We start from the raw sequence: 72,089 nt of genomic DNA on the forward strand, positions 1-72,089 counted from the left end.
TATTAGAACAATCAACTACTTTTTCACTTACTGAAGATTGAACTTCAAAGAAAACTTGAGATCGTCGAAAAATCTTAAACATGTCATACTGTAGACATATTTAAGCTTGTTTTGTCCTGATGATGACCATAAAATAGGTCGAAAGCTTGGCATAACGAATTTGCTTTCTGCTTCATGACCATACTTCCACCCAGAATGTTCGTAAATTATGATTGCACCTACTGTCTTCAGGAAGAAAGGCTTGTGGTTGAGATTCGCCAACGAAAGGTGATGCTTAAAGTTTGGCGGAGTGCTTTTTTTTTACTTTTTAAACCGCTTTTAGCTTTGTGGTTTGGCGCTAATTGTGTCCTTCCGAACGCAGTGAAACTTTTATGGGATTTGACGTAGGAGAAAGAAAATGTTTTATAATTTACAATGAACCATTCGAGACAGTTTTTCTTTATGAACTATTGCATTATGCTCTTGGCATTGAAATAGGAAAATTCCTGAACCACCTATGGATACAAAAATGTTGATTAACAGTATTAAAACAATACCAAATGAAAAACCGTGCAATTTTTTTTTTGTTTACCTGGTAAAATTATATTATTATATCATATAGTATTCCAAGGAAACGATATTAAAATTTCTCGTTTATGTTTAAAACTCTTACCAATTATTTTATAGTTTGCAGGAGCACAGACTGTAAAACAGCATAATACACTGTCTTTATGGTATCTGGTTTTAAAATATAAATTTATAGGTTTCGAATATGCTTTATTAAATATTCAATATGCAAATTTAATCTAAGATTGCGATCAAACGAAACTCCAAGATATTCGACAGACTTTAAAACGTATAAAAAGGAGCAAGAGCATAAATTTCCGTTGACGTTATGGCAATTAGTAGTTTGATTATATTTTAAACAAGAATGAACAATAACATGAGACGTTCACTGGCACAACTTTTATTATTATTATTTGGAGATCGTGAGGTGCGGACTGGTGTGACGTAGGTTTTAGAAAAACATTTTCTTTATCATGCCAACGTTTCGATCTTTATTGAGATCATCTTCAGGGCTCAAAGGGTTTGTTTTCCGTGTAAATGTGTCATTGTTAGTAGTGTGTCATCATTCAACACGAAAGAAAAGAATAACACATCTACACGGAAAACAAACACTTTGAGCCCTGAAGATGAGCTCAATAAAGATCGAAACGTTGGCATTATAAAGAAAATGTTTTTCTAAAACCTACGTCACACCAGACGCACCTCACGATCTCAGAATAATCATTGGCTAACGGTCATTAAACACCACACATTTTATTATTATTATTTTACAGGTTTAGAGAAAATAAATCAATAAAGGAAAAGAAATTGTATTATAAATGGAAGAGTGTGAGAAGGCCCATGGACATTGCAAAAGTAATTTTATTTTAGAAGGGATTATTTTCAAATGTAGTTTAATCAGTTCTTTGTGGTTTAATTATAGGTAATTAATGCAAATAGAATATCTTATCTTGCGCATTCCTAAAGGAGGAAAAATTAGTGTGTTTTAATATGATTTTTATTGCTTCGCCTATTCACTACTATATCTTTTCTTATGTTGTTTTATGTCGCCTTCTTACTGAATGCCATTAAAAACAGTTGAAAAATGTAATCAATGTTAATTATAAAGATAAATTACCGTGCTCGAGAGGTTTATAGATGTCGGTAGGGGGGAAAAAAGGACGTTTTATTTTATGCATTTCTGATAAAGTTTCACCGGACTGTTTTACGAAGATATGCCGGAGGTCATTAAATAATTCAAACTTGCCTTCTGAAGTTCGAAACCGTAAAGGAATTTCCTGACGTCAGAAGGCCGGGATGAAGAAATTAATAAAAACCCACAGGCATAACTTAATGGAAGGTGGGGTCTTTTTGAGTTCTCGTGCAAGATCTATGCCGAACGGTGAGTAGAAGATTCGTTTTGATAAATATCCTTATCATTTCCTCGGCGAGTAAGACGAAGAAGAGAAAAAAAACAGGTAGTTAAGTAGTAGAGGATATTTTGATTTGTGTTGGGAAGATGAGTCCAGCTGTGAGCTAAGAGGCCGAGGAAGATAACATCTCCCTCCCTCTAACGGAGAGTCGGATATTTATGTAAATCCGCTGCCCAGGTGGGAGCTGGAGTTGACAAAACACCACCCACTCGACAACATTTTTACCTTTTAGAACTAATTCCAAATCTTGTGGAATTCCATTCGTCCGAGGAGAAGCCGTTCTGGAAATGATCAAGCCATCAACCTCTACGTACCAGCTCGACGATCCGTCCGGCGGCTAGACCTTAATAAACTTCTTCCATTAATTTATTCCCTCTTTTTTTTACGAGGCTTGAATTTTGAAATCACCCAACTGGTCTAGCAGGAAAGTTAAATGACACGTCCGAAATTCTTATCTGACCTTTAAATCAACTAAAAGTTTCAGGCTCAGTGATAACAGACCATTTTCAATTTTACATAAAACATAATTTACCCACCAAAAGAAAAAATCTTTATTGAAATACTAGTACAAATCTTGTGAAATAGAAGATAAATCATTAACTAGGCAATAAGAAACATATTTCCAATATTGTCATGATATACTCCCGACGCTTTCATTATATTAAAAGAAACTAAAGGCAATCTCCTTCTGGTATACTGACGGCTCAAAACCGACAAGAGTAGGGAGCTAGGGTCTTCGGAATGAACCCCAAGCCCGAACTGACGGTAAACGTAGGTAAGTATGCTAGTTTTCCAGTCTGAAATCATAGCGATTGAACAATAGCCATTTTCTCTGACATCCAGGCAGGACTCAGGGCCTGGATGTCATGTGCCTTCTTGCGAAGCAAAGAGTGTTTGGAACTGCACGCAGGACCTGACGGAAGTCAGCGACATTAACGATCTGACCTAGGCATGGGTCACTGGACATTCGGAGTAGATGCAAGGAAAAGGTTGACATGTTGGTCAAAAAGGGAGCCAACATGGACACTCTGTGCCCAGACCACTACTGCGGCCCAGCAGCCTGCGACATAAGAGGATACATCTTAAAATGGATCCTTAATGAGTCCAAAACCTGGTGGAACACAGGTATGAGGCGCACGAAGAGATTCAAAGAAGGACCTTCCGCAAAACTTACAAAGAATGGAAGGCAACCGCAACCGAACCAGGATTCTGGTTGGACTCCTGACAGGGAACTGCCACTTAAGAAAGCACCGGATAGGAGTACTGACAGAAGTGTGCAGGAAGAGGAGGAGCGCAGAACACATTCTACGTTTCTGTGAAGGTCTATGTATCTGCAGGTTCTTGCAACTAGGACAAGAAAAACCACAAGCAAGATCGTACACTAAGGAGCCGCTGGCAAAGCTGGGGAAGCTGATTAATAACCTGAAGCTGGTGAGTTATAAAAAAAACATGGGAGCACAATAGATCAATTTACGTCAAGGTGCAGTAGATCTTGGGGCCGCCTCTTTTATCCCTATTCCTATCTCTACATAGAGACAAAAATATAATATTCCCTTCCTCTTACAGTAATCGACCTAAAAACAAATAAATAAATACATATTAAAGTAAATTGCATTAATAGTCTAATACAAAATAAATAAACAAAATAAGCTCGATTACTCATAGTTTATTCTCTAGCTAAGAAGTCCCTTAATGAATTATGAATTTTATTGCTTCGCCTATTCACTACTATATCTTTTCTTGTGTTGTTGTATGCTGCCTTCTTACTGAATGTCATTAAAAACTGTTGAAAAATGTAACTAATGTGTGGTGTTTAGTGACCGTTACGTGATGATTATTTAGAGATCGTGAGGTGCGGTCTGGTGTTACGTAGGTTTTAGAAAAACATTTTCTTTATCGTGCCGACGTTTCGATTTTTATTGAGATCATCTTCAGGGCTCAAAGTGTTTGTTTTCCGTGTAGATATGTCATTCTTGTCTGTCGAATTGAATGACGACACACGACGAAGAATGGCACATCTACACGGAAAACAAACACTTTGAGCCCTGAAGATGATCCCAATAAAAATCGAAACGTTGGCAAGATAAAGAAAATGTCTCTCTAAACCCTACGTCACACCAGACCGCATGTCATGATTTCTCCAAATAATCAATGTAACTTATGTTAATTTTTCACTTTTTGAATCCACAGTTGGGGCATTAATTACCCGTCAATAATCCTGATCCGGTTAAGCATTCGGTATAAAACAACAGAACCATAAAACAGTTCAAACTGTTGAATACCGAGTTGGAACGATATTTATGTAAATACTTTTGAAAAGTCTCGAAGAAAAATAAACCGTGGGCGTTCCGACTGTCCATTGTTTACCACGAACGCTGGACATCTTGTAAATAACTTTATACGACGTCAAAACGTTTAATTGGTCATTAAATTACATAAATATCACTGTCCTGGTTGAACATGCACTACACGTCTTAAAAAGAAACGAAGGAGGAAAAGATAAACTCTAATAATACGCCAAAGACCACACGGACCTGAGAAAAACGTCAAAAGCTGAATTATTCAACTATTAGACTACTCAATTAAGCTTTTTCTTTTTTAATCTTTCAAGTAATGTTATGATTTCATATTTATGTATATACCAGGCTTTTGTGAAGTTTTGAAAATCAAGTAAAATAGAGAGTTTGCTATCTTTGGACATGGGAAGATAGGTAGTTTTACTTGACGTAAGATATGAATGCTATATCTTAGGACAAAGTACATTAAAGTTAATTTTTCCAAGTGGAAAAGTGATTTAATACGTTTATTTTGAAGTTAAAAAAGGAAAATAAGTTCTAGCATGAAACGTCTATATAGAGAAGGTTCAGTCATATGGTTCCTCTAAATAATGGAAGATTTCTAGGACTTTTTTTTCCTGTAGGAATCGTGGTGACCAAAATAAAAAGGCCCTTCCAATAAGTATCGAACCATTGAGTAGAAAACAATGGAATGATCTGGAAAACCTCTGGTTAACACTGGCCAGCTGGAAAGACAGATCGTAGCTATAGATTATTACTTCATAGTGTCTTTCTAGATGTCCATTATGAAAAAAAGATGGTCGAGAACAGCATTGACTTTACAGCAGCTCATGACATAACGCTTATTTAGGTTATGGGGCATGCTATTGCTACTACACCATTCAGATAGTGTTTAATGACGACCAAAGAGAGAGAGGCCGTTACAAAGAGACTTGAGAGATTTGAATATTTTTAGTTGATCAGCATAGAAGATTCGTAATCCTTCAGAACTAGTTCCAAGAGGATGAAAAGAAATGGACCTAACTAAGAACTCCGATGCATACTCGACGTGGACATATATTGCTTTTAGTGGATATTAATTACTAATTAATTTCAAGAAATGACCAAAACCAACTTAGCAATAATTCACTAAGGGCTTGTAATTTTGCACTACGATTTACCCTACCGAATGTGATGTCAAAGTTTCAACTGTAATTCATCTGATGACCCAAATTGAAGTTATGAAATATGAAAGACTCTACAACAAGAAAATTAGTAGTTATAGATCGGTCTTTCATAAAGCCTTCAAGGGTTTTAAAACTTAGATTGTCTTTCAATACTTAGAAAAGGATTAGACTGCCTTCTTAAATACTCGTGTAGTAGATAACATCTTTGAAGGTTTTAACCGAAAGAACCACGCAGGTCATATCTTCCCGGATATACAAATGGATTTAGATTCTATGTGGCATAATGGGATTATGTGCTATCGGATGATTGAGTACGGTTTTATGATATAAACAAAAACACACCGTAGTTCTCTCTTTGAAATAGCACCAGGAGTTTCACAAGGCTCAATACACTGCCTCACTCTGGTTTTTATTTTTCTAAACGCTTTGCCAAACCCAAGGGAACTAGCGCGATAATATTGCCCTCTACTCTTCTCGGACAGCCCAAAATCTAGCTGATTTCTCCTCACCTGAGAAAATATAGCAAAAAAAATAAACGGGATGTTAAAGCAAGTTAAGAGGCTGACTAACTCGAAACTGCCATGAAAGACAGCCAAAAAGGAAAGAACATAACAAAAGAGATGCTGACGAATCCACTGCCAATAGGGAGACAAATACCCTCACAGGAAAGGTTAAAAGATATTTCAAACTCTAAACTAATATGGCCCAACGGGGCTGGCAGTCACAATTGTTGTACTATAACTATCAAAGTATACCGGAGGAGGGACATTTTTGCGGAGAGTGAAGTTTAAGCGAATGAAAGCGTAAGAAAAACATTAAAATTGTATGATTTTTTATGGTTCATTGTGGTTTTGTGTGAGGTGAGTGGCGTAGTAAATTTTTTTTTATATTTGTTCTTTTGGTCTGCTGAATGAAGAATGTGCTAGACAAGTTGAAAACATTATTCCAAAATNATATATGGTTTTGTGGGTAATGAGTCGCGTAGTAAAAATTGTTTTTGATATTTGGTCGTTTTGGTCAGCTTAAATTCGCTGTTTTGGTCACGGAAACGACCAAAATGCAGGTTTATTAAGGAATGCTCTGCAGCTGCTAACTAGGAATTAAGACTGGCAAAGACATTAAAATGAATTATAATGAATGATTCAAACAAGTTGAAAACTTAAAAAATGGAAATTTTTTACCAGCATTCTGCATAACGTTTTTGAAAAATTGTCTGGAATATGATCTTTGTATTATTTGGAAAAACTTTAGAATTGCCTGATTTGTTTAGAGTTTTTTGTGGTTTTGTGGGTGGTGAGTGGCGTAGCAATCACTTTTTTTTTCATTTGGTCAGTTGAAAACAATATTCCAAAATGTACACAAAAGGATGGAAATCGGACAAAATTCGAGATATACTCACATCCACTCTCACAAAATAAATTTTCGGAAATTTATCTCAGCAGTATTCGTATGAAATTTTAAAAAAGTCGTCTGGAATATGATGTCAGTATTATTTGGGAAAACTTTGAATTTGTCTGATTTGTTTAGGGTTTTTGTGGTTTTGTGCGTGGTGAATCACCTAGTTATAATTTTTTTTAATATTTGGTCTTTTGATCTACTAAATGATAATGAATGATTCAGACAAATTGATAACATTATTCCAAAATGTACGAAAAAGAATGGAAAATGGACAAAATGTGTTAGCAGTATTCCGCATATTTTTTTTTTTTAATTGTCTCGAATATGATCTTTGTATTATTTGGGAAAACTCTAAAATTGTCTGATTTTTCAGGGTTCAATGTGGTTTTGTGTGTGGTTCGCGTAGTAATAATTGTTTTTATATTTGGTCGTTTTGGTCTGCTGAATGAAGAATGTTTCAGACAAGTTGATAACATTATTCCAAATTGTACGAAAAAGGATGGAAGATAGACAACATTTGAGACATACAATATCCACTCTCAGAAAATAATTTTTTTGTATGAGGTGAGTCGCGTAGTGATAATTTGTTTTTTTTTATATTTGGTCGTTTCGGTCTGCTGAATGATAATGAATGTATCCGACATGTTTATACCATTATTCCAAAATGTACGAAAGAGGATGGAAAATAGACAACATTTGAGACATACAATATCCACTCCTAGAAAATATTTTTTTTTATATGTGGTGAGTCGTGTAGTGATAATTTTTTTTTTAAATATATGCTTGGTCATCTCGGTCTGTTGAATGATGATGAATGTTTCCGGCAAGTTCATACCATTATTCCAAAATGTACGAAAAAGGATGGAAAATTGACAAAATTTGAGACTTACAATATCCACTCTCAGAAAATATTTTTTTTATATGTGGTGAGTAGCGTAGTGATAATTTTTTATATTTGGTCGTTTTGGTTTGCTGAATGAAGAATGTTTCAGACAAGTTGATAACATTATTCCAAAATTTACGAAAAAATGATGGAAAATAGGCAAAATTTGAGACATACAATATCCACTCTCAGATTTTTTTTTATTTACTTATTGAATCTGAAACAGTATTCCACAAAAAATTGTAAAAAAATTGTATCCTGTATACGTAACAGACAGATTTTACCAAAATTTGATTATTTGTCTATTGGTTAACGGTACTTTTTTAATAGAAAAAGTGAATTATGATTGGACAGGAAACATTTGAAACTGTTAAAACCATAAATCGTTAAGTTAATTATATTTCGTTTCAGGCGTTTATGCTGAAGGGGCCGCCGGGAACAGTACGGAGTCCTTAATAATAATAAGGGGCAATTTCCAAGTTATTGAATATTTCCTCCGTAGCCATATACCTACGAGGGGGATGAGCGAGTGGCTAATAGGAGGTCCAAAGCGGGAGTGAAATATATTATCCAAAGTAGAGATTACCCTAATAACAATGTTTTGAGGTGGGCGGGCTCTATCTGATCTGAAGGAGATGTATTTATTTAGTCGGGAGGCGAAGCCGTGGAGGGGACAGAGCGTGGATTGAATAATTGTAGTGAATGCGGGCCCTCGGCCCAGGTGTGCTTCCAAGGTACAGTCACCCTTGAAAGCAACAACTCTCCTTTAAAACAAATACACAAATCTCGTCTTCATCACCGGTTGCCCGCCGGCCAGGATCAAACTCCTTACGCCCAGGACCCTCCTCGGGAGAGGTTTTCATTCTGGGCATCTCTCACACCGTCTCACCTTCGACTCGTTTTTAAACTGCAAACCAGTTGCTGATGATGCTTTAACAAACCATATTTTAATTTAAAACACATCCATTACATGAATTATGGAAAAGACTATTTCAAATGCCTTAATGCACAACAAAGTTATTACAAGTTCATTTACATATTTTGTACCCTAGAACCACTAATTTACACCAATGTTACCCACCTTTCAGCTAGTACTGGAATCCAGTAGTATTCCAGGCAATCAGATCTATGGTTCAAAATGATGGAAGACGATGAAAGAACATGGATAGCATAATGTGAGGGTTGTAGGCTGGTAGAGGCAACATACTGCATTGTTGTATACCAGTTGACCCAAAGCAATAAAGCAAGTAGCTTCTAATTATATAACCCAAAGCTTATAATTTTCAAAAATCACGATTTTTTTCGTTGTAATTTATAAAAGCAAATGAAAGAATTGGTACGATATAATTTACATATTGTTTCACTCCTCCAGTCATTATTTTTCTACTATTATTATCCTAGATCATAGCTAGCTAGATAATATTGGAATTAGGACACGGTTCCTGTAGTTTTAAGCAAATCCTCTACTCAATATATATGAAATCCTCGGTTATCAAGTAGTGTAATTGATGAATTAAAGAAATAATGTGCATGACGTAGCATCAGGGTTATAAGTAGGGCGAGGCATGACACAGCTTTGCTTTATAACAGTTGATCCATAGCAATATATCAAGTAGCTCCATGTAATTACATAACCCAAAGCAAATAATTTTCCAAAGCATTCGTTGCAAATTATAAGAGCAAATAAAAGAATGAGTATAATGTAATTTACATACTTTTTCACTCCTCCAGTCATTATTTGTCACCAGTGTCCCTCATAGATAATTTAGAAATTTGGCCAAGATTCTTGATATTATCTAACAAAACTCTACTAAACATATCAAATCCTCTAAATTTAAATGCTAGCAGCCGTTCGTTAAGAAAGAACGTGATGACTTAACATCGGGTATAAGTTGGGCGAGACAAGATACAGTTACACCAGCTAGCCAAAGCCAGATACAGTACCTGTTTAAAACCAAAAGCCAATAGTGTTTCATAAATCAAGATTTTTCCGTATAAATTTATAAAAACAAATTAAAGAATAAATACGGTGTAGTTATTTTTCCACTCGACTCATCTCTCAGCTAGGTAATATTGAAATTTGGCCAAGATACCATTGGTCACAAAAAAACGTCTTCTCAATAATTGAAATCGCTTTCCATTCGATAAGAAAGATCGTCGATGAGGTAATGTCAGGGTTATAAGTAGGGCGAGGCATGACACTATTTTGCTTTATACCGGTTGGCCAAAGCCAGATATAGTGCTCTTGTTTATAAAACCCACATCCAATAGTGTTTCATAAATAACGTTTTTTTTGTAATTTATAAAACCAAAGAACGAATGGGTTTGACGTAATTTACATGTTTTTTCAAGCCTCCAGTAGTTATTTTCCCACTCGACACATCTATCAGCCAGATAATATTGGAATTTGGCCACGATGTCGATAGTTACCATGCAAGGCGATGGAATGGTGATCACGTAAAGTCAGAGTTATAAGCAGGGCGAGGCAAGATTATACTTTGTCTTAAGCTGGAGCCTGAAGGAACTCTTAAATGCAAAACTGGGCCTATAGTGTCTCAGAAGAACCACGAATATGAAGAAATTAAATTAATTACGTATTTGTTTACTCCTATAATAGTATAAAATAGACATTATTTTCCACTTTTCATTCAACCAGTCTTAGAATTAGGGCCTACTTCAGTTTCCAGGCAAAACCTATTCTCAATATGCGTTTTATAAGGGATTTAAGATTCAAGTTTTCCTAATTTTTTCTTCAAAGGTGGAAGTGTGCAACTTTGTATTATTCTAGTTGACCAAAGCCGGTTAAAAGGCTAAAGAATAGCTCAAATTCAATAATATACTAATTGAATAACGATTTTTCAAAATTCTTGTTACAATGTTTATTGGCAAATGTTAAAAAAAAGGATTTTTGAACAATCTATAATGTAATATTTTAATTTAGCTACGATCTAAACTCAATATATCACATCTTCCGCGTTTTAAAATGGGGGAAAAATAAATGGGGAAAAGCCTGAATGCTTGACTCCAGGTTATAAGCAGGGCGAAGCAAGACGATCTTTCCATTTCTGCAACTTTTCTGCCAGACGTAGATGATGTGCATTGAACTGCCCGAGCTTTGTTTTATTCCGGCTGGACTAAGCCGGATAATAGGCTTTTAAAAGGGCTTTTGGGTGTAAAGCTCAGAGTCAATAACCCTGTCATCTGGAACGAGCTCGAAGTGAATTAGTTCCACCAAACAAAACACTTTTTCAGAAGGCGATCTTGGCAAACTTCCGGTTGAGTCACTTGCTCTAGTGAATGTCATTTTCTTAGGGTGACAGATTCTATTCTAAAATTCTCATTTATATTTGTGTCTTTATCATTCTTTCTTCTTTTATATTTTGGATCTCACGTCCTATGCGCGTATGGTGGCTTTGGAAGCCTAGCGCAATCTCAATCTTGCTCTATTTGGCTTTTTTTTATCAACAATGACAGTTGGAACACTGTAAAATTTTGAATTTTTATTGTATCAATTAAAAAATAAACAATATTAACGTTAGTGGTTCTAAACACTCCAAGGCGTTATCGTTATCAGCCAAAATGTACAGCGAGATTAACAAGGAATCAATCTGCCGAGCAAAACCCTGGAAGTGGAAGAATTCCGATTTTAACATACAAAAAGCAAGTCCTCTCTCCTCGGTTTGTTGTTAATGCTCAGTACGCCTCTCTGAATACTAATCAGTCAATAATAGCGCATACGTATGCAAAAATTTAGTTCAACCAGTACTGATCAGTGGTTAGCTATGAGTACAATGACCGGCTACATAATCAGACAATTCGATTATGTGAAAGTCAAGTTTACCCTTTTTTATTTACTGTTTATAACGTAGTAAGCAAGTTGATTCATAACTGGTTGGTTTGAAGAAGTTATGCCGCACTTCATAGTTCACACAGTCATAATACATCCATTCTCTTTTATTACTATGCTTTAAGTTCCTAAAACGAAAAGTAAATATTTTCAGAAAACAGATTTTTAATAAAATAACAGCCCAAAATATTGTAAATCAATTACAATAGATAACCTAAGTAGGAGGTAAATCGCAACATGCAAGATATGCCATAGATGATTCGGGGTGTAATATACTATGCCCTTTAAGAGCTATTGTCTCCCCCGTTCTGTGCTTAAAGCACACCGTTAAGTCCTAGTTCATCTAGGAACTTGATTGGCCCGGTTTCAGTGGTTGAAGTACTGTGTTGTATGTATGAACATTGTATTGTATGTCCCAAAACATTCCTCCTGAGGGCAAGTCTAGCACCACAAGTTGTTCTTAGGTTTGTTAGTATTTCCTCTTCTTCTTTTCAGAATCAACATTTGCAATGTTATATAATGACTATCTTCTTCAGATATCCATTTAGTTTGCAGTGTCCTGTTCGCAGTTTTTCCTGCTCCCTTAATACATTCCATTTACTTATTTCGTCCGAAAGTTTTTAGGAGGTTCTTAGATTGTTTGTGTCCAATGAGTTCCAAATGTTCCCTCATTTTCTTTTTATCCTTCTGACTGAGGTGCTTATTGATAGCCGCACTATAATCCACAATTCCTATGCCACAGAAGGGTCCATATCCTATCTAACAGCCCCTTTTCTTGCAAGAGTGTACGCTTTCTCGTTTCCTTCTACTCTGACATGTCCTGGGACCCAGCAGAGGCTGATTTTGTTTTGCACACCTAGTTTGTTTAGTTTAGTTTTTCAATTCAGCACCATCAGCTAATGGTATTTGAACGCTTTGATGGCTGCTTTGGCTCTCTGACACGATAGCTATATTCTTGCTTTTGTACCCTTTCTTCAGATTGAATTGAGTACATCTTTCGATTGCATGGACTTCAGCTTGGAAGATACTAATGTATTTTCCCATGGGTTCTAAGCATTTGATTCCAGGACCTACCTACCCCTGTACCTTCTTGTGTTCTAGATCCATCCGTGTACCAAAAGATGGTGCCGTTCTTAAAGGAGGTGTTTTCCTCTCGTTTATCTTCTTTTTTGGTTCCTAGTTTTATTTGGGAGCTTTGGTTTAATTCAAACATCCTATTCATGTTGTTCATGTTCCTCCTTGGGAGCCATGAGTATCGGATGGTCGTTCATTATTTTGTTCCTATAACCTTTCACTAAATTTGCGTATAGTTCATTAAAACTAATCACTGTGAAAGGTCAGAAAAACTGTCGACAGCTTCAATAAAAATTGGAATCTCAACGGTCATACAATTTCAGCCAATTATAAGAACTAGTTGCTGAAAAGAAGTCGCGTGCGACAAACCAACAAAAATATACATACAGTTACTTTTATTTAAAAAATCCTATTACAACTAATGACAAAGATTGAAAAAAAAATTGCTAATTTAAAAAGAAATTTCATTCACACTATTTCCCGTATTGTAATTTTTTATTTTTCCAAATCGTGTAAAAGAGGAAGTGATCCTATTTTGAAATAGAAATATTTAAATAATTAATGATTATTCGGAGATCGTGAGATGCGGTCTGGTGTGACGTAGGTTTTAGAAAAACATTTTCTTTATCGTGCCAACGTTTCGATCTTTATTGAGTTCATCTTCAGGACCTGGGATTTATAAACATTGTTTAAATTTTACAAATACATGTAGGATGTGGGAAAAAATGAATTTATGCAATGCTAGAAAATTTTAGATTAAAAAAAAATTAATTTAAATAAGGCTAGAAAATTTTAGATTAAAAAAATGAATTTATGCAATGCTAGAAAATTTTACATAAAAATTTTTTCTAGCATTGTATAAATTCATTTTTCCTACATCCTACATGTATTTGTAAAATTTAAACAATGTTTATAAATCCCAGGCACTGAAGATGATCTCAATAAAGATAGAAACGTTGGCACGACAAAGAAAATGTTTTTCTAAAACCTACGTCACACCAGACCGCATCTCACGATCTCCGAATAATCATTGACTAACGGTCAATAAACACCATAAATAATTAATGTTTGTTCCAAACTTTTTTTAAGTTTTGCTGCTTCTTTTTGGATAGCGACACATATTTGGCACAATTTAGTCAGAAGTACAAGGAAATTGGACAAAATGTTTAAGTACTACAAAATTTGGAGTGTACTATTCCTTTTAAAAAAACAAAGATTTTTGATCCTCTCTTAATATTAATCGAACAAAAGTTATGAAAATTGAATTAAAAAATGTTGTTACCTTGCAAATTAATTTTTATAATTTAAAGAATTACGAGTCAATGAACCGTTAATATTTGTTTTTCTCAGGATTATTCACTATTTCAGGATTAGCGTTCATATTCTATGGTAAATCATAATAATGAACCGGAATGGCCGAAATCTTCTCAACAAATTGGATACGCCTGTTTGTTCCTAAGGTCTGATTTTTTAACAGTTTTATGTTTCCTTTTGGCTAAATTATTATTATATTATCCTGATCAGTTTACATTGTACGCTGGCCTGTTGGAAAGACAATATTATACAGGTCCTCTCGATCCTGCCTCGACACCTCACGTCTATATTTATAATTTCAAGGCCTTGCAAATTCTTGAGAGAAAATTTTAAAATGTACACAAGGTCGAAATATACCGCGACTGGTCTGAAAGCGGATTTATAGAGAATAAAATTTATACTATAAAAAAAGAGTACAAGCGAAGATTCTCAGCTTGAGAAGTGGCAGAGGAATTTGCCATGGTTTAAACAAAATGTGCCTTGTAAAACTGAGCAATAATACAATTAGTATTTTGTTGGTTAATATTAGAAAAGTTGGTTTTTTAATTAAAAAAATAAATACATACATACCTATTGATCTACATTTATTTGTATGTTTCGTGAATTTATACCCATCATCAGGTTCTTACATTGCATTATTCCTTCCACCTTGAACACACGGCCTGTCGGTGCATATGGTTATATTTTTTTAAATAGAATATGGATAAAAATAAATTATAAATTTATTTAAACCATGTTTGGGTTATAAATATTTATTTTTGTCTACATGACGTAATATAATACATACAAAATATCGTTAATAGTCTGCTGAATCCTGATGAAATAATTGTTATTTTTAAGGCAGTCTGATCTCGCCCTAATCCTAATCAATTTTTTCCTTTTCTTCAGTAGCAGTTATTTTACAAAAGAAAGAGCTCAAATCAGTATCTTTTAATGCTAGAAAACATAGCCATGTGGTTTTTTCAATAGAAAAAAATAATAATAAATACATATTTATATTTTTGGATTTTTCGTGAATTTACACCCATCATCAGAATCTTGTATTCATACCTTCCATCTCGACCACGCGCCCTGTCGGTGCTTACGGATAATGGATAAATTTTTAAAAATTCAGTATGGATATTAATAAATGTAAATTTATTAAAACCATAATATAATACATACCAAGTATCGATAATAGTCTGTTGAGTCCTCATAGTCGTTATTTTTAAGGCAGTCCGATCTCGTCCTAGTCCTAATCATAATCCTAATCAATTTTTTCTTTACTTCAGTAGCAGTCATTTTACAAAAGAAAGAGCTCAAACAGGTATCTTTTAATGTTACAAAACATTGTTTTTTTAAATAGAATAAAATTAATAAGCACCTGTTTACATTTATTTGGATGTTTCGGGAATTTACACCCATCATCAGATTCTTACATTGTATTTATTCCTTCCACCTTGACCACACGGCCTGTCAGTGCGATGCTCCGTTGAGGCGAGATGTTCTGCCTTAGTGTTAACTGCAGAAGCATATTCTCAGGTTCGTCTTCAAGTGTAACTCGGCGAGGATGTCATCCAGGGAAGTCACCTTTCCCAAAAGCAAGTTCAACGAGCAGGGCAGGTTGAGGAAGCTGGACTGACAGGCGAGATCACAGAAAACCCTTTCGAGTTTAACATTTCCAGATTCTTCATACAACCAACGACACTACGAAGCTCTGAGAGTGGTAAAGACCTTTTAATTGGATATTAATAAATTATAAATTTATTAAAACCATGTTTAAGTTATAAATATTTATTTTTTGCCTATATGGCATAATATAATATTTACAATCGTTAATAGTCTGTTCAATCCTGTTGATGTTGAAATATATCAATGAAAGCTTGGCTTAAACCAGTGTTGTTTTTTTGCTGGTGATGACCTCACAATGATCCTCATAGTCGTTATTTCTAAGGCAGTCCGATCTCGCCCTAATCCTAATCATAATCCTAGTCAACATGTTTCTTTTCTTCAGCAGCAGTCATTTTACTAAAGAAATAGCTCAAATCGGTATCTTTTATGCTCTTATTTCAGAATCATAGCTTGAAGAGGCGAACCTAATTTGTTTGTCAATTAAAATATTGCCAATATACACATTTTTTTAAAGTTTAGGGTTGGATTGGAGTGGGTTTGTTTTATTATTTAATTTACATTATGCCTTTTTTTATAGGTTTATTGACGGCGTGGCTGAGCGAGTGAGATGTGGCCCGATTATCCTTTTTTTTTTTCTTACTTTCGCCTGCACTCCTTTTCGCCAAATCGGACATAAAAGCCATGTGCGCAGTTGGACGCTTATCCTATACGGCCGTAACAAATGCAATTGCGCATTTCCAGAAAATCAAACATCAAGACGTGTTTTTTTTATCTGACTGACAATAGGCCCACATGGATTTGCCAGCCGATTCGGATAAGCCACACTTAGCAGCGATGGCCGTGAAGGGGCTTAACAGTTCCTAAACTGCTTTTCAAGTGTGCTTAACTGAGGTCGTAAAAGCCGCAACCAGTCGTAGACCTCTTTGATTTGAAAGTAAAATGATTACGGACGTAAATAATGCTAGACCAGGTGTGCACATTTGATTGAACCCTTTTATGCTTGTCTTCCTGGTAGCGCGCATTAATATTGCAGTTGAACCTTTCATTCTTAGACCGGCTTTATTAACCATGCAACGTTTGCAAACCGAGTAACGCATTTTTTTTTTTTTTTAATCAAACAGCAATCGAACAGTGGTGAATGACCGGGTTCTGGATCCGCACGTTCTCGCTGATCGTCTTCCCCTACGTCATCTAATACATTATTCTGAATTAATAAAATAAATTCGCGAATAAAAATGTTCAACCATCCAGTTGATTTTGTGAAGAATAAATTAACGAAGCATGTTAATTTTTTTTTAGCAAAAGGTTTATTTTAATAAAAACCAATAAATCTGACAAAAATTAATTAATTAAATTATAATCGACCTTAATTAAAAAATATTGTTCCATATGCGATTCCCCCCCCCCTTTGAATAACCGGTTTAACTCTTTTGCACCTATTGTGGTACAGAAATAATTTGAAATACTTTTTAAATTGAATAAATAACTTTTTCTCTCTCTCCAGATTTTAGCAGAATTCATAAACATCATATTATTTATGTAGACAACTTATATGTCAGCTTGATCAACTTTGATTACAATACTCGTGGTGCCAACAATCTTATTGTGCCGGAATGTAGATTGAAAATCTCTAGCAAATCCTATATGTATGTCCTTTCTCCACTCTGTTGAGGATGATCTTTTGTCTTTTTATTCCATTGATCAGTTCTCAAATTTTAAATTTTAGTTTTGTCATGCATTATTTATATTTTTTCTATTGTTTTTTAAACTTGCAACTAGCATTTCTGCTTACTGATGACTCATTTAAATTAAGGTTTTTATTATATATCTATATGCTTGATAGATTACTTATGTACCTTTGATAAATAAAAAATAAAAAAATAAATTTACGCTTATTAAAAAAATTGGGTGATTTTGGTCCATCTTAACCATCTGAAGACACAAACGGTCCATTCCATAAAATCAGTACACTTTTAAGAGAGTGCAGCACGTGTCAAACTACAAAAATCTTCATTTTGTGTACGACACAAGCATACGAATTGTTCACGACATACAGGGTTTTTCCAAATTTACATTTAAACTTCACAATGTTCGGTTTTATTTTTGTTCTTTTTCTGCAACAAACTTTTGTTTGTACAAGCGTTTCATTTTTATTTTTATTTTTATGGTGTGGTCTGTGAATCTTATCTTAAGTTATCTTGTACTTTGTAAATATGATAATATGAAAGTTGCAATATTTATTCAAATCAATAAAATATAACTTATTGTTGGTCCTGGTGACAATTGTAAATAAATTAGTACACAGTAGGAAGTAAAAGTGCTCCACCACTTTTTTCCCTATTTAAATCATTCTTTGCAAAATATATACTATGGTAATCCATATTTGCTTAGTGGTCATAATTGGCCATGTTAATTATTCCAATAAATTATTATTTTAATCTAAGGTTTTTGATTGAGATTGGTGTCATGAATGAGATTCGAGTGATCATGACTCAAGTGGTTAGAGCAACAGCATATTGAGCCGAATGTTGAGTGTTCGGATCCCACTCGTGACACGAATTTTTCATCTCAGTCAAAAACCTTAGATATACACTAAGGTAAATGTTAGAATGAATTGGCCTCTATGTGACCTTTGCACAGTAACCAAATTTGGTTTATCTCTATCTTGCAATCTACATTATTACTTACAGCTTATTTAAGTTTAAGTCTTTTTTGGATCTTAACACGCTTGTTTTTGCTGGTCTGAGTCTACTCTTTACCTCCAGCATCTGCAAAGTCATCAGGACAGTCAATCAATCCTACTAGCATTCTAGTCCAATATGCCTGATAGTACTTTAATGAACATTTTTACAAATCACTCTCCTGGAATACATTCTCATTGAACCGAGGACATATTTTTAACCCATTGCCTGATAATTTTTGGTAATTTGGTATGCCACAAAAGTATTCATAGCCGATAAATGTAATGATTGAACTTTCTTTAGTCAATTTATCGGCCTCCATGTTGCTCTGTGTCTGTATCCTAAAATTTGACTAAATAAATTCTAAATCTTCCTATACTGAAAAATAAATATGTAGAACAAATTACTTTCAATCAGCCATTATTGAATAGAACAAATTTATAAATAACAAATATTTACACAAAATGTTAATAATAAATACATTGTATATAAAAGTTTTTTGTTGTTTTTTCACTGAGATTTGTGGAATGTCACAGTTCCTCTTAAAGCAAAGTTATCACAATTTATCATATATTTGTCACATGTGACTTTTCCGCCTGATCCAAGAGAGCTTTAAGGTTGGAATCGAAAAGCTCGCACCTGATCGGCATGTCGAGTGAGTAGAAAGGGTTCTTCAGTGCGTAGTCGGCATACAGCTCGTAAATCTTTCTCAAAATCGTGTCAAGCCCTGTCTGCCCAGGTTCAGATATTATCATGAACTTCACACCTAATAATAAAATATAAAAAAATACATAAATAATTTTTGTTTTAGAAAAGTGATATTTTATATAAATACCAGTCAGTGTTTGGAAGCACTCCAACTTGAAAGTGTCGGCTTCGAGGACTTCAATGCCGGAACTTTTTGGCTCCGGGCTCAGCTGGCTGGCGAGTGCAAACAAAGGATAAAACATACTGGCAAGAAAGATCTTTTCATTCGTGGTCACTTTGGGCTTGGTGAACTTTAAAGTCAATGGGTAATTTGAGGCATCCTCGATTACTTCAAAGGCATCCCTACCATCATCTAGTTGAGTACCGGTCACAACAATGCCGTTTATTTCTATGAGGACATGTCCAACTGAAATGGAAATACTCCGAATTAATGTAAAATAGTTACAAGGTAACAGATTTATAGAAGGGCCATCCGCAAGACTGACAAAGGAATTACTGAAACGTAACTGCAACAGAACCAGGATTTGGGTTGGACTCTTGACAAGGCACAGCTGGATAGGAGTACAAACAGAAGAAACACTATGCAGAAACTCCAGGAAGAAGTGAAAACCGCGGAACATGGGGATTTTGTACGTTTAGATTCTTGCAACTAGGAGAGGAAAAGCCACAAGGCAGGTCCTACACTAAGAAGCTACTGGCTAGGCTATGGAGGTTGATTAAGAACCTGATGCGATAGCCAATTATTTATAAAATTTGAGGAGCATGATAGGGATGTCAGGATGTAGAATAAGGATGTGCAGAATCCGTACGTCTCCAAACTCACTGAAGAGGGCAAAATGATGAAACACACCTCTCAGACCAACCCGGCGAGAATAGGTAAACCAGTGTAATTGGTAAGGATCAAATTAGGTTCAACACTTTGCAGACCATAGGAGGAAAATTCACAGTTTAATATTAATTTATTTTAAATAATTTCATGTTTTTTTATATCAGATCCTACAAACATGGGCTTGTAAGTTTAAATATAGTGTTGGTTTGAATTTGACTAGGTAAACAAGCAAAAGTAGGCGGACCCAAAATGATAAGATAAGACTGTCGGGAACAGTTTATCAACTATAAACCGGCATACCCTTCTTAAATAGTTTCTTCAACAATTTCTCTGCATTTTTAAGTTTTTGATTTTTATTTTGACTAAAATCTAGTACAAAAAAATATAAAAACGTACCCATGACACCGTCGTGCTGGCCGAAGGAAACGACAACGCGTTTGTTCTCGTTGACCAATTTGAAATCAACTTCTTCCGGGCTTTTGAATGTGCACTCGTTGACGACGTTGGGCACGTTGTGGTCTAAGTCCAGGTTGAAAATCAAGCCCCCGGACTTAGAAACGATGTAAACACCGTATATGACCATACCTGAACATCAATTTATCAAAACGGAGATTTCAATCCAAAGTTGTAACAGCAAAAAGAACCTTCTAGAAAAGGTTGCACAGAAGCAGGTTAGGATGACGGAAAATGTTTATTTTTAGTAATTGCTGAAAATTTTTAAGATTTGGTAAGGAGAAATGTGAAGTTTGCATAGTTTTATTTATATCGACCTGCACTTCCTATAAATAGGCCAAATTCGTTTGGGAAAGAGTACCCCAAGAAATGACACTTGAGAATTATCAAGACAGTTAAAAATTAAAGATTTTTCCCAACTTATGTCAATTCATTTCAACCTAAATGGAAAACATCTCAGTGAGTAAGTCCAAAGATCATTCAATAATAAAAATAAAACAATGGATTTTTTAGGGTATATTAAGAGCTTTAGTCAGAGGACTTTATGACAGCCTGAAAGGCACAATAGTCATATTTTATTTGGATAAGCATATAAATGAAAAAGCCGAAAGAAGCTCTCCATTGAGGCATGACCTATCAAAGCGAGTAAGCGAAAGCCCTTTTGTTAAAAAGGAGAAAAAACCACAACCTCAGTAAGTTACAAATATAATAATAAGCTTTATTTCAAATTTTAAAAAAAATCTACAAGAATGTGTGGAATGGACGATATCCATCTGCCAGAGATCATTGAAAAGAAAAATTAGACATAAATAAACAAATTAAAAAATACATAATTTAAAACAAACACTTGAAACTAAATTTAACCAAAGATAAACTTAAATTCAAACCAATTAATTATTCTTGTATCTAAGGGTTTAGGTTGAGATAAAAAAATAGTGTCATAAGCGAGATTTGAACCCATTACCTTTGGCTCAATTTACCGCTGTTCTAACCACTTGATCATGACTTCGATCCCCTTGGACACCAACTCTTCATCTCAACCTACAATCGTTCAAATTTTTCCCTCTTTACATATTTTCATATATATATATATATATATTTTCAAATGTCATGTAATCAGGATTCGATTCTCTTCAGTTGGTTAATTGATTTCTAAATCTTTTTTGTTACACCAAAGAAGATTCCGCATGATCAGTATACATAACAGTTTAATACAAAAAGGTACTATGGTATGTATCGTATCACTTTGCCCCAATGGGCACAAGAGTGTTGTGCCGATAAAAGTCGTATCGGGCGATTAAAGATCGCTTCATGTTGCATCACTATTGATCGCCCAAGTGGGCACTGCGTAAGATAAAGGTCCTTAGAAATATTTTCCCCCTGTATCTTTCCAAAATTCAGGGATATGACCTCTGTTGTTGGGAACTCCGTTTTTAAAATTAATAAATGAAAAAGTATACACTTCGGAGAGAAGTAATTACTGTAATTATTTAATGTTCATTTTTTTAGCGACTTGTTCAATAATTTGTTGATGTGGTGAAGAGCCATCAGGAACGAAGTATTATAGAAAGAACACTTTTTTTTTTTTTTTTTTTTTGGCTGACGTTTCGATTTTTATTCAGGTCATCTTCAGGGCCTGGGTGAATTAGAAATCATATGTTGATTGTAGAAAAATACAATACAGATGTAAATAGTTCAGAATTTATACTATTTACATCTGTATGGTATTTTTTTCCAATCAACATTTGTAATTCACCCAGGCCTTGAAGATGATATGAATAAAAATAAATTATTTATCTCCATATTGATGTTTTTTAGACTTAGGGAAATAATGCATGGGAAAAAGAAAAACTTTTGAAATATGGTAAAGTAAGATAATCACAAATATATATATATATATATTTTTTAAAGTTGTTGATTTTACTTACTTAAATTACTTTATTATAAAAATAATTGAATAATTATTGTAGCTATTCTCTAGTATTTTTTTTAATTTAATTTTTCTTCAAATATTAACAAAAGTATGTTTTTCTATTATTGTTTACAGAGAGAAAAAGGTTCTGAAAAGGACATTGCAGTGTTGTGGCCTAAATGGAGGTGTGTTTTGGTTCAGCATATTGCTTTTTGAGTGCGGCTTGTTGCCTTTGGTCAAATATATTTTGTTCGTTGCGTTTGGCGAGACTTCCACAGTAGGCAGTACAGTGTGGTCGTTAATCCAGTCATTCCTTTCGCTCATATTCAGTACGGTTTGGGTCTTGCCGTTACTCCTGCTGAGCAAAGTCGTGAACAGTTTGTGGTTTCAAGTAAATGACTAGACTATATTTAATCCTTTTTTAAATAAGACTATACTTAAGTAGGATCCGTGTATTTATGTTTATTCTTTTATTTTGTACTTAGGATATAGCAGACTCTGCTTATAGACATAGTAGAGGGAGACCTCAGCTTCTTTCTAGCTTTGGTAAACTGATAGCTGACGCCTTGTTTAGTGTTCTCATACAATTTTTGTTTTTAATTCAGGTAATTAAATAGATAAAATTATTTTAATTACTTCATCACATGTAGAATTTTTTTGTTTTCAGACGCTTTTAGTAAGCTATTTTCCTGTTAGCCCATTTGGCTATTTATTTTCTCTAGTCCATACTTGTATGTTGTACTCGTTGTATTCCTTTGAGTACAAAATGTACAACATGGGTTGGGAATTGCATAAAAGACTCAATTTTATAGAAGCTAATTGGCCTTATTTTATTGGTTTTGGATTACCATTAGCTTTACTTACTAGCCTAACAAATTCTTACATTGTCAGGTAAAACAACATCATTATTGTTATGCAATTGTTTTTACTAAAAATATTTTTTGTTTCCAGTGGATGTATATTTTCAATTTTGTTTCCTCTATTCATCATAAGCGCCAACGAGGCAGATCCAGTCCGCAATTCTACGTGCGTAATTAATTAATTCAAATCGTTCGATTGTTATGAATTTAATGCAATTTTTTAGGACATCACAGCTCCAACTATTCTCACCAGTTATCGCTATTTCAAATGCCCTCTTTCATCGAACCATGACTCCATACATTTCTGATAATCGCCCAAAGCTAGTTCATCGCAGCTGATTTGATTTAGGGTAATGTTTGACCAATTTTTTAAAATTTAATTAATAAATGGCTGTGCTGTTTTTAACAGTGATTTTTTTTAATATCAAAGTGATTTTTTTTTTTTTTTTTTTTTTTTGGGAGGAGGGTTGCGGAGTGTTTAATAATAAAATTTAGGCAAGTGTAAGGTAGACGGTAGATGGTTGTTTTTTTTTTTTTGCCATATGGGTAAAAACACCCATTCTCTATGTGCTTAAGCTTGTTTTGTACGTTGAACAATGATTTGTACATGTAAAAAAATATATATATATATTTTTAGGGTTCCAATGTAATTTATTGTAATGTTCAAATTTATTCCTAGAACACGGGTTTCTATTAGGAAAAAAGGGGGAAATAATTGTAAATAAATACTAGAATTTACTGAGTCTATTTATTTCACCTTCATTTCATACAACGTTTACATTAACAGATAAATTTTCAAAACATAAAACTTTCTTTTCTAAGGATATTTTAACAACTATGAGGTTATATGAATCCTGTGTGCTGGTTCTTTAAAAGAAAAAAAAAAACAACAACATAAAAAACACTTGTAAGTTGAGTTCAACCAGCAACCCATATCAACACTAACTATTGCGGCCAGCAATGCCCCAAGGGAATCTAGCATTAAGCCATTGAACTTGACGTACAAGAAGATAAAATTGTAAAGTACTTGGCGGTTTTATTTTTTTTATTTTTTTTTATTATTATTATTTTTTAATTAGAAATTTAGAATTAGATAATAAAAATAAAATAAATAAATAATAAATTTAGAATTAGATAATAAACATATTCTTTTTAAATGTCTTACTATTACAACCAAACCAATTTTTGGTATGCAAAATATGAAATACATTAAAATTTAAGGATGGTAAATTTATTTTGAACATTAGTATATACTGTCAACACTACTCTTTATTTTTCCTTTCGTCTATAATTTGTAATCATCTCAATTTATTCCATTGATTTATTTATTTTCACATGTTGCTGTAAATGATCGATCAATGTAAATGAGAATCCATTTATGTTTAGTGGTCATAATTGACTATTTAATTATTTCAATTAATTATACTTTTTATACAGTCTAGGTTGAGTTGAAAAAATAGAGCAGCAGCGTATTGAGCTGAAAGTTGTGGGTTCGAATCCCGCTTGTGACACTAACTTTTCATCTCAACCAAGACTTTGGATAAAAAGTATAATTAATTGAGAATTCCCTCAGATGATCTATTGACTATGAATAAGTTTTACTATTTGCGTTATTGATTTGTTTTATTGAAAGAATCAATTATTATTAGTGTTATACAATATGCAAGAACTGCATTGACGGTTTGCATAAAATAGAACAATTCTGACTTTTTTTTTTCTAAAAAAAAGCATAAATTATCACTGTTAAATTAAGTTGATAGATTTTATCTTATTATTATTAGCTTTTTAGGGCGTTTTAATGGCTGAGGACATTTCAAGCCCTAACTGATATAAACTGCACAAAAATGAATAGAGAAGTTTGTAATTTATTCTTATTCTATTGATTTTATTTAAATTAATCGATATATTCTTGTTAGTTGGATAAAAGAAAATAGAAAATACAAACCAAAAACAAACAACTGTTAATCCTCATTTTTAATTATGGATTTACTTAAGAATGGTAAACGTGAAGATTACTCATTTTAAACAAACACCTTTTCTCGTCTTTTCAACATTTTAATCCAGTTGTATTCTCATTAACCAACCAAACATCAATGCCTCAGGGCGAAGCAATTAAAATAGTAATAAAAAAAGAAATTTGAAAATCTCATTTTGGATTAATATGATGATTATTTTGTTATTTGTTCTTTTATTAATATTAAGTTTTTTTAATGGTCAATATTATTTATTAGGATAGTGATAAGCTACTAGAGCTGATCTGTTAAAAAAAAATTATTATTCTTGATAGTTGTCCCTTTTATTTGTTGGTTTATTAGGGTTGTTAAGTTTATTTTTGTTTTTTTAATAGTCAACACTATTCAATGCCACATTTGTTTAATGCCTTAAGGCAGAGCAATTAAAATAATCAAAAATATTTTTAGGCCAAAGCCCGCACAGGTGCCCCTTATGCAGAGAAAGGTTGCTCAATGTGTCCCATATAATAGAAGTGTCATGCCCTGGCTCCATACAGAGAGCGTGTAGGCATACCGCCGGATTTAAGAATGGTTCTTGGACACGGTAGGGAGTTTCATGGTCCCCTGTTCTGCTTTTTAGGGGAATTATGCATTTTTTAAAAATTGTATATAGCAAAATATGTGCTCCGTGTTTCTGTGTCTTGTAAGAGTGTATTTATTAGAGTGAATGGGGAGGGGCTAATGGTGGAATAGCATCCACATCGCCCCCAATTAGATTAGTTTGTTATTGTGTGCCAGTTGACTGAAAAATATTGAGTTGATTAGTTCGTTATTGTATGCAGGACGATTGAGGAATATTGAGTACTCCCTCTATCCAATAGAATGAATGCAATGTATACAGGTGTGAATGTATTTATTTGTGTGAATGCGTACTGAATGTGTGTTGTATTTCGCATGCGCTCGGGGCTGAAATGACCAAGCTGTCGGATGCCCCTTAAAAAAAGAAGAAAAAAAGTCAAGTTGAAATGTTAAAAGCTCGTTATGGATTAATCTGATGATTATTTTGTTATTTGTTCTTTTATTAGGATTATTGTTTTTTAATGGTCGGTATTATTCATTATTATTATTTATTATTGTTATTGTTTATTTATTATATTACCAAGGCGAAGCAATTAAAATAATAATAAAAAATCACCAAAAGAAAGAATTTTGGGTGACCACGTGCAAACAGCAAACAAATAGTTCACTGGTTTTCTTGTCAGCAATGTCCAAAGACGGACATCCCACGCCTTTTATGAAATTATTTGATCCTAATCTCATACACCAGTTGGATTAAATAACGAACCGGGTGTAAATCGTTAATAGTTTATTTTTAGGATAATTTCACTGGAATTGGAAATGACGTAGAGTCAGTTATGAGTAACATACCGACAAGTCATGTCATGTACCAATGGACCCCTCGGTTTAATGATCAATTCACCAAAGAATTGAACCTTAAAGGTTCCTCGTTATAAGGTTAATGTCCATATTTTTTCATTGTTTTGATTATTTTTGTACAATCATTTCCTTTTATATAAAAAGTCCGATAATAGTCGTTGATTGTGATTGTTAGACAATGTTTTTCTAGGCGTAAATGATAAGAGTTGAATTATTGATTGTTAATCTTATTTCATTATAAATATTTATTTTACCTTCTTTGATATTATGGAAGTACAAAATAAATTCAAGTCCTTGACCTGTGGTTGATTCACCATATTCATCCTTGGAAGCTGGATTTCGGTGAGTGGTTCCTAGTTGGATTTTTTTTTCCATTTTAGTTTGCAATCACGAGTGAAAGCCTCGATGAACCTTGACTATGCTTCCAGGAGATGGAAAACTCGCAAGAAGAGGTATTTTCCGGGAGCTCTGATGGAGAGAACATCCGTCTTTCCAAGTTCTCCATATACCACAGCGCGCAGGATCTTCAGGATGCTGTGATGGAGGACGTCGTGCTGGTGCCATCCGAAGACTCTACCCCGAAGGTGATTCGACATTTTGAGTTTTGGATTTAATTGAGCCTGTGCCAAAAAAGCCACCCCACCTCTTTTGGTGTCCGGCTATTATTATTTAGATAACTGGGACCTCTTAAACAGATCGTGTTGTCATTTGTTGTTTCTGTACGATGCTACTTTCACGCGATGCGAGAATGTGAACGTTCAAATCATTGAAAAAAGTAGGTATTTTTAGACAGTAAAAACTTGTACCAAATGCTGAAGATTTACTCGATTAGCTCAGTAAAACCAGTACTTAAATTAACCTTTTATATTAAAAAAGGATAGGCTAAATTGATTAATAAACAATGTGGATATAGTCTTTGAAAACATTATTTTTCATTTGATTATTTACTGACATCTACATTTTATCTCAGTAATCGGTCCGCCCCCCTTTTTATTACTGCTAAAAAGCAATTTTTTCATTGATAGAGCTAGTTTTTTGTCATGTTGGAGATGTACACTCCTGTAAAATCTCTTCTTTTAGACGTTTTTTTTTTCTTCTATTATGCTGCCTTCCAGTATGATCGCAAATGACAAGTGCTGGTTAGAGTTTAATCAGAGTAGCCTCTATACAGGGTGATTCATTACTCGTATGACAAAGTTCTTCAGGTGCTTGTACACCTCGTATAAAAACAAAAACGTTTGTGGTCTGATTCTCAACCCTTTCACAAATATTAAATTTTTTATTTATTTTTCCAACAATTTATTAACTAGTCATAAATCTACTCATAGCTCTCGAATTTTTGGGAAAATTAAAAAAAGCATTGAAAAGTATGTTAAAAAGAAAAATTCAAGTAACACCAAATGCAAAAAAATTACACTGAATTTTTTATGTGCTTTTATTCTTTGGTTAAAGTTGCGTTTTACAACTTTTTTTTTGTCTGTGTTTGGTGTTAAAGTTAAAAAATAAATTTTGCCCAGAACAATTTTTTTTTTCTTTATACAAGTGTATTTTAACTACAAGTTATATTAAACCTCGGGGTGCCAAAGTTTTTGAGAAAAGTCCATTTGTATGTCAGGTTTGAAAGCAGCTTTACCTTACAGACATGCGCGCCTGTCAACGCCTAAACCATCGCAGTCACAGACTCCCCTGAACAAAAGTTAAATTACTAGATTAATCCCACTTCCGCTTTTTCACACCGTCACCACTTTTTTTCCCATTTAGCGTAAAATTTTTGCATTTTGGTTCGATATTATTAAAGAAAAGGGTATGTCACTGGAAAACCTATGGAACGAAGAAGTTGTTAAGAAAATTTCCAAGCTCTATCGTGAATTTTACCAATGAGGTCGCAAATTTAGTTTATTTTACAAATTTTAAATTTAACAAGTTTTGAAAGATGTAGTTTTTTTTTTAAATAAAAAAATAAATCAAAAGTTAAAGTCAATAAAGGTACCTTCTTAATGGAAATTTAATGCTCTTTTCAATGCTTTTTATGATAAAAACCATAGGTACAGTCAACTCTTGATAATTCAAGGGTCCACAAAAATAACTAGAATTATCAAGAGGAAAGAAAAAAACGTTGATATGCATTTTTCCAAGTTTTTAATTAAATTGTTCATATATAAAACATGTAAAAAAATTAAAAAGCAGTAATAGATCAACTATAAAAGTGAACATTGTTATGCTTTATTAAAAAAAAAATTGTGAAGTGGTTTCTGTTTCAATTTTGTCTGGCGTCCTTTGTTTAAATGGTTTTCCAGAGTGACCAATGCTGATAACAATTGTCAAAACACTAACCGCCAAACATAATAAACTAGAGAAAATTGAAAGAAATTTTAGACTAGAAGGAAGTAAACAAAATATGAAAATTTGGAGGAATATTACATAGAATAAGTTCGAATTATAAAGAGAGGATGTGGCTCCATTTCGAGTGGTAGCATGAACTTTCTCCCCCTGTTACGAAAAATACTTCATATTACCGAGTGTATCAAAATACACAAAAAAATTTTCAATTTATCAAATTGACCTGCTGAGGAGTTCGTATTATCGTGAAATTCAAATTATCCAATTTTGAATTAACATGAGTTGACTGTAAAAACATAAAAATGTAGAATATGTGTGAAAGGGTTGAGAATCAGACCATGGTTCAAACTTTGTAATACGGGTAGTGAATCACTCTGTACAGTTCATAATTTATGTAGTAGTCATAAGTGACTAATTAATTATTATAATTAATCCATATATGTTTAGTGGTATTAATTGACCATTTTAATTATTTCAATTAAATAATATTTTTATCTAAGGTTTTGATCTCAAGGATCTCATCATTTATGTCTAAATTGTCAACTCCTCTATAGCCCATGCAGTCCCAAACACCCCACCCTCCTTCCCAATCTCATGTTTAACTGATGGTAGTTTTTTAATTTCATGTGATTCCCTAGCTTATGCTACAATTTTTTTTCTTCTTTTGGCCTCTGAGACATAAATTACCTCACATCTGTAAAAATAACATTCTCCCATCAGGCTTTCTTAAATAATCTTTAGCAAACTGGAGATGCTTTTTTCTGTTCTGATGCCCTGGATATCAGATGGCTTGGCAGAACCCCACAGATCCATTCCGTTTGTCCAACGTGGCTACAGAAAAATCTTGTCAAGACGGATTTTGGTCCTAGAAGTCTTTGTAATTGTCCAAGTGGTTGAGTTGTTGTCTTTTCAGTCAGATGCATTTTGGCATTTTGCCACCTTCAGTGGTGTGTTTGTGTTATTTTGATATAAAGATGAATATAGATTTATTAACCACACTCGCCAGCAATACAATTACTAGGGTTTTTTTTTTTTTTTAAATAGATGATAATGGGAACTTGCAGTGGTTTCAATTCTCGTCTGGGGTTTTAATGCCAAAGAGAGAAATTTTTGAACTCTTTGAAAAGATCTGTGAAAAAGGCTTGCTTCCTTTTGTTCTACTTATGTATGTAAGGGCTTGTATTGTGAAAGGAAGACCCTCTGAGCGCCATGAGAACGTTTTAAGAACAGTATTTACTTTAAGTCCAGGAAATATGAGAAGAATTGGCCATAAAGTGTCATTCACAGTCCTTTATAGGTCCATAATGGAGTTAATTAAATTTGGATTTCAAACTTTTGACTGTACCATTGTCAATATTCTCAGCATTGAAAAAATTGTTTCTAGAGCATTGTCCATTGTTTTCTCATTTTTAAACAATGGATACCAGGAACTGGAGGAGGTCTCCTCCCTGTTTTTACTTTTGTTGGTGGTTAGATGTAGCTATTGAATATTCCAAGAATAATTTAAGAAATTTAAACATTTTTTGAATGTCTAAATCATTTAATTTTGTTTATAGTTAACCAATTATTGGAATATAAGGGTAAAATAATTGATGTCTGTAAACCATCTTTATCACAAAATACATTATTATTATTATTGCAGGCAAAATCGATAATGTTCTCAGATGGCAAAAGATCGGTTGATTTTGTTCTTGGCTGGCTGGAGGACTACAAAAATGAAAATGCGACTAAGGACGCGAAAAGGGAGGCGTTCGAGAACCACTTGCAGGAGGAAGGGCTCGAAGTGGAGAAAGAAATCACCGACAGGCTCCACATAGTGAAATTGCACGCTCCGATCGAAGTTCTCAAGAGATATTGCGAGATATTAAAAGTCAGGATGCCTATGAGAGAGGTATGCAAACTGTATTTTTTACAAACTGCTGACGACGAGCGAGTGTGATTAATAAAAAAACACCGCAGCCTTTGACACTTTTTAAAAATAACACAATTGCTAATAACCTGTTTTTTATTTTCTTTCCTTTTTTTAATATATTTAATACTTTTTTTTTATTAACGCAGAAAAATTGGTGTTAATTTTTTTTTTCAGTGTACACTACTTTCTTTCACTACTGCCCACTACTAATCATATGATATATTTTTTTTTTACATAACAGGATTGTGAAAAAAAGGAAAGCCCACAAAACTGTCAGGCGGTAGGCATTAATTTAACAATACCTCGCATGCCATATTTAACGTTGCAACCTAGAGTGCATGCTACGTAAATGTATAATTAATAAACACCATTGTAAATAAACGAATACGAGCTTTCTTCAAACGATATATAAAGAAAATGACAAAAATGACAATTTAAACGTCGCTTTTACAATTTATACATACACAGTAATTAAAAATGTTGTAAATATTACAAATGACTTCGATTCATATTGATGAACAGGTAAGAAAAATAGCTTTAAATAGTAAATGGGCTGTTGCATAATTTTTAGCACTTTTATGTCATAAAATTGTATCATTGTCTAAAATTTTATATTATCATTATATTTTATTAATCATTTTTAATATATTATTTTCAAACTTTTCTAAAATAGTAAATAAAAAAAAATCTACTTAGTGGCCCATTTGGCAGAAGCAACCAGTAAGACAGATGAACATTGAACAATAGGCTGAAAATTGTGAAAAATACAGGAGAAAGGTGATAGTGTATTAGTCGTTTTGCTTCTCACCATCTTCATTTTTTAATTTTGGTTAAAACCCACCACTGAAGGTCAAGTCGAAACGCATTGATAGACCAAAATGTGACCGTCATGGGCAAAACATTCAGAAAGGACCAAACTACAGGTTCGTCACCATGCAGAATATCACATGGTTTGGATGAAAGTGTAACGAAAAATCGGCAGTAGTTTTTAGTGGGAAAGCTAAAATAACCGATCATTAATAATAACACAAAAAACTATATTTCCCAAAATAAAAATAAAAAAAATTCCTCACAACTGAAATATGTTGAGATTTGCAAGATTCTACTGTAAAATGTAAGATGCAATGTTGAAGTTAAGGAACAACAGCCTTCTGGTTTATTGTACCATCTTAGTTCCCTACTTCATGGCAGTCGACTCGATCCTTCTTCTAAGAAGTATTAGGTCATTGACTACCAATGCAATTCCTTTCCCTGGGCTTTTATCCCAGGTTGACACCATTGAGCACTGGGATTTGTAATATACTGTACATTTTAAAAGCCATCGTATTCCCCGTTCTGTACCTATAGCACACCGGTGAGTCTTAGTTCATCAAAAACTTGATTAGTAGCCTAGTTTCACTGGTTAAATTTCTTCTAAGGTTACATTGCACTTCCAAAAATAGTTCCTCCTTGGGGGAGGAAATCATTTTGAAAACACACCCCCAATTTTACTTTCTTAAAATGACAGTAAATTATGAAATTTGTGTAATTTTTTGACATTACTGTCTTATAAACATTTCCTGATATCCTCTACTGCACCCACCATGAAAAAACTAAAACCCAAGAGAAGATGCAATCTTTTTTTTTAATGTGTCTACTTTTTTGGGATTGAACTCATCAGATTGTTTTAATTTTGATTTAAAGTTCAAAATCTACTGGAACTAAAAGTGTTTGAATTTACATAAACAATCCAAGAGAAGACTCATAAAAAAAATTATCGAGCCCTCTTGTTCACATCAGAATTTTGTGTGGCATGAGAAGTGAGCCTGGCTGTTCAGTTTGGCCCATCTTCATTTTCAAATGTTTTTTAAATGAAAATTAAACTTATTAAAACTAGTATAAAAAAAAATTACCATGGCTAAAAAGATTTAAAACAATATCAACTAAAATTCGTAGATTCTACAGGGTTTGTGGTTTCTTAAGCACAAATTTTCCGCACAACTGTCGTTCGAACAGCTACGACTGAAGAACTTGTCACACAGTTGCCAGATAAGAGGCCAGCTTTGGTACGGAAAGGGTTAAGAGAAAATAATGGATAAAAAAAGAGATAAGAGGATTTTCGAGATAAAAGAAAGTAAACTACATCAATCTAACATGTCTAAAAATTTGATAGATATCACAAAAAATTCCTGCTAAACATTGAAACTTTCTGTAATAATATAATTTGCACTGTCCTGATGTCAGCACAGAAACTGAATGTATGATGACTTTTTTATTCTAGATTCTCTGGTTATTTGTTAAAAATCCGTTGAAAGACTGGTCGGTCATTTTCAGTCATGAATATCATTTAAATATTATTGTAGAAATTTGAACATCCATGACCTGGCATTTGAAAGTGGCGTACTTAAATATGAAACTTTTCAACTGAATCATGTTTGCAATTTATTCATTGAAACCATTGAAAATGTCACGGATGTGGGATTACCGTTTTTAATGAAAACAATTTTTGGCATTACCAAGTCTAGAAATATTTGGGAAATGTCTTAGCATTCTTGCCAATGACCCCCATCTATGACCCAAGAAATTTTGTAGAGTAACTTTTTAAAATATTAATTATACTTTTTATGTAAAAAAATCATATCAAATTATAAAATTTGAACGCTTCTGAGATGAGGAATTGGTGTCTGAGGGGATCAAAGTTACGATAGCTCAAGTAGTTAGAGCTGCTGGTGTATTGAACTGAAGGTCGTAGGTTCGAATCCTCTCGTGACACTAATTTTTCATCTCAACCAAAAACTTCAGATAAAAAGAATAATTAAATGAAATAATTAATATGGTCAATTATGACCACTAAACAAATATTAATCAATTTTTTAAAATACGTTTTTCTGTTTTTTGTGCATTTAATTCAAGGTTATTATGTACCATTAAATTTGATTTTTGACCTAAGCTAGGAAAATAACAAATAGAACCATATGAAATGAAATTAACTGTACAAAAAGTTACAAAAACTGAAAGACGTTATCAGTAAAGTAGGGCAAAACGTTTACTTTTTCAAGAAAAAAAATTGTTAACAATAAATTATTTGCTAGTCTGCATTTTATTCAAATTTAACTTTTATACAACCATTAATGTGAATGGAAACAGAATATTATAAGCCGAGACAGATTTTTATGCAGTAAAAATTGCCAGTGCCATAAAATAAGCAGTTGGAAGCCCTGAAATATGCAATAATACGCTGTATTAATACGTTAAAATATGCAATGGTATGCAGTAAACCAGTTTATTTCCTAAAATAGTTTAAGAAGGCAACATTTATGCCATTATGTATAGTTTATAAGGTTGTAAACCCTGGTAAATTTGCCCGTTGATCAATGGAGTTGTTTCAAAGTTATCAAATTTTTTGTAATATATAAAAAAAATCTGGAGCATTTGATGGCAAAAATTTCGAGGAAAAAATACTTTTTTTTCCCCAAACAATTGTACTCAAGGGTGTTTAGGTGAAAAAACAAAAACAAATATCAACTTTGTTTTTTGCTAAAAATAATTTTTTTAAACTTACTTTGCTTCATCACTCGGTCACAAACTATATATTTCAATATCTACGATAAGCTGTAAAGATGTCAAATAATTTTTTTGTATCTCCAGTTCTGATTTATTCAAGGAGGTGACATTTGTGGTTAGGGATGGTATTGTAATTTATATTACGTATTTTATTGTATTTTACATTATTTTATTACATGTATTTTATTGTAATTTATAAGGTTCTAAACCCCGATAAATTTGTCCGACGATCAATGGAGTTGTTTCAAAGTTATCAGATTCTTTGTAATTTAAAAAAAAAATTTTTTTTGATTTTCCCAAATAATTGTATTCAAGGTTTTTTAGATGGAAGAAAAGCATATTAACCTTGTTTCTTGCTAAAAAATATCCTGCTTTACTTCGTCACTCGGTCACAGACTGCCAAATAAAATTTTGATATAGAGACCAAGCGACTTATCTAAGCTGGGTTAATTCATCCCAAAAATATATAATTTTTGTCATAAAAATCAATCAGTCACTGAAACCAGATCCCAAACACATTAATCGTCATGGTCAATTTCTTCTTCATCAACATAAAAAGTAATATTTTTGTGCTTAAATGGTGCTTAAAAGAATCCATACTTTTTTCAAATATTTTTTTACTGGAAGTAACATTTTGTTTTTGTAACTTATCATATATCTAATTTTATTTAATACAATCTTCCATATTATTTTCTTATCCAGATTAAAACGGTAAATAGAATGAGATTATGTACCTTGAAGTACTTACAGAACAGATGTAGAAAACATTTTAAAAATTGTAAATTACTTTTTAAAAAATTTCTTAGATTCTAGGCCAACTGGCAAGAATGCCTTGGACACATCTCATATTTTTCAACCTAGTATCACAAAAAAAAGTTTTAAAAATCGGTGATCCCACGTTTGTGCTCTCTCCTTGTTAGTTTTATTATTATTGTTTTTAATAATCACAGTTTATTTGGATTTTATTTTTTATTATTTGATACTTAAAGATAAAAATATTTAAGAAATGTATGCTTTTGAACGTATTATTATTATTAATTAGTTTGCTTGCTGGAACATTCTATGTAAAATTTAATATAAAAGATAGTATTCACATTTTGCATTTCACCTCATTTGCATGAGAAATAATAAAATGAAACAATCTCATCTCATGTATAGACGACGCAACGACACATTTTTTTGTCTAATTTAACTACATTTTGTTTGAAGATCCCTGGTCAAGAAGAGCTTTTCAGGACGCAGTATGACACAATCATGACCGAAGTGAAGTCTTTTCTCGCCCGGCTGCTGTCTTGTGTCCGACTAGATGCTTCCGTATTTCCGTCGCAAAAGTTCCAACTCACAGCCGAGTACAGCCGTCATAAAAGTTATCTGTAAGCCATTTTCATGACTAACAGACCAAAAATGTTTTCTAAGGGTGTATTTTATTTTACAGCACTTGATTTATTGAAGATATTGTTTTTAAAGTAATGATTTAAGTAAGTTAACTTTATTTGTAGACCTTCCTCAAACTCCCTTGATGTAGAAATGAACACTTTTGTTGCTCTGATTTGTGATTTATCTCATGTTTCTTTTGTCTTCATCTGTAGTCTAGTTTTCTTTTTATTTTTTCCAGTAGATAATACTTTAAAAGCCATTGAATTTATTGAATTTATGTATATGTAATTATTAAAAAATACTGGGTTACGTAAATGTAATTTAATGGCTTGTTTTTCAGATTTGATGAGAAGCACCCAAACTTCTTCTCTTCCCAAATTAGAACAATTGTAGTAGATTTTATTTTAGAAAGGACGAGTTTTAGTCTTCAGACTGGATCAGTTTCAGAAGTCGGTATTCAAAAGTTAATAAATGATGGCGTTTATGATGCTGCTTATCCTCTTCATGATGTAAGTTTAATTTTTTTTTTACTCTGAATTTTTTCCAAATCTTGTTCTTTAAAGGGTAAATATGATGATCCGACTTGCCTAAGGGGCCTACTACTTAAAGAATGGGCCGCGTTGAAAAACTGGGCCATGTATCAGCCGATCGATCAAGTCAGGGACTATTTCGGCGTCAAATTTGCCTTGTATTTCGCCTGGCTCGGATTTTACACGCACATGCTGATCCCAGCAGCATTATTCGGCGTTCTGACATTTTTTTATGGCATTTTCACCGTTCATAACGATACTTACAGGTTGGTCGTATTTTTTACCTCACATTATAATCTTTAATTTATTAATCTTGATTGTTTAAACAGTAACGATATATGTGATGAGAGCTTAAACATTACAATGTGTCCACGTTGTGACGAACACTGTGATTATTGGAAATTATCAGACACATGCACCTACGCAAAATTTGTATATTTGTTTGATAATCCCGCTACAATTATATTTGCAATATTTATGTCGTTTTGGGGTATGTATATTATAATTAAAATAATATAATGGACTTTTTAATTTTTTTAAATTATTAATTTAAAGCTACATTGTTCCTGGAGCTTTGGAAAAGGTATTCAGCTTCAATAGCTCATAGGTGGGGGCTGACTGACTTCAGCCTTCAAGGGGAGCCACCGAGACCACAATATTTAGCTAAATTAAAATCTAATAAAAAAACTAAAATGAAAAAGAATTTAATAACAGGAGTCCAAGAACCATATGTACCTTTTTGGACTGTAAGGTTACCAGCAATGTGCCTAAGTTTTTCAGTAGCATTCTTACTAGTAAGTTTTCATAATTTTCAGTATAAAATAATACTAAACGCTTGCACTGCCATCGTGTGTTTTTTTTAAATTTATTTTTTAAAGCGAATTTTTTTGCTTTTATTGTCTATTTTTTATCTACTTTCAAACAAACTCAAGTGTAACTTTCTTTGAAAATTTTGAGGTAAAAAACATTTTGTTTTGTACAAAAGAATAATCCATCTACGTTTGATACAATTTATTATGTACAGAAAACATTGGAAAAAAATATAAAGAAAACAAAAGCCTGTATTATTTTCCAGACAATCCAATATAAGCATGTAAGATTTTAGCATACACGTGGAAATTTTTATTATAAGCCACTTAGGTTCATACTAAATAAATAAAAATTGTACAAAAAAAACAAACATATTATTAGCTTTTCAGTTTAAAAAAGTATTGGGTCTAATAAGACGATGGTGTCCACATTATTTTTTTTCCGACGGTGGTGCGAATGTTAATAATTATACATTTTACAAACATAGAATTAATTCTATCAAGATTGATTTATAACAATAAGCCCTTTTATTTACAGGTGATGGTTGCAATAGCAGCAGTTTTTGGTGTAGTTTTTTATAGAATGTCTGTTCTCGCTTCAATCAGTTTGATAGCACCTAGTCAATCTGCGACGCATTACGCCATTGTCATTATTCCCTCAACTGCTGCAGTAATCAATTTAGTATTTATTTTTGCTCTCAACTACGTAAGTTTTTCTATAATTTCACTTTCGGATTGCTGTTGACTTATAAAATCATCTTTCAGATATACAACAAAATAGCGGTTTATATGACGGAATTTGAAATGCTCAGGACGCAGACTGAATTCGACGAGTCTTTGACTATAAAAATATATTTATTTCAGTTTGTGAATTATTATACCTCCATAATGTATATCGCTTTTCTCAAAGGGAAATTTGTCGGGTATCCAGCTAAATATAACCGAATTTTCGGATTCCGTCAAGAAGAGGTATTTTTAAATTATTCTCATTTTGTAAAAAAAAAGAAAAAACAATGATAATAATTTAATTTTTCAAAACAGTGTAATCCCGGTGGTTGTTTGATGGAGTTAAGCATACAGCTAGCTATTATTATGGTCGGCCAGCAAGCTATGAACAGCGTCATTGAAATGGTCTTACCGTAAGTTGTTCATATATTTTTTATTAAGTCCAATTAAGCTCGATTTTTCACCCTTCATGCCAATCAAAGCTTGTGTCTCAAAAGGAAATATCCTAGGTTCGATCCTCTACACTACTACTGATATACCATCCAAACATACAAATACACCTAATCACACACACCATTCCTATCGTAGCCACAGAAGCTTGGTGCACTTGGTGACAGATAAAGTTGAACAAAAAAAGCAAAAATTACTTTTATGCTCAGACGTCAGGCCTGATCACCAATGCACATAAACAACAACTTCCAGCCGACCAAGTCTCTTATCTTGGACTTTACTTACTTTAGGCTTACAGGCTCTAAGACTTTATTCTAGGCTTACATAAAACCAATGTGCAATATTAAAAAAGAAAAAATTAAAATATATTATTCTTGTTAGCTGTTTAATAACCTTTTCTAACTGTGTAAAAACCTTGCTGTGATTTTTAATACCAGATTATCATGGGATGTTTTTTAGTCTTTGTTACTAGAAGAGTGAATGGGACTTTAAATTCGCTTTGGAAGTATCGTAAATTTATCTGCCTGACACTAAAACTTAGATTAGTTAAAATTCGTTTTTTACTTTTTTTTTAAATTTTCTATTTATTTTTAAAGGGCATCTGACATCTTGGTCATTTCAGCCTGAGCACATGCGAAATATTGCAACACACATTCAATACGCATTCACACAAATAAATACATTCACACCTGTATACATTGCATTCTATTTGGTAGATGGAGTACTCAATATTTCACAATCGTCCTGCATACAATAACAAACTAATCTAATTGGGGGCGGTGGGGATGCTATTCCACCATCCCATTCACTCTAATAAATACACTTACTCATACAAAACACAGAAACACAAAACACATATTTTGACGGCTATATATAGGGTGTCCCAAAATTAATGCAAGATTTGAATTTGCCTCCATTTTCGAAACCAGTCCGGAACAAAATTTCAAAAATAATGAAAGTGGCGGCCGCAGCTCGAAAATTTTATACAAAATATGGTAAAAAAAAGTGTTTTAACCGAAAAGATTAATTGAAAAATTCAGGGAGACTGGATCAGTTGGAGACGCTAAACACACTGGTCATCCAAAAACAAGCCGTTCAAATATCAATATTGATGAAGCAGTGTGAGGAGAGTGTTGGTGAAAACCCAGTAACATCAATTTGGTGTCGTGGACAAGGATCGATTGAAAAACTTACTTAGTTGAAATATTGTTCAATAATGAAAACACGTATTGTATAAAATATAATAATTTTTTTTTTTAAATATTTTTTTTACGAGGGTTCGCAACAGCAGAGGTCATATCAACCCTCGGTGTGCCGGTGTTTTTGAAAAAAAGCCCATTTGCAAGTATGTCGGGTTTGAATCTAGCAGGACCTTATAGTGATGACAGTCAACGCCTAAACCGTTGCAGCCACTGATGCCCAATGCTCCATTTTTACTAACCCTAAACTCTCAGCTGTCAAATTGTTCTTTTTTTCAGGGTTGCCAACAATTTACTGCAAAAATGGCTGCACATTGAAATCTTGCGTTAATTTTGGGACACCCTTTACAATAAAAAATTACAAATTAAATAAAAAATACTCAATATTCATCCATTAACCTGCATACAATTACAAACTCTAATTGGGGGCGATGGGGTACTCTTAAAAACATTCCACCATCGACCCAAGTCATGTACACAGCTCAAGGGGCGATTGGGATGCTATTTCACCATCAACCCGTCTCCATTNAACCCCTCGGGTCCTGGTCGCCCGCCCTGTGTAAAATATATATAACAGGGGACCCTGAATCTCGTTACCATGTCCGAGAACCATTCTTAAATCCGTCTGTTTGAGGCCAGGGCATGGTACGCCTCTATTATGTAGGACACAAAAGCAAATGCCAGTGTGTCAACCGTGTATGGCCAAGTTTTTTACTTATTGCAGTACTATCTTCTCTTTTTCACTTAATCACACTTCTGCTTTAAAAAAATTAGAATATATTTTAATAATTTCACAAGATTTGTATTAAGTTTACGAAGAAGAGAGCACATAACACATAACAGTTCATTCTGAGTATTTGATTACTTTAAACTCCAATCTTCTATTTACTTATTTAAAATCAAAAATAAGCTCTACCCATCATGTTTATTCATTATATTCGATTTTAATTCTCCCCGTTTTTTAAATATTGTAAAAAGCTTGCATCATAGATCCAAATGTGCGCCTGGAATTCCCTTCAATGGCATATTGGTCAGCTCATCCCCTTCGGGCTTTCAAGCATCAATCTTTCAACTCTTTAGCAAACAATCCATGATTTGATCAAACTAACAATCGATATGATCTTGTTTTTACTTTCTTTTATATATTTTTTTTACCTACTTCTCTCCTTCATATTCAACTATGTTAATATCATACAAATTTTGTTTAATTATTCCTTGCATTATATTTTGTAACCTTTTTGTTATTTAATTTTATATTTTTCTACTCGCTGTAAAGGGGCCAAATCCTATTGCGATATTTTTATAAATATATTTCTATTTCTGTATAAATGCTGAAATCAACATTAAACTTACATAACCGCTTAAACTCTCATCAGACCAATTTGGACTTACAGAGGGCTCGGCCAGATCCTTGAACATCCAATGAATCCACTTTCAATCCAAAGATCCAAAAATTCCATTTGTGAAGGTTCTGATTTGAACACGCTGCCTTAATTTCCACTCTAAATAACCCTACCCCACTAGTATAAATTTTTTCTCATTGTCCCACCCTATTATAATCAACCATGCTGTCTAAAACAATGATGGCCTCGAGACCTTAATTTTCCTTAATTTTAATCCCACTTTTCCCACTAAATTCAGTTCAGCATCTCTCCTACATTTCTGTCAGATTTGTTGTTGATAATTAGCTGCATGTTTGTTCAATGCATTTTTTTTAAGATAGCAATAAAATATATATAAGTCCAATTAACTTGTGGTTTTTTAAGATATTTCTACCAATGGCTAAATGTATCAAAAATCAAAGCTGGCCAAGATAAAAAATTGAACGATCAGATTGTCGACCCGACTCATAAACAATGGAACGAAGACTTCAAACTTGTAGATTTTGGTACAGAAGGACTCTTCAACGAATATCTCGAAATGGGTAAAGTTTTAATTAAATGCTTATTGAAATCGATAACGGACGTTATCCATGCTATTTCAGTTGTTCAATATGGATTTGTTACGATATTCGTTTCTGCATTCCCTCTGGCGCCGTTTTTCGCCTTGATTAACAACGTTTTTGAAATGAGGTTGGATGCAAAAAAATTCCTTTTCTACTACAGGAGGCCGGTACCAAGAAGAGTACCGAACATTGGAGTCTGGTACAGGATTTTAAATGTACTTGGAAGGCTTGCCGTCATCTCAAACGTGAGTTGTTAATACTAAATCATCACTTTCACCTAACAATTTCATTACGAGCATCACTGAATGTCAATGTAAAGCCCGCTTTACACCTAACAAGTACTCGGGTAAGTAATTTTTCTGAAAGCTGGTATAACTGAGTAATCACACCTGTTCATGACTTGACATTTGAATTGAATTTGTTTTCTTGAGTGGTGTCTTTCGGAAGAAGAAATCCTTCAAACAATTAATCTTAAGTGGTGAGAAATATGTTTAGTAATTTACCCAGGCCCTGAAGATGATCCGAATAAAGGTTGAAACGTTGGAAAGTAAAAAGGTTTTTTTATAAAATACAGTCGATTCTTGTTAATTGGAAACTTGATGATAATTCGAATTTCTTGATAATACGAACTCCTCAGCAGGTCACTTTGGTAAATGGAAAAAATTCTGTACATTACACTCGGTAATACGAACTATTTCTTATCAAAGGGCACTTTTTCTTTGTTATATTTTTTTTCTGTTCCCTGGTCTCTGTTTTGTCAATGTGTTCTCAGCACTGGTCACTTGGGAAAATCATTGAAACAAAGGATACCAGGGCAGGCCACATTGAAGCAAGAACCACTTCACGATTTTTTTTTTAAATATTGAGTAACATTGTTCAGTTTTGCAGTTGATCTGTTTCCGCTTTTTCATTATTTTCACTGTGTTTTATATATGTACAATTTAAGTAATAATTTGGAAAAATGCGTATCAACTCTTAACAGTTTTTTTCCTCTTGATAATTCAAATTATTTTTGTAGTCCCTTGGGTTTCGAATTATCAAGAGTCGACTATACTTCATTCCTGACCTCTCCTCACGACTTCAACAAATTATTGAACAACTAGTCACTAAAAACACATTTTAAAAGAATATTGCAATGTTAGAAGAATGTAAAAAAATCCTGTAATATCCAATGTAAATTTCTTCAAAATATCACCCAGAAGCTAAGAACGTATTTCCCCTTTTTTAAACAGTAAAAAACCCACATATTTAAATAATTAAAGTGCAATGATAAATAGATGTTTGACTGGAATTCTATTCCTTCTTGGCTAAATATGTATAAACTTTTCAAACAAACTTTATTTATTTATTTTTTTTTTTTTAATGATAGATTTGGGAAAGTAACTAGTGACTTTTTCAGCTGATTTTTTTTATTGATGCTGATGCGTTTTGTGGTCAATCTACCTCTCCTCTTCAGGGCTCGTTGGAGTAATAACGCAAAAACACAGACGTTTGTTATTACTCTTACAAATCCTGAAGAGGGGAGCCAGGTTGGCCTGAAATGCATCATCATCAATAAAAAAAAAAATCAATTGAAAAAGTTCACTAGTTACCCGAATCTATCATCGGTAAAAAAGTTTTAAAAATATTGGATAAACATTTATAGAGATATTGATTGTTTGAAATTAGTAGGGACCAATAAATATTTCAAAACTGTCTTTTCGTCTAAATTACTCGACTTTTCCCCAGTTGGAAGTGAACTTTTTTTTGCTAAGAAAGAGAAAAAGTAGTTGTATATATTAACCTTTTTATGATTTATTTTAAAGTTTGATTTATACAATAATTGTTTTATTGCGCTTTAAAAATTAAACCTTAATTATTATAATTCAGACGTCAGAAGAAAGTCAGATAGTTTTTGATCATGTCTCATACAAATGAGGCCCCACTATCAGACTTTGCAATGTAATAATTAACTTGATTTGAAAGTACGTCTGTAAGTTCGATCATTTTTCAATTAATCTATGAATAAATAGGTGCTATTTTGGTTTTTGGTGATGGGTAGTTTGGCAAGTTTACAGATTACACAGGTTTACATGATTTTCTGTGACTAGGAAGAGGGGTGTTTTTTCCCATCAATTTTACATGCTGGTTTCAGAAATGAACTCAGTGTTTTGATAGGATGTACAGTTTTCTCACAAATCACGCAGAGTTCTCCCCCAGTGATAGTTTACAGGTTGTGTCTTTTACAGATAGATCGTGTTCTAGGGTCGAGACTCAAAAATAAAAGTCTGTTGGAAACTGGTATTAGCTTTGCATGGTACAGGGCTAGAGAAAAAGAACTGAAGCCCCTATTTTCACAGGAGAAAAATTTCGTGTTTTGTAATAATGGCAATGATTTACTGTGGTTTTTTGAAGCCGAACATGATCCTGACTGGTGGCTTTTCATTTTCGTCTCAAAGCAGCGTTACTCCACAATGGAAATAAATATGCATCCATACCTGTGGCCAACTAGGTGCATCACAAAGAGACGAAAATATGAAGACTGCTGACCCTGATAAAATATGAGGAGCATAAGTGGAGGATTTCAAAGTAATTGGCTTGTTGCTTGGGCAGCAAGCAGGTTACACAAAACTACCTCGTTTTTTGTGTGAATGGGACAGTCAAGCCAGAGAGAAACATAGGAAAGCAAAAGACTGGCCTCGAAGAACAAAATTTGTTCCAGGCACGAAAAACATCAAACATAACCCTCTTGTAGACCCTCAAAAAATACTCCTACCTCCATTACACATAAAACTGGCACTCATGAACCAGTTTGTAACAGCCTTATCTCAAGAGAGTGAGTGCTTTAAAAACCTGACTACGAAATTTCCTGCGATCACTACCGAAAAAATAAAAGCAGGCATTTTCATTGGCCCTCAAATTAATCAGCTCTACCAAGATGAAGGGTTTATAAAAACTATGTCAATGAAAGAAAAACTCGCATGGAATGGATTTAAAACAGTCATTGAAAACTTTTTGGGCAATTTTAAACATCCAGATTTCAAAAATTTTGTGAGCAATATGCTGAAGAGCTTTCAAGAACTAGGATGCAATATGAGCGTGAAAGTGCATTTTAAACACTCACACATAGACTATTTCCTCAAGAATCTTGGTGACTTCAGCGAGGAGAATGGTGAAAGGTTCCACCAGGATATAAGAGAAATGGAAAGGAGATACCAGGTATCCTGTTGGATGCTGAAGCGAAGGATGATGGGTCTACACGGAAAACCAAGAAAAGAAAATTCAAAAACTAACCTAGAAATGAACTTGCTTACTTTATACATGACTGTAAAAATGTAATTAGTTTACTTACATAGTAATATAAAGTTTATAAAGTGTTTCATCTCTCAATAAATTAATATAAATTATGGGTTCTCGTTGATTCCGGTAATAAAATTTGCTATTGTACTGAATTTGATTTGTGAAAATTCCTGACATGGTAGAAAAAACTGAAGTCATATTCAGAACCAGCACTGAAAAACCATTCAGAAACACCTGATATGATGAAATCATTGCTCAAAAAAGTTTCATTTGCATACTGGTGCTATTTTTCTCCTGAAGGGTAAAAAAAAGCTAACGAAGTCCATCAAGCCTTTAATTTAAAATTAATCATATAAAGATCACTACAGCGATTGTATACTTTGGTTTGTGAATTTCTTTTTATTTATTTTTTTTAAACGTCTTGGCAAAACATGTATTTTATTGTAACTAGAGTTTGTATTACTTTTGCATTCAAAAATCCAGAAATGCTCGTTTTTTCTACACAAGACCATTCACCTTGTTTACACTGATCAAGTTCTCAACTAAGTTAAAAAATGTGAAGGCTGAAAAAATATAAACCCACTCGAATCGAGTTATTTGTTCATTGACTCAGCCTTGGCCGTGTCTTTTCTGTTCGCCGTACTTGTACTCAATAGGTGTAAACTGAGCTTAAGCTTAGCTCATGTCCTGGAGTCGTTTTGGAACAATTCAAATCTTCTTGTAATGCACTGCCTTCATAAATATCATATTTTTGGTGTGGTACAAATCATTACCATAACAACTGTTAAATTATTAGAAAAAAAATTCTGCAGAGGTAAACACATTAAAAAAATATTTATTTACTATTGTATCATTGTTTGTGTAAATTACATTTAATTATTTTGTTTGGAATTGTGTCTTTTAAGTTTGTGTCCCTACAAAATTTTCTTAATATTCATATCAAAACTGACTTTTTTGTTTTTGTTTATCGGACTTGCCGGGTTGGATTTTAAAATAGACTGGTATTTAGCACGTTTCCCTGGTTGAAAGTTTGTGAGAATGGCTTTCCTCTTGGGACCTACCATTTGAAAATGAGCGTCTGGCACTTTTTTCATTTTAGCTCGAATAATTTCCAAACTGTCCGTTACCATGAGTAGTTGCCTCTCTTTTTCGCCGTATTTGTCTGTTTCATCGAATAAACTTTGCTTTAAGCTCGATTGAGTATGATAGTCGGATTCTTTATACTGCATAGAACCGTCGTATTTTGTCTCAACTTCGAAATTGTCTTCGGATTCTTTTTCCTTGTTAACATTTTCATCATTTTCTTTGTTACCTTCTTTGCTTTCAATAATAAAAGAATTTAAAATATCTTCTTTTAAGATTGAAAAACTTGATTTCTTGCTGCCTTCTTTTAACGATAATTTTTTTGATGAATCAGTATCTGTAGGAAATATATTTTGTTTCAATTGAATTTGTTTCCTATTCTTCCAATTATACCCTTCGGATTTTTGAAGGATATTTTTAACCATTTTAGTTTTTCTTGGTGATCTCGTGTTTTTTCTAACAGGCTTAACCCGTTTGATCTTTCCAAATTTGCCTTCTCTCGATGATACGTTACCTACAGATTTCAAAGTGGAGTCCTGAACAGAAGTCGGTTCTTCTGATAACGGTTGTTCATTTGTTGTTATTCTGTTTTCTATCAAATTTACAATAATATTGTCGATGGAAGCAAGTTCTGTTTGGATAAAAGTTCTCGCAGCAAGTTTAGATTGTGTCTCTTCAGTATTTAAATCATTTGTTTGGTAATCGGTTGTAAGTTTAACTTTAGACTTTGGAGTTGTTCCATCTGGACATAAAGCATGTTTGTTTTTATAATTTTCAATTTTTTCATTAAAAACCGCATCTAATTCTTCTTTTATAAGTTCTTTTAATTTTACATCGTCAATGTGATTGCCGAAACTTTTATTGGCACTTTTTTGCATGACGTTAACGACAACCTTTCTTATCGAGCTCATCGCTGGCTGCATCAATTTTTCCCTTCCGTTCAAGCCTACTTTTTTTACACCTTTTCCCATCGATTTAACTCTGTTGCTAAATTTCAAAATCGGTTTGATCTCAAATCCTCTCTTTTTGTAACACAAATTTTGAATATTTTTGAGCTGAAGTCGTAAATTTTGCAAATCGTTTCTCTTTTTCATGTTGCCAAGGTACATGTCGTCTTCACATTTTTCAATGGGCTTTTCATCGATAAATGACACGACTTTCTTTCCACTCTTGTTTTTGTTCAATACATGCATCAGCCTCTGTTTTAACGGCCTGTATTTCATAAAATTGAGCGACAGAGATTTCTCTTGGTTTTTTAGAAACAATTGTTTATTCACTTTGTCACTGTACTTATCTTCAAAGTAGTGTTTAAACAATAAAGAGGTGTTGCTACTAGGGTTTACATGCTGGTCCTCAAGCGGAAAGCATGATTCAGGTGGTTTGTCCTGTTGAACACGCCTTGAAATATTATACAAGGGTTTGAACGTTATATTTTCATTCGTGCCCATATCTAATTTGTTGAATACAGCGTTTTGTATTTTAGGGAAAAGGTTTTTGTAACTTGACAGATTATCGCCCCTTTTGCTAACCCTTTTATCTTCATAGTCAGCTCCCTTATAGAGATGCATTATTTTTTTATGAATTGAAATGCTAATATTCACCTAAAATTTTTCCCCCTACAGAAAAGAAAGAAGTACAAATTTTGCATGTTTTTATTATCAACATATGTGCAATTTTGTTATAATTTAAAAAAAAGTTTTGTCATTGGTTTTAGGCTTTTATTATAGCGTTTTCGTCAAACTTTATACCAAAAATGGTGTATAAGTACTACGTCTCTCCGGATCACTCCGACACTGGTTTTCTCAACCATTCACTCGCTGTTTTTAACGTATCCGACTTTGAGTTCAATAGCAGTCCACTTCACCCAACAATAAATGCAACCATGTGCAGGTAAAAATTGTAACACTACTTTTAAAATCTATTTTTCTACTACTGTTTTTTTATTTTTTTGCCAGGTATTCGGCTTACAGGCATTCACCTGACCATTATAAGCCTTATAAGAGAAGTTCACTCTATTGGCACATTCTTTCTGCCAGGCTACTGTTTGTAGTAGTTTTCCAGGTATTACTAAGATATTTTGTACCTTTAAAATTAATGTTTTATGTTGTTAGGCATTGGGCATTGATATATGTAATGGCTTGTGAAATAACTGAAGCATTTTTTTTCTTCTATAATTAAATTTTATCGCTCTTGTGTTTTGAAGAAATTTTTAGTTAGGCATTACTGTTTGCATACTCCGAAAAAAGATTAGTTTTTAGTTGATTTAAAATAGAAGAAAACAGTGTATTTTTTTCATTTAATTGTTGTTGGTTTTTTATTACAACAAAAAGAAAATATTAGCTCAGACTTCTGCAAAAGAAAGCATAATTATACAAATTATATTTTTATCCCTACAAATTCGATTGCAGCATATATGCAGTACATTTGACGACTTTGGAAACTCTCAGCAACCATGGTGGCTGAATGTTTAGGGCATCCGACTCGTATTTGCCACGCTAGAGGTTCAAATTCCAGCCCAGTCCATGGATTTTTAATTGAAAATAGAAAGAACTAGTGTGGCTTTATTTGATCCCTTGTTCATGATACTCAACGGTTAGCTGGGTGTTAACCCTTCCTGTACGACAGGAATTACTTCACTCTTGATATAGCGATAAACTGATAAAATTTTTAGATTGGTGGTCTGCTCAGTTCAAAAATAGATTTTTTTTTTTTTTTAAATGAGGGAACAAGGGTATTTCAACTATGAGGTTATATGAACCCCCGAGATGCAGGGGTTTTTGAAAATTTGGATTTGAAAGGCACAAAGCTCTCTGGTCGTCTTTCAATTGTGAAGATGACGAAATTTAAGTTTTTTCTCAAATAACCCTCAATCAATAATACAAGACAACGCAGAGACGATTACAATATCTCATACAAGTGTTTTAATTCATCTGGGTATGATGTCCTCCATGTTGACTGAGAACAGCATTTCCATCTGCGATTCCCTCCAAAATCGCAATTTAACCTATTAATTTATTAAAATATTGATATTTTGGTTTGGGGTTGAAAACTGGGTCCCTTAGAACAACGTTCAAAGAGGAAAATGCCAAGGAAAACACCACGACCTACCTTGAGAACTTCTAAAGGCGGATTACACCCTAAGAAATGTGCATTTGGGGGTGCTTTATTATTTTTCACCTAGCTGAACCTTTTTTCTTTCTTTTTTTCCTCCACTTCCAATTCTTTCATCTACTACGACCTAAACAGTAAAGTGACTGTACCGTAAACGGGCTTTCACTTTACATTCACAAAGGATATGTGCCGATCAGGTTCCTCCTTACAGAACCGGCAAGTTTCCGTCTCAGCTTTGTCCATATTTTTAAGATGTTAGTTAAGAGGGCAGTGGCCGGTTTAGAGGTCTATAATTTTCAAATTCTGCCTGTTAAGAGAGAGGAGTCCCTTCGCCTTCCGTTTTGAGAGATTTTTCAAAACCCTCTAGCTTGCCTCATACCTGGAGAGTTTGTCGAGTGTTTCGAATTCTGTGTCGAAAATCGTGACCAAAGAAGCAGTTGGTTGTCTTTCATTGGCCATGATTTGCTTAGTGTGTATGTGCTTTTCTCAATCCATTTTTCCAATTCCAACTTTTTTTTTTTTTTCCTTCCCCTTTTTTAAATAGCAAGTTTAGTCTAAACTACACACAATTTGAGCAATTGAAATCAACAGTTGAACAAATTTGCCTGGGGACCGCGGTAGCTGAGTGNAAATTTGCCCCCATGTGATGGAGTTTTGGATTTTCAGTTATTCCAGACTCTAAAGAATTCTTTTAATCAGTAAAATTTAAAATCTGAGAAGTTCTGAGAGGCGGCAATTTCCAAATTGTACGGTAGATGACAACATGCATGGAACAAAATGCCTCATATTTTTGACTAATTTTGTTTACAAGTACCTGAAATTATCATTTAATTTGCCATGAAAAAAAGTTTCAGACTTATTTTATGATTTGATATGAATGACCATCACTCCTTTTTGTTTTCTATCTGCTTACATTCAAATTGCAATATAATTTTTGAAATTTATTATAGAAAAGTATTTCTATTAATTTTTAAGAATATTGTCTCCATTGTAATGATAATTGTACAATGGTGCATACCCGACGTTTCGCCAAAACTTCAGGACCAAATTAAGCGTGAGCACTATTTGACAACCGAATTGATAATACAGCACGAAGCCAACAGGGCTAAGAATATGGGTGAGCAACTTTTAAAAACCATAAAAAAACGAATTTTGTTCATTTTTGTAAATTGTTTAGATCAAGATAAAGGTGCGTCTTCGAAAAATATGCTACAGGCGGAACAAGGGGTCGTCAGACGCCCTGCGAGAAAGAAGAACAAGAACACAACTTTCGGCGAACCTGTTTGACCTAATATTCCTCTTACTAAGTACTTAAAGAAAGCATTTTTTTTTTTTTTCCTTAACCTCCAATTTTAGCTTGTAATCTTGATGTGGTGGTCTAGCTGTGATATAGTTCACCATCCAAAAAGGTAAACGATTTGGCCTTTTACCCAGCGTATATTTACTTCATATAGAACAATTTAAGTTTAACTTTAACTCTCCTTCATAACTATATGTATATTATTTTTTTTAACATTAATTATGAACAATTAAGTTAAAAATTGCTAATTAAAACAAAATTAAACCAAAGAAAAGTTTCTATCAGATTTTTTTTTAAGTGAAGATTATTGAGTATTTCTGGTCTTATTTAGTCTCTTAGCTCAGCTTTGCAGCAAAATTACCTGTGTGCAGTCAACAGGGTTTTTTTTAAAGTACTTAAAAAGACTTAATTTAAAACTATTTTTCAATAACATGTTGGCTGCATCACAAAATATATTATTACGTTATAAACTTTTGGGTCTGCTCATCTACTAATACAAATACTATTCATACAAATCGTCTTTGTAGGAGTTGTAAACTTCGTTTTAGTTTCATACAAGGGACCCGTAATTTACCTCAGTTTCATAAAAAATGAAATTTATATAATTTATAAATACAGCTTCCGGCTGAGAATATTCTACTTGATATTTTTTTATTATAGTGTTTATTTTAATGCTAAAAACTTGCCACACTCACTAGTAATTCTGCCAAGAAGTGCCATTGAACCATTTTTACTATAATCGTTACCCACCAGATGTGTTAATGTTAAATATTAAATTATTTTGGTGCATTATTTGTTAAAATTTAATTTAAATTTTATATTATTTCATTATTGCTGATTCTTTATAATTATATTAAATTATCAATATTAAAATTTCCAACTTAAGTTGTGATATGTTTTGGAATCAATTTTTATTATTTAAAATACCCTCAATTCGATTAAATAAGCATTTTTTGTTAACTTGTTATGATTAAATTTATAAATATTATGAAATATCTATGTCTTCTGTAACATGCTCTTTCAAAAATAAAAAATATATAGGTGTTTAATTTTGTTTTCTATCATTATTATTGGTATGGTTAATTTTAAATGGCTTTCGAGGTCCATAAATGGAACAATAAAAAGGACAAAACTTATATCATAAGTCAGTTCTGACATTTTTTCATCTCTGTGCCATTCTTTGCTATTAATAGATCACAACTAGCAGAGCTGAAATGCATTTCATTCATAGATGATATGACGACATTCGAGGTAGAACCAAGAAAGAACATAAACAGTTTCACATGCAAAATGACTTCATTAATCCCTTATTTTATGATTTATTTTTGGAAAAATGTACATAGTTATATGTAAAAGCTTGAAATATATGATTTTTAACTGAAACAACCAAATTACAGGTTCATTGATCAACAAAGAAATCATAATGATCATTGTTCATGTTTTCTAATGATCTTCTGGTAATGATCTTCATCGGTTTCAGTTGGCCGTGAATTGTTGCACTCGTAATAGTGAAGTTTTTAATTTCTGTCGATCATTTCTTTTTTGTAAGTTTGAAAAAGTGTCGATTTTCATGATAGACAGACATTGAAGCCAGTGAAGATGGCAGAAGATAGTTTAAGAAGATTTCCTGTATATAGATCAGGAATAGTGTTGGCCTGAGTACTGAGCCTTGTGTTCCCTTAAAAACTGAATTTTGTAAAATTGAATTTCTATTAGCAAAGAAGTCCTTCACCTCGCAGACCACATAAAAAATCGAGTCAGTTTGTTTGAGTTTGAAAATATTTTGACATCTTTAGAAGATATTTGTATATAGATCAGGAATAGCGTTGGTCTGAGTACTGAGCCTTGTGCCACATCGAAAACTGAATTGTGTAAAATTGAATTTTATTGCGAAATCACCTTTCTGACGTCATAAAAAATAGAGTCAGTTTGTTTGATTTTAAAAATATTTTGACTAGAAAAGTTCTTGTGTATAGATCAGGAATAGCGTTGGTCTGAGTACTGAGCCTTGTGTTACGTCAAAAACTGAATTGTATAAAATGAATTTATATTGGCAAAGAGGTCCATCACCCCACAAACCTCATAAAAAATTGAGTCTGTTTGAGTTTGAAAATATTTTGACTAGAATATTTCTTCTACATAAATCAAGAATAGCGTTGGTCTGAGTACTGAGCCTTGTGTTACGTCGAAAACCTAATTGTGTAAAGTTGAATTTCTGTCGCCAAAGTGGCCTAAAAACTTTTATTCAATATTTATTAATTATTTATTTATAAAGAATATGCCTTTATGACGTAAGGAAATCTTCTGAATTATATAATTTACTTTCTCTTCAAAACTTCGATTTTTAAATTCATTGGAACATTGGAAGCATGATTATATTCACAGCAATCGGTTTCTTCATAAAAAAGTAAATAAATAATAAACGAAATTGTTTTCATTATTTTACTTATTTATTAATGATCGTGAGGTTACTTTTTAATAGAGGAGTTTGGGTATAATTTCGGACCGTGGGCCAGGGTCAACGGTGATGTGGTCTTCAGTGATGTGTCCGACCTTGGTCATTTTTATCTTTGTTCTTTTCGAACAGAGCTGACTCACCGACTCAGTTTATGAATGAAACCCCCCCTCTTGCCATTCATGACCGCGGCCGTACGTTTCTAAAGGCGGATTACGGATGGGATTAGTGGGATAATCCCATCGTTTTTTGAAGCCGTTAGCTCTGACCCGTGTGTAAATATATTGGTTGAATTTTAATTAGACTGTAGGCTTGGCTAAGCATTAAATTCTTAGGTTTCGATAAACATTGTAACAATTAATTTTATTATATACAATTAATAGTTTTATGAAAAACTCGTGGGAAGAGTGATTGAGGTGCATTTGATATAACTAAAAAATATTAATTATAAATTAATCATTGCTTTTTCTGTAAGTTATTTGCCGTAAAACAAAGCCATTCATCACATATTCAATGTTTTTAAACGATCCATTAGTCATAATGTTCCAACCAGTTCGGAATTCTCCTTGGATATCTTCTGGACCTTTAGTTCTTAGACTTCTGGAAATAACAGGCCAACGGGAAGCCTCGGGTGACGTATATATATAGCTTAATTTATATCAAAATACCGTAAGAAGTTTATATAATCAAAGGTCCACGAAAGAAGCCTTAACTGAATGTATTGGAAATTAATTATCGACCTTAGTTTGACATTGCATTTGGACTGGCTATCTTCGCTCTGATCTGTAGGCTGTTTTAGGCAATATCAAAGTAAATATGCGGTAGTCTCTGTAGTTACCGCTGATCGTATTTTCGTCCAATTTGAAGAGATTAAGGTTTGTAATAAAAAAAAATTTGACTATTTGGTATGCCTCGTTCGCCTAAGTTGTATGCTTGTACATAATTATTAATGGTGGTGAAACATAAAACAGGGAGGAAGGCTGAGAGAGCGATAGAGATAAAAAGAGAGAGAAAGAAAGTGCGAGAAAGAGAACAAAAGAGAGAACGAAAGTGAAAAAAGAGAGAGGGGAACTGGGAGAATGGCTGAGAGCGCGATAGAGAGAAAGAAAGTGCGTGAGAAAGAAAAATAGAGAGAGCGAGAGAGAGAAAGACTGAGTGAGCGATAGAGAAAAAAGTGAGAGAGGGGGAATGGGAGAAAGGAGAGAGCGAGAGAGAGAAAGACTGAGTGAGCGATAGAGAAAAAAGAGAGAGAGATGGGGAATGGGAGAAAGGCTGAGAGAGCGATAGAGAGAAAAAGAGAAAGAAAAATAGAGAGCGAGAGAGAGAAAGACCGTGTGAGCGATAGAGAAAAAGAGAGAGGGGAACAGTGAGAAAGGCTGAGAGAGCGATAGAGAGAAAAATAGAGAGCGAGAGAGAGAAAGACTGAGTGAGCGATAGAGAAAAAGAGAGAGAGTGGAACAGTGAGAGAGCGATAGAGACAAAAAGAGAGAGAGAGAGAGAACAAAGAGAAAGACAGAGAGAAAAAGAGAGAGAGAGAAAGTGCGCGTGCGAGAGAAAAGAGAGATTGTGAGAGACTCATGCAAGAGAAAGAGAGAAAGACTGAGCGATAGAAAAAAAGGAGGGGGAATGTGTGCGGTGCGCGCGCGTGAGAGCAGAGAAAGTGAGTGAGTGAGACGGAGGAAGTTTAAAGCTCAAGTTTATTTTTATCTTTTGATCGAAACTAAGAATAAAATTTGGTCTTAGACAGGAAGGAATTAGAAAACAAAAGTAGTGATAAAAATTAAGAGGATTGAGTTGATGTTGTGTTGTTACTCACTGAAGATGGCGCAATGCCGAATCGAGTATTTGAGTGAAGACGGCCCAATAACTGACAAGAAGAGGATAGATAGATAGATACATTGTGTGCCAATAAAAAGCGAAAAACGAACGATAAAAGAGTAAAATAAGAAGAGACGAAAAAGTAAAATAGTGGAAGGTAAAGGGATTATGATGTCCAAAGATAGAGAAATAAAAATGGCTGTAGTTGGAGAGGAAGAACAGAGAGAAATGGAGATAAAAGCTTGAGAGAGACATTGAGAAACGTAACGGTGTGAGAAAGAGGAAAGAAAAGTGAGTAAAGGTGTAAAGTTAGTGGGAAAGAGAACTTGTAAGATGCGCATCTAAACAGAAAACAAGCGAAGCTAGGCGTTAAAGGACATCCATTTAAATGTTATGCGCTTGTGGTTAAAGGACTAACGTATTGTAGAAGGTTTGTTGTACTGATTAATATTATTTTAACTAGTGCACTGAATTGTGGAAAAATAAAATAATGAAAGGCCAGTGGAGTTCGGTATAAGTTTAAAGTGACTAAGTCCGATGAAATTTGTTAAATTGGATACCGTAGATCATCCTTGCCTGACCTTGGCAATTGGCATGGAACGTGCTAGTCGAATTGTGGTATCCAAACCGCAAATCACTGTTTGGATCTACATTTACCCGTGTTTATCTATCCGTCCGTTTATCTCCTTTTCGTTTTCCCACGGGACCGTACCGGCGGAAGTAATCGGTTTTTTCTCCCACCGGTCAAAATGCCTTAATCCAATCGTCCCTTGTTGGGCAAATTAACGGATTTTCATAATAGAGATCCGGACGATTTAGACAACAGGGATGGAAGGGTTAAGTGTCGGCTGGTACTAATTGGGTGGTCAGGGGCCAATTAGGGGTTTATGGGTGACAAGAGCTGCCACAGGGCCCAGAGAGAAGAGATATTACGTGGAGATATAGAAGGAGTAGTGTAATCAGCCTCTGGAATGCCTGCTCACCGCGGCGTGGGAGATATTTTCAAACAAATTATACCACTTCCAGGAAGTGGCTTTGTTTTATTTAGTAACTAAATCTTTCGGATGGATCACCACTCATCATCCAGTCACTTTTTTTTAACCCACTACTCGCATTCTTTAAAGTATTTTGAAATAACGCTACGAACAACCACACCCGATCAGGCAGTTAAAGATTAAGGGCATGTTTTTATTTATGGAAGTAATAAAAAAAAGCCATCTGATGAAAATTGGTCAACAAAACACTTAATTTTATCCGCATTCCTGATACTCATCTTATTTTTCAGACAGGCGCTTTTCGGCATTTTACCATCTTCAGTAGATGCCTGCATGTTTTCCCTCACTCGAGTGAAAAAAAGACTTGAAAAGTGTCCTTTTGTACCATGTTATTTATTTTTATTCACAATAATGGCAGATTTTTATAAAGAATCGCAGGTCAAATTGTGTGGTGGTGACCCATCAACAAAATTACAAACATCCAATTTTTACAGGACAGTCCGTGAACGTTAAAAATGAAAAAAAAATGGTCGTGCCTGAAAAGCTAGCCAATGAAACCGACAGAAAATTGGGTCAAGATTATTCTCAAATGATGGGCCACACGTTACTAGTTCAATTAAGGATTGTTTGTTTTCTGTTGTAATCTTAAATCATAAATAAGTATATAATAGTGGTTGGTAGCAATGTAAATTAATTTGTAATTGACAGTAGATTGTAAATACAGACAAACGAACTGTACAAAACTTTTGAATAAAGAAAAACGAGAATCCAAGGTAGCCACTTCCCGCTCCTCCAAAATCATACCTTCCAAATACCTCTGGCTACCAAGGTTCCCAAAACAGTATTTGTAAAGACTAAAACAGCCATTCACTAATCTCTGTCCAGCGAAAGAGGGGACTTGTCCATCGGACCGGCGTAAGAATTCGGCTCAACCTCATCAGATACATTCGCCCGTATTTTCACCGGCTCTTCTCAGAGCCACACTTGAGTTACTCAAGAACTAGGGTTTCCTCTTTGAAGACTAGAAAGGACTCACGGGTCGTACGAGCTCACGATCTCCGGGGTGCCCGGTACAGTCGGACAGGTGGAAGCTCTGCCTCTCACTCAACGGTCCTTTTTTAGGGGCAAAAGCCTCCTCGCCGGCTCTACAGAGCCTACCACTTAGGAGTGCCCTTCTCGCCTGCCTGAAAGGGGTCTTATGCCGTAGAGCTCACGGTTGCAGGCTTCCCGGAAGGGCAGAACAGTTGGGATCTTCCTGGGTACAATACCGGTCCTTGTGAGGGCCCGCAAGGTTCAACGACGACTCGGAAGGACCCCAACATACACCTTCCCCTTATCTGTACCCTAACCCACCTGTGCTATTTATCAACGACCCGCGGTTCTCCTGCTGACAAATATCCAACACACGATATGTTTTAGTGAGTTTACTCAAGACTGCACCGTTATTCTGTGCCTGGAAACCCCGCTTACATCCAAGAGTTGGGAGAGATCTTAAGGAATTGTGTCATAGAACCAGAACTGAGAATGCCCGAGAAGGCGAGGCTCACCTTCTCAGGCTGTCCTGGGCGCAATATACCCTTTGGCGCCGTGATCCCCAAATATTGAAGTACGGTTCCTCTAGGTCGATAAGAGAGGATAGCATGATAGTTCAAGCGTCGAACGAATCTAGGGAAAATTCCTGGTGACGATAAAATAGGAAACTAGGATGCTGTGATAATGTTTCATATGCCTTCCACTGATCGGATATGATGACAGACCCAGCAGTGATCCGATCACGAATTATGGAGGTTGAGAGTGGCGGCTGATCTGTCCGTAAGGGCGAGAGAACCAGTGTATTCACCATGGTATGGACGTTGGCTTTTTTTTGTGTCACGAGCGGGATCCGAACCCACGATCTTCGGCTAGATACGCCGATGCTCTACTACTTGAGCTATCGTGACGTCCGTAAGGGCGACTGGAAAACTTTCTCTCGTTTCGCGACAAATACCACCAAAAACCTACTGCTGTTGTAAGATTCTCCCGGTGTTGTTTTCCGGCGCGAAAATCGTGGCTCATCAATTTCCACAGTGTAATTGGATCCACGAATGCGCGCGACAAAACAGAGTTCGCTCAGACTTCGTGCATATACCAATCAACTAACGTGTTATGATTTATACTTAACTCTCAAAAAATTTAACGTTTACCATTTCGCATGCCCAAGGGTTCCCAGCACGATGGTCGCGAATATGGCAGTCTTGAGCAGTTAGATGTTTTACTTATTAATGCCATTTCCGCCTCGCACCCACGTTTGTAGCACCTCCACTTGTCACGCCTCTCGTCTGTCCTCCTGCACATCGCCCAGCTAGTAGAAGAACGCCCTTTTCCTGGAGGAAACGAACTGCCGATTCCTTGGTTTTGACAGCGTCGTATAGTGCGAGAAAGTTCATTTTTATTTAACACCGAACTCTTTGACAACTGGTATACAACACAATACACCAATACATACAATTACAGTAAAATCATACAATACATCTTGACTCAAAACATAAGGTAGGATAAGAGCGAAAACCCAGAGACCTGACCTTTGTCTCGATCTCTGTCTCCGAGCGGAGGCACATTACCGGAAAAGGTCCAAGAGCCAAGATGTACTCATGTCGAGATTTTTTTTTTTTCAGGAACTGGACGAGTTCCCTCCTGAGCACTGTAGCTGTACAGCTAATTGTACTTTATCTCTGGCTACATTTTTTGGGGGGCTCGCAACACAAGTGTGAATTTGGGCCACCGGTGTGCCGGTGTTCTTCCATCGAAGAAACTCATTTTTGAAGGGGGTTGGTACCAAATTCATGGTCGCTGAATCTGATCCCGCCCCTTCCATTGATGAGTGCCGCGTCAATTTCTTTCAATTGCGGCCACCGGAAGCGTCAGAAAAAAAGTCCAGAGACGACAGTGGGGATCGAACCCCCGAGCTCAGGATCTACTAGCCGAGAGTCTGACGCCATAGCCACTCGGCCCCATGTCGAGATGCAGAAAACTTTGTGGCGGCCTCTTTTATTCCCCTATCCATAAGGCGTCCCGGGACCTTCAGTCGTTTTACTGAGTTTGTTAGGCCAATCGCATGTAGTTAGGATAATGTTTCATTTTCTATAAAATAATTCCCAATTTTTCTTATTCCAAGAAATAATTGTTAAAGCAGAGATTATTATTATGGCTTAATAATGAAAGAGACTAGAACAAACATGCAAACACGATTTCGGCATCTGTGTAAAAAAATGGTCTAAGCTGTCAGATAATGGTTGTTAATAAGAGCCTCGGGAGCCGAAGCCGTCCTCAAAGGGCATGGATTTAATAAACCGCGAATAAGATGTGGAGTGAGAAGTTTAAGGCCGGAGCGGCGTCGTTATGCAAGGCGGCAGAAAGGTAATGACAAGGATTGTAGCCTTGTTATTTAGGTGGGATTCGGCATCGGTTCACACGGGTGGCCCACGGAGTGGGTGGCACTTCTCAGAAAACAGATCCACTAATATTCAACAATAAACTGACGATCGACCTGTGTGGTGCGCCAAGATGCCGCACGCCACAGGTCCCAGTTTTCTTCCTTAATGTCATCCTGATAAGGAGACTTAACTCTCCTCCTCCTGTCACCCGGGGGCCACTTTATTGCTTCCTACTTAACTCGGCGAGAGATTTTATTTGAATTTTTTGCTTTACGGCCCCCCAAATATACCTGACGACTGGTGAACAAAAAAAAAGCTAGATTCTTTATCGTATTAGGTACACCTAATTTACCACAAAGTTTATTTTTGTTTTTCGCAAACAACCACTTGCCTCTGCCGATTATAAATTCACAGTTTTTAAGCAGAAGAAGAAGGGGTGTTATTTAATTGCTCTTAACTAGAAAGAATTGATACCTGAACATAAATTAGACTCCCAACCAATGAGTAGTTGTAAAATATGATATAGAAAACTTAAAAATACACTAAGAGGAACAAAATGGCTACCCTAATTTTTTAGAAAATATACTGACAGGCAAAAAATTCCGCCCATTTGTAATATAACTTGATTTGTACATATTATTATATATTAATTAAAGTTTTGCGTTTTTTTACGTTTAATAATTAAGTCTTTGTCTAAAAAAGTTAAAAAAAAGTAAATTGCTAAGGAAAATGAAAAAAAAGACGGACAGATAAAATTCTTTTTAGATTTTTAATTAACATTTCAATATCGCGTATTTCCTCCTCTTGCCTTAATTGCACCTCGAAGGCGTCTCGGCATACTTTCTACCAGTCCAAAGCACTAAGCTCAAATACCATTAGTTGAAGGATGGTGCTGAACTGCAAAACCATACTAAATATATTAGGTATGCAGAATAAAGTCAGCCTCTGCTGGGTCCCAGGACACATGGGAGTAGAAGGCAACGAGAAAGCGGACACCCTTGCAAGGAAAGGGGCTGCTACACCGCTGATAGGACCTTAACCCTTCTGTGGCATAGGAATCCACGCTATTAACGAATATCTCAGAGAGAAGGACAAAAAGAAAATGAGGGAACTATGGAATTCACTCATTGGACACAGACAATCCAAGAATCTTCTAACCAATTTTGGTAGGAAAGAAATCACAGAATGTGTCGAAGGAAGCAGGAACAGACTGCGAATCCTAACAGGACACTGCAGATTAAATGGACACCTAAAGAAAATTTGAACAATCCAAGATGGCACATGTAGATTCTGCAAGGAGGCAGAAGAGACACTAACACATTTAGTAACAAACTGCGGAGCTACGCTAGCCCGCAGGAGGAAATGCTTTGGGTTGTATAATGTGACCATAGAAGAACTTGAACCACTGAAACCGCGCCTATTAATAAAGTTTCTTGATGAAATAGGACTCACCGATGTGCTTTAGGCAGAGAACTCTTAAAGGGCGCAGTATATTACACCCCGAATATTACACCTACATCTATATCTTCTACCAGTCTTGAAATGTATCTTTGCTGGAGGTTAGCCCATTCTGCACGAAGAGTCCTTTCAAGATCGTGGAGTTTATGAGGAAGAGATGGACGTGCTCTTATTCGTCTTATGAGGTTATCCTATAAATGTTCGATAGGTTTCAAGCCTGGAGAACGGGCTGACCAGGCTAAGACCCTGATGTTATGCTGTTGAAGGTTTGTACTATGCGAGCAGCATTAGACGGGCATTATCGTGCATTAGAATAGGATTGTTGCTGATTTCATGAAGGATAGACAACGCATGATGTTTCAAAATTTCATTCACATAGCGAGTGGGCGTCAAAGATGCTCCACAAACAACATCCACGTGCGTCTCTCCATTGAAATTCCCTACTATGACTGAGCTTCGTTGAAAATGTTGGCTCTGGGAAAAATTACAGGCTTCGTACCTTTCATTTCGCCTTTTCCACACTCTTTGACGCCTATCTAGAGATCGTAGAGCAAATCTAAACTCATCTGTATAAAGTACAGCAGGCCAATCGTCCAAAGATCAATGGCTGTGGTCTCGGGGAAATGCGACCAGTGCAACTCCGTGTGTTCTGGTCAATTCCGATCCTCTTACTGGGCGAAAAGACATCAGCCCATATTGATTTGATCTTCGAGCAGTGCATTCAGAAATTTCGACACCTCGAACTTCCTGGAGTTGATAAATCGCTTGAACAACTGTGGTGCCGGTGTACAAAATTCTTAATGTCAAAAACGGTCATCCTGTGGTTCTCTTACCCTAGGACGTCCAGAACCCGGCCTTTTTTGGTAGGAACCAATTTCTCGAAAACGTCGAAAGCGTCTCGCAAAGTTCCGTAGGGAAATTCGATGGCAATAGCCGCATGGAACCATCAACAATAAGTGCCACACCACGCGCAACATCCTTAGCACTGACATTTTTAAGTTTAAAAATTGAAATTAAGAAAACAAAAATGAAAACTAATGTGAACTAAAAAAAGAGACAAATTAAGGGCAGAATTTCCCCAGACATGTGGGAGAAGAAGGCAACGAGAAAGCGGACACCCTTGCAAGAAAAAGGGCTACGAACCCTTCTGTGGCATAGGAATTGTGGATTATGGTGTGACTATCGATGAGCACCTCAGACAGAAGGATAAAAAGAAAATGTAGGAACAATAAAACTCATTTGACACAAACAATCCAAGAACCTCCTAAGAACATTAGAAGGAAATAAGTAAACATAATGTGTTAAGAGAAGAAGGAAAAAACTGCGAATCTTAACAGGACACTGCAAACTAAGTGGATATATGAAGAAGATAGGCGTTATCCAACACCGCAAGTGTTGATTCTGAAAAGAAGAAGAGGAAATACCAATACACTTACTAATAAGTTGTGGTGTTACACTAGCCCTCAGAAGGAATGTTTTGGGACATACAACGTAGAACTAATTCAACCACTGAAACCGGGCCAATCAAATCCTTTGATGAACTAGGACTTAACGGTGTGCTTTAAGCACAAAATGGGGGATACAATAGCTCATAAAGGACTATCTACAATAGTTCTTCCTCTCTACTGAAGATAGTGATGTCTAAATTGGACACAGAATACCAAGGAAAGCAGACATTTCACGATTGGACGTGCTATAATTTTCACTATATTCACAATTAAACGAGCACCGATAATCGAGGCCCTTTTTTTAACCTAGTAACACCCGAGGGGCGAGGAATTCCTCAACCGAGGTCACTAATGTCTACTCACGGATTGCATTCCAGCCTACGCGGACGGGGTCGTCCGGCATAATTCCATCAAGGAGAGCGCAAGCCACCATCCTAGGGACGATAATTAAACATAATTCTTTATCCGGAAGGTATTGTGTAGGGACGGCCCGAGGCGTTTTCCCACAGTGGCCCTTGCCCCATATTGGCATTCCGATATCTTACCCACGGCTAGCACCTGTATATTAAACCACCTTAGGGAGCCCGCCTCCAAATCTCATCCTTGAATAAATTATACACGGGAGATGGCAAACGGTCCACTTGAGGAATGTGATTTCCTTTGAGAACTCGTCCATTAACGGAGAATTTGTGGGCCTCGCCATGCTGAGACACATCTAAAGCCCTATATTATTTACGATCTTCATTATACCACTCAAACATGAATCTATTATTAAAGAAAAAGGAAAAACTCAATGGCTATATATTTCAATATTTATCCAAATGCAAACAGTGACATTTCATTCCTAGTAATCACATGTTACAATTTGATCAAATAAGGCAAATTTAATTTTAAACTACTTTTTTTAGATTAGGTTTGGTTAAGGCTGATGATTTTTTTTTAAATCAATAAGAATCACAATATTCCCATAAAAAGAAAAAACCGATCACCTGGTTTTTGCACGAAAAAATGGTCAACTTTGGGAATGCTTATTATCTCAGCTTTTAAGTCACAGAATTGTGCTACGGCTCATTTTTTTAAAAATTTTTCGCTAAATAAGATTTTTTTTAATGATTTCCTACCTTTAGTCATTCATCAGTAAATTAAAAAATTCTTCGGGTACATGTTAACTTTTGCACTTTTTACGATAACTACAAATTGAGCTGTGGAGCCAGGAAATCGACCTGGAGCGGCGCCCTATACCAATCGAGAGGAAATTTTAATATAATTAATTTTTTTAGGCCAAAAATCGCGAATAACTCGAAAACGGTTGAGAAATTGAGTGCTTATTAAAATTTCCTATCGATTGGTATAGGGCGCCGCTCCAGGACAAATTCCTGGCTCCACAGCTCACTTTGAAGTTTTCGTAAAAAGTACAAAAATTAACGTGTTCCCGAATTTTTGAATTTACTGATGAATGACTGAAGCTAGGAAAACATTTCAAAAGCCATCTGGTCTTGACTTAAAGGCTGGGAAAATATGCATTTCCAATTTTGGCCATTTTTACGTGAAAAAACCAAGTGGGAGGTTTTTTAATGGGCAGTTTAGTTTGTCTACATTATTTAGTTTGTGTACAAAATTTTATGCTGTATAATACACGCATGCAATAGCTCTTAAAGGTCGCAGTATATTATACACCCCGACTAAAATACAAAAAACATCTACAATCTACAATCTACAACCAAACTGTATCGTCTTAAGATAATAAGCATAAAGTAGGAAGAAAAAAGTGAACATTTTGATGTCAGATATATACACTCTCCCGATTTTCAAGAATCCATAAATTTTGAACTGTAATTGTCTCACAAATTTTACAGTGCGCAACTTTTGTTCTGAGCACTTTTTCAAAAAAGTGAACAGAAAATCGACAATTCTTCGGAGAGAGCGTGATCGGTTTTTCCCAATGGCATGTAAAAACCACGTTTTTGTCCAAAAATCGCGAGTAACTCGAAAACTGTTGAGAAAGAGACATAGCACAGGCTTTCGACTAGGTCTGGCATCCAGGCATACTTTTTAAACTTAAGCGCTTCCTACCCTCCCATTTTTGCCTTTTAATGAAATCCTACCTAACTGATCGCTGTTTCAGAGTGAGGTGCTGCAACGAATTGTCGGAAGTCAAACAGACACAGGCCGGTATACCGCAAGGTAGTATCCTTGGTCCTGTCCTATATATCATTTATATCCTGACACTATTATCACCACCTACGCGGACGACACCGCAATCCTATCCTGTAACTCGAATCCTGTCCAAGCTAACTCCAACATCCAAGAACACCGTGAGCTTATCGAAGACTGGTGTAAAAAATGGAGGACAAGACTGAACGTAGAAAAATGCACTCAGTGTACTTTTACGCTGAAAAAGCAGTCTTGCCCTCCATTATACATCAACAACAAGACTTAAAAAACAGCAACTTAATACAAGACTTGGACTACTGAGAAGACTTTTAAGACCGAAATCGACTTTGACAATTAAGACAAAACTAATACTATACAAGACTTTACTAAGACCAATATGGACATACGGAGTAGAACTGTGGGGCACTGCCAAGCCTTCCAATATCCAGCGCATCCAGTCCTTAGACAAATTGCCAAAGCATCTTATTGTGTCACTAACCTCACTGTCCACAAAGACCTCAACATTCCTTTTGCCAACGAACTAATCCAGTCCAGATTACAAACCTTCCATACCAACCTTTCCAACCATCCTAACCAAACTGCTCGAGCCCTATCCACTCATTCCCACCCTGACAACCCACCACGTCGCCTCAACCGACGTTGGCCTCGGGATCTCCTTGATACCTAGTCATACACAATAAGTGCCAGCAATGGCTGGCTCCTCAAAGCATGTGTTCTACCGGTGCAGTGCTGGCATTAGTGCTAGTGTTGTGCTGTGTGATTTATCATTCATTTGTACATATTTGTATAGTATACAATTCTGTATAGGTAACAAATAAATTTTAAAAAAATATTTCTATCGCTCGCTATAGGGCGCCGCTCCAGGACGATTTCCAGGCTTCAAAGTTCAATTTAAAGTAAAAAGTGAAAAAATTAACATTTTCCTGAATTTTTGATTCTACTTATGAATGACTGAAGCTAGGAAAATATTTTTAAAAAAATCTAGTTCAGCATACAATTTTCTAAAAAAATGACACCTAGCGCAGGTCTGTGACTGAAAAGGCTGAGACAATAGGCATTTTCAAATTTGCTATCGTGCAAAAACTTTTTTTTGGGGGGCAGTCTATTTCGTGGGATCGGGGATTTGGTCCAATGAATATTGTGTATTGAAACTATTTTGAATTTGTTTCACCTTCCTCAGGCCTCTACAACTGATATACAAATATTTAATTTTTCTTTTAATTATTCAGATTCGTAAGTGAAAACCAACAATCGATTTATCTTTACAACTTAGTCAATGTTTAAACATTATTTTTTTATTATTTATTATAGCCATTACATCTCGTGGTCCGATTGACCAAATAACTTCTTTCAATTAATTAATCTTTATATAAGGTATTGGTTGAGATAAAAAAAAGTCAGTGTCACGAGCGGTATTCGAACCCACGACCTTCGGCTTGATACCACTTGAGCTTCCCTCGAAGATCCACTCGAACACCAACTTCCCACTTCATAGCCGCATGCCGTGGGTTCGAATCCCGCTCGTGATACCAACTTTTTCATTTCAACCAATACCTTTCATAAAGATTAATTAAGTGGAATTATTTATTATATAAAACTTTCTGTCTTTTTTTAACCGTCTCTTATTTTTTAATTCTAAAGATAATGGTTTTTTAGTAAATAAATAGCAATTTTTTATTAATTACAAGTGCTAATTTGACGATTTTTGCAATGTTCTGATGAAGACTAAATCTATCAACTGATCTGCGTTTATTTCATAAAACCAATCAGAAAGCTCAAGACTCCTGCGTTCACATGGCATCCTTTTTTTGGAACTACTACGTAAACCTCTTAAAAATGTTTTTAAATTGATTTTTACTAGATCCGACTGTGCGTGTTGTTAATCAGATGGTATTTTAAGCACTTATTTTTAAAAGTGATCGACTACGAGTTTTCAGAATGGACCGAAATGATCATTTACATAACGAAGTAGCGTATGATTCATCATAAATATTTCTTGAGATATTGTGTACAGAATGATACGTTAATAAAGATGGTTTTAATTTTTAAGAAAAAAAATGTTAGGCACCATGACGTCATCGTGATACACGTGCCACACATTCCACGTGTGACCGGGCTCATAACTGGATTCCAGTCTGGAGACGTTCTCGGATCGAGGGCGATAATTAGGCATACCTGCGGACTAAAGCCGCCTGCGGCCGTAATTGCAAGTAGTTCTGTGATTTTTTTCCTAATTGTTCGATTGAAGTACTTTCGTTCACTGCATCGCGTGCTATGCGAGGTTGCTTTGATGTAATTAAGACAACTTGCTGCTAAGTCGTCCTTTTTGACCATTTGGTTTTAGTCTGTCTTGAAAACATTATCAAACAAATCTCTAAAAGTACAACTGTTGCTTACAAAGCTGAGCTAAAGAAAACATTTCCGTTTTGTTCAGACGTATTAATTTGATTTGGATTTCCGTTTTAGAGCATATGCCAACATGACGCCTCCAAAAGCCATCTGCTTCCGCAAGACAAAAAAAATTATCATGCCGAGATTTTAAAACGGCTTAAAAACGTAACCGCTATTAAAGAAATTGTAGTTACTAAATTGTATTTAAAGCTTAACTTAATACTGTAAAAATGTGTGGTGATTAGTACACGACATACTCAACACGACACGCAAGAATGGCACAATTATACAGAAGACAAACACTTTGAGTGAGTAGAAATACTTTGATTGAAAAAATAAATTCACTTTTTTAACATAGAGTGAGAGGGAGAGAGAGAAAGGATGAAAATGTCGAGATGGAAATACAGAAAGGAGATAGAGAAAGGTTGAACATGGTGATATAGAGTGAGAGGGAGTTAGAGAAAGGATGAACATGGTGGCATAGAGTGAGAGGGAGTATGAACATGGTGGCATAGAGTGAGAGGGAGTTAGAGAAAGGATGAACATGGTGACATAGAGTGAGAGGAAGATAGAGAAAGGTTGAACATGGTGACATAGAGTGAGAGGGAGATAGAGAAAGGATGAAAATGCCGAGATGGAAATAGATAAAGGAAAAAATAGTGAAAGAGAGCGAGAGGGAGAGAGAGTGAACGTTTTAGAATTAAAATATTTTCTTATAGATCTCCATAATTTATCTTCCTAAGGCTCGATTGTTATTCCAATGTTATTGTCTATCTGCACAAAAGAGGTATGTTATGTTTTCGTTACAAATGGACGGGGAAAAAACAAAAAAAACAGGTTACCAGGCGCCAAGCGAGACACTCCCGATGTGGGGTTAGCTTAAGGTGGCACAACGCGAAAGTTTTTGCCTTTCTAAAATGGCGCAGTCCTAACTTGGCCGTTTAACAATCAAATATGGCACCTTTTTTCTCTACCTTTTTAGAAGATTCGACAAGTATCATTTCTTTAAAATAAATCTAAACCTTTTCTGACTGCAATTTAATCCAGAGGCTTTTTTTCTTGTCTGTTTGTTTAGGTCCACTTTCAGCATATTCTGCGGTCTCCTTAATAGCGGTCACGGTTCGACGGGTTTTTTGCAAATTTGTGAGTTACTCCTTTTCTACAATCCCTAATATCATTATTCGTACGTTAGGGTCACGTAAAAATGTTTTTCTAAACCTACGTCACACCAGACCGCATTTCACGATCTCCATATATTAATTTTTTTAAAATTCGACGTTTGATTGTTCACTATTTAGTGTGCTTTATTTATGTGTGTTGAATTTTTTTTATTTTTTAGTTTTTTTGTTAGATTAAAGTTGGTTTTTACAACTTCTGATGTTGTTTTTCTTTGTCTGTATTTAGAGTGAATATTTTGGCGAATTTTTCTGCTTTGGTTGTTCGCTATGTTTAATTTCTTGTTTTTACAACTTCTATATTGTTTTTTTTCCTTCTGTCTGTGCTAGGGTATATATTTTGTCCAAGTTTTCTGGCTTTGTTTGTTTCCTATGTTTATTGTTTTTTTAACATGTTTTTGTGTGCTTTTTTATTAGGTTAAAGTTGGCTTTTACGGCTTCTGTACTGTTGTTCTTTTTTCTTTTGTCTGTGTTTAGTGTAAATATTTTGACCAATTTTGTTGCTTTCATTGTTCGCTATGTTTATTATCTTTTTATTTGTTTTAAGTTGAATTTTTCTAGTTTTGTACATTTTTACTAGGGTAAAGTTTGTTTTTACAACTTCCGTATTTTTCTTCTGTTTTCTTTCCTTTTGTCTGTGTTAGTGTACATATTTTGACCAGTTTGTCTGCCTTGGTTGTTAGCTAACTATTGACATTTTTATGTGTTTTTTTGTTTGCTTTGTTATAGGTTAAATTAGTTTTTTACCACTTCTGTACTGTGTTCTTTGTTTTCTTATGTCTGCGTTTAGTGTAGATATTTTTTTCAATTTTTCTACTTTGATTGTTCGCTTTTTATTATCTTTTTTGTGTTTTTTTGCGTTGAATTTTTCTTTTTTGTTGTGCTTTTTTTATTAGGTTAAAGTTTGTTTTTACAACTTCTGTATTGTTTTCTTTCCTTTTGTCTGTGCTAGGGTATATATTTTGACCAATTTGTCTGCCTTGGCTGTTAGCTACGTATTTTTATTAGTTAGGCATACTGTTAATAAGGTTGTCACTAATTTCATAAGGCATTTCACTCCATATATGTTGCAAGCTGCACTCAGTTACTACAGGTCGACTGGCTGCGGATGGTGACCGAAAAACCTCTGCAACGCAGCCCACACATACTCAATGGGATTGAGATCTGAAGATTATGGAGAAAGGGGCAGATTGAAAAGTCCCAGGTTTTGATTTAATGACAAATTCTGCCTTCTATGAGGTCATTCAGAAATGGATCCATTCCAATGAGATCCTTGGTTTGAGGGATGTTTTCCTAGAGTACTTGGACATAACGGCTGCGGTGAGTTTGCCTTCAACAATATGGAGTCCAGTTCGTCCTCTAGTGTTAATCCCTGCCCAGACCATTACACCGCCTCCTCCAAACTGTACTGAAGGGAGCACGAACTGGGGCATTGTACGCATCTGTTCTCGGTATACTCTACGGCACCTGGTACAGACAAAACACGACTCATCAGTAAACAAGCATTCCAATTAGTATTCTCTTCTAGACGCTGCACCATATTCTCCCGAGTTGCCGTGCTATTGCTGCAGGTCGTCTCAAAGCGGCATAAGAGACCAACTTCCCACAAACTATTCGTAATCTTGATAAAGGCCTTGCCAAAACGTCTTGTACTTCATGTATGATCTGACGGCCACTATAGAAAGGGTTCCAATTTGCAGCACTGACAATATGCCTGTCCTCCCTTAGCGACGTAATGCTCTGAGATCCACTATTGGCACTTCCAGTCCCTCATAGTTAAAACCCGTGAGTCCACGCCAACTGCCTCTGCGATGTCCACTTGACGGTGACCCCGTTGACTCATTCTTACAGTAATATTGCGAACTTCTGGTTCAAGATGATGTCTTTCCATGGTTAAAGAGAATACAACTGGATTAAAATGGAGAAAAGCACTTCCAGTCTCTCATAGCTAAAACCCGTGAGTCCACCCCAACTGACTCTGCGATATCCAGCTGACGGTGACCCCGTTGACTCATTCTCACAATAATATTGCGAACTTCTAGTTCAAGATGATGTCTTCCCATGGTTAAAGAGAATATAACTGCATTAAAATGGAGAAGCTTCCAGTATCTCGAAATCAGGCTAAAAACCCTGGAGATCACGCCAACTGCCTCTGCGATACCCACTTGCCGATGACCTCGATGACTCATTATCAAGATGGATTAAAATGGAGAAAAGACGAGAAAAGGTTTTAGTTTACAAAATGACTAATCTTGTTTACTATTCTTAAGTAAATCCGTTATCAAAAAAATTTGTTTATTTTTGGTTCGTATTTTCTCTTTTGTTTTATCCAACTGACAAGAATGTATCGGTTCCCTAATCATTTTTGAGCAGTTTATACATATAATAAGTAAGCAACTTTTTTTTGGGTGTTGTGTCTCAAAAACACTCAAGCTAATAAATACATTCACTAAGGGTGTCCACGCTTAAGACTTCAAATGCGACCATATGCTTTATCTGTTTCGAATCGTACCACGGTTAGAGTTTTTTTGTTGCATTTGTGGTGTAGAAGTCCCGACGGACTTTGTCTTACGCGCAGTGAATCACCAGTGTATAATGAAAATAACGTAATTATTAAAGTTGAATTGAATAGCACAGAGGCTCAATTGGCGCTTCTCCGAATTTCTGCACGTTCCAGGCTACGTGCAGTCGGATAGGAGTATGAATGGAATTGTTTTATTTGGATGTACATCATTTAATAAACAATACGATGAGTTTTAAGATAAATAACTGTAAGTTTATTTTTAAGCATATGGATATGACACCCTCATTAGTGTCTTGGATTGACGTAAATGGACCAAAAAAGGTCATCCGAATTTCCACGAATCTCTTCATCTATGAGTAATAATAGTGAATATTTTCACCATGTCATTAGCTCTGGTGAATTATTTGGGCTCACGACTCACTCTGAGTCAGGCCGAAAGATTACGCTGATTGATTGCCTTCAGCTGGAATCCGAGGATTGTAGATTTGATTGTTTGGGTGGAAAAAAGAAAATATCGTTTGATGATTACGTCTTCTTCATTTCATCACGGTCCGGGCTTGATTTGAACAAAAAAATCGAAAAGTTGCTAAATGAAGACCGTCAAAATTCTTCACGTGGGTATGGCCTTGCCACAAGGTGGAAACGAGGTCGCAAGCCGTTCCTTGTTCTTTTTATATACATACAACTGCTATTTTAACAGGTTGGCATTATGGTAGAATCCCGATGCCGTGTGGAAGGGGTTGAAGAGGAAAGGTGGAAATAGGAGAAGGCGGAGTCAAAGGTTTGCCATGGCCAATGGTACCCTTTCCGACCATAAGAAGAAGGCCATCAGGAGCCCCTCCATCAGTTTTATATCGGGATAGAAACATTTTTGGCGCCATATACGGCCGTCTTGGGATTTTTCTTTCTACTTAGACCGCCTTTGGCTGGAACCTGACTCGTTTTATTTTTAGAAGAGACAAATGGCAAAATTGTCTAGACCGGACTCGACATCATATCGTGACTGTGAACATCTAGCCTCACCCTAGGCAGATGTAGAAGATAATCAACACTGATCCGGCGCCAAGAGTTAATTATACACATTAGATCTGCGTGGGTACAAAAGGATGTGTCTTTTTCTTCCAGTTAATAAACTATAACACTACAACTATAATTTTCTAGCAATTTTGGGGGAAAATGTATTTAAATTATTTTTATTTTGATAATTTTAATGTCTCAGCCAAGCCTACGCACAGCATAAAAAACATGACTCACACCATGACTCAAAACTCAATTGATTAGTGATCACAGCTCAAAACGATGCAAACACAGTTAGCCAAAAATTAGAACAAAAATAATAAACATCACATATAATAATTTAAATCTTTGATTTTTTAGACAAATACTGATCGACCATAAAACTGATTGTATTCAATATGAAAGCGTCTGGATCAATTTTTTCGAAGGTTTTGTCATCAATGACGAGGCAAGGGGACGAAGCCAATTTTACAGACTTTATAATTTGTTCAAGTGAGGGGCGTTCAAGAAGAAGTTTAGAAAAACAACATTTTCATTTTTTCAGACGTTTCGACCTTTATTCGGGCCATCTTCAGTGCTTGCCTAAGACGTAGATATAAGTTTTGAAGCAAGTATTTCATACTCGCATAAAGTGTGGTACTATTATTGTGGTGTCATATTGGCTTTGTGCGAAAGTGTTGTGAAACGTAATTTTTTTATGTGATTGTGAATTAGTGTGGTGATTAGTGACCGTTAATTATAACCGATAATTATTCAGAAATCGTGAGGTGCGGACTGGTGTGATGTAGGTTTCAGAAAAACATTTTCTTTATCTTGCCAACGTTTCGATCTTTATTGAGATCATCTTCAGGGCCTGGGATTTACAAACATTGTTTACATTTAACAATATGTATAAATTCACTTTTTTCCACATTCTACATGCTGCTAAATGTAAACAATGCTTGTAAATCCCAAGCCCTGAAGATGATCTCAATAAAGCTCGAAACGGTGGTACGATAAAGAAAATATTTTTCTAAAACCTACATCACACCAGACCGCATCTCACGATTTCTGAATAATTGTGAATTAGAATTAAGGATTTTGGCTGTACAGGGTGTGTTACAGGGTTAAATGTCAATACTGTCATGGTGGATGCACTAAATAAAACGTAGTTCAGTGCCACCAGAATGAGGTTTCTATCTTGACTCTTTCCTGAGATATTAGCAATTTTGTGATTTTAGTCTAAAATGAGATTTT

The 72,089-nt window shown here is 34.8% G+C and overlaps 3 protein-coding genes across 6 annotated transcripts; 2 read left to right on the forward strand and 1 right to left on the reverse strand.

The window, feature by feature from the left end:
- Positions 1-18,666: 18,666 nt before the first annotated feature.
- LOC106665564 (trafficking protein particle complex subunit 4) lies at positions 18,667-20,447 on the reverse strand. Its single transcript, XM_014392057.2, has 3 exons — positions 20,163-20,447; positions 19,065-19,343; positions 18,667-18,995 (listed from the first exon to the last, which is right to left on the reverse strand). The coding sequence occupies exons 1-3, from the start codon at positions 20,347-20,349 to the stop codon at positions 18,796-18,798; spliced, it is 666 nt and encodes a 221-aa protein (XP_014247543.1). The 5' UTR covers positions 20,350-20,447; the 3' UTR covers positions 18,667-18,795.
- A 2-nt stretch (positions 20,448-20,449) lies between these two features.
- LOC106665563 (etoposide-induced protein 2.4 homolog) lies at positions 20,450-23,729 on the forward strand. Of its 2 annotated transcripts, none has more exons than XM_024230367.1 (8): positions 20,450-20,678; positions 20,733-20,911; positions 22,267-22,522; positions 22,617-22,736; positions 22,799-23,022; positions 23,083-23,157; positions 23,216-23,437; positions 23,529-23,729. In XM_024230367.1, exons 1-7 carry the CDS (start codon positions 20,664-20,666, stop codon positions 23,328-23,330), a joined length of 984 nt encoding a protein of 327 aa, XP_024086135.1. In that variant the 5' UTR covers positions 20,450-20,663; the 3' UTR covers positions 23,331-23,437; positions 23,529-23,729. The 2 variants fall into 2 exon arrangements, with proteins under 2 accessions (XP_024086135.1, XP_014247542.1); XM_014392056.1 differs by having other exon boundaries at positions 23,216-23,424; positions 23,516-23,729.
- Positions 23,730-26,182: 2,453 nt separating this feature from the next.
- On the forward strand, positions 26,183-50,078 carry LOC106665502 (anoctamin-5). Of its 3 annotated transcripts, XM_014391953.2 has the most exons (19): positions 26,183-26,458; positions 26,571-26,722; positions 26,809-26,964; positions 30,363-30,611; positions 30,874-30,912; positions 35,385-35,548; positions 35,893-36,061; positions 36,116-36,348; positions 36,412-36,572; positions 36,638-36,876; positions 37,430-37,597; positions 37,657-37,860; positions 37,933-38,030; positions 41,033-41,190; positions 41,251-41,456; positions 47,288-47,463; positions 47,529-47,634; positions 49,660-49,801; positions 49,862-50,078. In XM_014391953.2, exons 3-19 carry the CDS (start codon positions 26,812-26,814, stop codon positions 49,969-49,971), a joined length of 2,775 nt encoding a protein of 924 aa, XP_014247439.1. In that variant the 5' UTR covers positions 26,183-26,458; positions 26,571-26,722; positions 26,809-26,811; the 3' UTR covers positions 49,972-50,078. The 3 variants fall into 3 exon arrangements, with proteins under 3 accessions (XP_014247439.1, XP_014247440.1, XP_014247442.1); XM_014391954.2 differs by lacking the exon at positions 30,874-30,912 and having other exon boundaries at positions 26,184-26,722; XM_014391956.2 differs by lacking the exons at positions 26,183-26,458; positions 26,571-26,722; positions 26,809-26,964 and adding an exon at positions 27,003-27,155.
- The last annotated feature ends 22,011 nt before the right edge of the window (positions 50,079-72,089 follow it).

Source organism: Cimex lectularius, unplaced genomic scaffold (genome assembly GCF_000648675.2).
Source record: "Cimex lectularius strain Harlan isolate CLEC.00 unplaced genomic scaffold, Clec_2.1 scaffold102, whole genome shotgun sequence".
Lineage (NCBI taxonomy): Eukaryota > Metazoa > Arthropoda > Insecta > Hemiptera > Cimicidae > Cimex > Cimex lectularius.

Excerpts from the sequence above, each read along its gene's own strand:
- LOC106665564 (XM_014392057.2), bottom strand. The coding sequence starts at position 20,349 with ATGGTCATATACGGTGTTTACATCGTTTCTAAGTCCGGGGGCTTGATT. Across the intron at positions 19,344-20,162 it reads CCAGCACGACGGTGTCATGG|TTGGACATGTCCTCATAGAA; the intron begins GTACGTTTTTAT and ends TTTCCATTTCAG. Across the intron at positions 18,996-19,064 it reads GTGCTTCCAAACACTGACTG|GTGTGAAGTTCATGATAATA; the intron begins GTATTTATATAA and ends TTTTATTATTAG.
- LOC106665563 (XM_024230367.1), top strand. Across the intron at positions 22,523-22,616 it reads TGAACAGTTTGTGGTTTCAA|GATATAGCAGACTCTGCTTA; the intron begins GTAAATGACTAG and ends TTTTGTACTTAG. Across the intron at positions 23,023-23,082 it reads ACAAATTCTTACATTGTCAG|TGGATGTATATTTTCAATTT; the intron begins GTAAAACAACAT and ends TTTTGTTTCCAG.
- LOC106665502 (XM_014391953.2), top strand. The coding sequence starts at position 26,812 with ATGGAAAACTCGCAAGAAGAGGTATTTTCCGGGAGCTCTGATGGAGAG. Across the intron at positions 30,913-35,384 it reads GCCCACAAAACTGTCAGGCG|ATCCCTGGTCAAGAAGAGCT; the intron begins GTAGGCATTAAT and ends TTTTGTTTGAAG. Across the intron at positions 37,861-37,932 it reads TCGGATTCCGTCAAGAAGAG|TGTAATCCCGGTGGTTGTTT; the intron begins GTATTTTTAAAT and ends TTTTCAAAACAG.